Consider the following 68,199-nt stretch of genomic DNA (forward strand, 5'->3'; position numbering starts at 1 on the left):
TGCCATTCTCCCTACCCAGAATGCTCCAGAGTGGGTACCTTAGTGGCACTCCTTCCGTCAGGTCTCATTCACATGCCACCTTTGCAGGGATGCTTTCCCCAACACCAGCTATACAAAGTCACTACCTCCCTCCCCCTCTGACTTACTGCTTTAAGTAGCACCTATAACCAGCTAACACATTATCTAATTTAAATTCTCCTTTGTCTAGGATCTTTGTGTCTGTGTTCCTATTTAAGCTCATTGAGCCGGGACTGGGTTTATTGCTGAACGCTCGGCAATTTCTTAGGATCACTGCTACCCGACTGGTCTGGGATCATCTCTTCCCAGCCTCCTGCTTCTCTGAAAACCAATAGATGCCTAGGCACCAAGGCAGGTCCCGCCCCGAGGAGTGCATCACCCTGTAGAGCAGGATGATAACACAATCCACAAACTGGCCCTTCATCCAGCCTTCTGTGGGTTTACTTTTTTTTTTTTTTTTTTTAAGATCTATTTTATTCATTATATATAAGTACACTGTGGCTGTTTTCAGACACCCCAGAGAGGGCATCACATCTCATTACAGATGGTTGTGAGCCACCATGTGGTTGCTGGAATTTGAACTCAGGGCCTCTAAGCAGAGCAGTCAGTGCTCTTAACCACTGAGCCATCTCTCCAGCCGGGTTTACTTCTTAACCACACTGATTGCTCTTACTTCTCAACAGACTGAGCAGGAGCATGGAAGCCAAAGCCACGCCGCCAGTGAGGACCACTCCGCAGAGCCTTACTCTGAAGCTCGGAGAGTGAGAGTGGCGGTGTACTCATGCCACGGTGGGGACGCATCCACCCTGTATACAAGCGAGGGAAACCAGAATTAGCTCAGGACACATATCTGGTTGCAGGGTAGTGCAAACAGGCATTTCCCCACAAACACCTGACTAACTATTATTACCTGTTTATCGCCTACCTGGACCACTCCTGTGCAATGTGTTTTCACCATAGTGTACTAGCCGGTAGCGCTTTCAAGGGGTTGTGAAACTTCGAATTAAGAAGTGGTTCCTAGGGGTTGGGGATTTAGCTCAGTGGTAGAGCGCTTGCCTAGGAAGCGCAAGGCCCTGGGTTCGGTCCCCAGCTCCGAAAAAAAGAACCAAAAAAAAAACCAGAAGTGGTTCCTAGTGGGAGGAAGTTAGGTCACTGAAAATGTGTTCTTGAATGGGATTTGGGCCATCGGTCTCCTCCTCTTCGTCCCTGCTCTCTGGTCACCACAAGAGGAACCCTGTGTCCTTACTCCAGTCATGTGTCTCTCACCACAGGCTCCAGAGCAACAGAAACAACCAACGGTGCAGATCAAGATAAAGCCCCCTCTTTGTGAGCTGGTTCACCTCAGACATCGTTACAGCCACAGAAAGCCGACTGATGCAGTGAACTAGTTAAGAGTCTACAGGGAGCGCAAAGGCAAGCTCAGAGAGCACGAAAATAAAGAGGCAGACAGGCCATGCAGAGATGGATTTACAGGTAGAAGCAAAACTGGCCGCAGTCAACAGAGAGAGAATCAAGTCAATTCTATCATCCGAGTACATGAACTATTTCCATGGTCTGTGTTTTTAATCTGTAACTTCTCTTATCCTTGTTGTATTAAAAATAGCTCAATGAAGAAGAGACAGGTAGGTAGATCTCTGTGAGTTCAAGGCCATCCTAGTCTACAAAGCAAGTTCCTGGACAGCCAGGGCTGTTATATACAGAGAAATCCTATTTGGGAGAGGGGGTTGGGAAACAGCTCAAAGACAAGGAAAGACACAAATGACCCAGAAAATTTCAATAGACAAGAAACAAAGTCTTCTTTTTTCTATTTCAATATCTTTCATAATTTGTTCTGGAAAAACTGTTAATTTTATTATATTTAATTTTGTGGACAATACTTTCATGTGTAGAAAGTGCTTTTCCACTTAGAGTACTGATTGTCCTTCAATTATTTTTTTTAATTTTTTTTTTAAATATTTACAGCATAGTTACAGGAAAATGTGAAAAGTTCAGAATAGCTTCCTACAGTTTAATATGCATATGAATCATCTGAAAATCAGAAAAAATAACAACAACAACAACAACAACAACAACAATAATAATAATAATAATAATAATAATAATAATTTCCCACAGAAGAAAGTGGCTAAGGAAGGCCCTCCCAGCAAACTACTTCATGGAAGGATGGGGCAGGCACCCTGGTGGAGATACCATTTCTGTCTCCGAGACTCTTGCTGGTTTGTTATTGTGGATTGTTGTTGTTCAAGAACTCACATGTTATAATCTCCCTGGAGCACCGAGTCTCTGCCTTCCTGTGAGATGAGCTGTTTCTGTAGCGTTTGCCCTGAATCATTGAAACAGAGAGCAGCCTTCTTGTGTCGATCAATTCTATGAATACAAAGGAAGAAAAAAAAATCCTAGACAAGCTGTGTAGGGTGGCACACATCTTTAATCCCTGAGGCAGAGGGAAGAGTCTTTATGAGTTCAAAGCCAACCTGATCTAAGAAGTTCTAGGCCAGCCAGGGCTGCTTAGTGAGACTGTCTCAAATGAACAAAGAAACCAACAAAAACCATCTGTCTCTGAAATGTGTGCCTAATGGACCCTTTCCCATTATGTATATATGAACACGGTATATGAACATTATGTATATATGAGTTTACTGCCCTTCTTCAGCCAATTCTCTCCACTTATCCAAGGGCAGACGATGAAGAAACCATCTTTTCTCTGGAGCTCTGGAATAGCTCCGTACGACACTTTCTTTCAGCAGTAGAACATTCCTAAGGTCAACGGCCGGAAGACACAAACAAGCAGACCAATGGGCTTTGCAGATAGGTTTCTACTGGGAATTGCCAAACTTTAGAAGACCCTGACATATTAGGCACTGGGCATGTGTGGGGGTGGGGTGGGGTACCAGATAGAACAAGAAACTGATGATATGAACGCACATTTTAGAAAGACTTTAGGGAGGCATAATTGGAAACCATAACATGTACCCATCTTGCGTATGATTAGATGGGTCTCAGTAAACTCAGAGTCCCAATTTAGCCAGTATCCTAACATCTGCTGGTTCTCAAGCTCCCACTCGCTCTCAAGCTTCCATTGTGCCTTTTCAGGACACTCATGTAGACTGAACCCTACACTATGTGGCCTTTTGTTGGGCTTTCGTCATTTTGTACAGTGCGTGGGATGTCATTCATGCTGGTGTGTTTTTATAACTCATCCTTGTTACAGCTGAGTACCATGACGAAGCATGACTGTATCACTTTCTCCGCCCACTCATTCGTTGATTGACAGGTGGAGCATTGTCATTCACTACTCATACACAGTTCATACTCAATGCATTCAGACACAAGTCTTTGTCCATTTTAATTTCTCTTGACTTTATATATAAAAGGAGAATTATTGGACTCTACAGTAAATGTATACCTAATTTTTATTTTTGGAATACTGTCTTGCTATTTAACCTTTGGTGGTCTAGAACTTACTATATGTAGACCAGGCTGGCCCCAAATTCATAGAGATCAGCCTGTTTCTTCCTCTGTCTCCCAAATACTGGGACGAAGGATATGTATTTCGTTGCCCAGTTTTAAGTTGTTAATAGCTTTTCAAAGAGATTGAACCTTGTTTAAATCTTGTTTAAATACATGCCAGCTATTTATGGGGGCTCTTAGGTCATATTCTCTCCAACACTTGGCGTCTTTCGGTTTCTTCTTCTTCCTTCTATTATCTCACTATGGTTTTATGTGTGTTTCCCTGATTAATGAATCTTCTCCCAAGTTTTGTTTTCAATTTGCTTTTCTTCTGCTGATGTTTCTACTTCAATATACTCATGCGTTTAAAGTCATATTTGAGAAATTATTGCCTATCTCAAGCTTACGAAAATTTTCCTCCTAAGAAGTTTCCCCAGAAGCCCCTGACCAGGTTGCTTTCCATTGTTCTGATAAAATACTGTGATCGAAAGAAAGTTTAGGAGGGAGTAGTTTATTTTGCTTCCGCATTATAGTCCATCATCAAGGGAGTCAAGTCAGGAACTCAAGGCAGAAACCAGAAGGCAGGATCTGAAGCAGAGGCCGTGGAGGAGTGATTTTACCAGCTTGCCTCCAGCAACATTTGTTATATAACCCCAGATGACCTGTGCAGGAGTTACACCACCCACAGGAGGCTGGGTCCTCCTCCATCAGTCAGCAGTCAAGAAAATCCCCACAGACCTGCCCACACTAATCTGAAGGAGACAACTCCTCGAATGAGGCTCTTTCTTCCCAGGTGTGTCTAGTTTGTGTCAAACTGACTACACGGCATAGTAGCCTTATGACTTGATCTCACGTACAGATCTGTGATATATTGGAGGTTCATTTGTATGGATAATACACATGATAAACCTAAGTGAATGAAAAGAAATATAAAAGGAAAACCCTGACTGCTCCCAGGTATGGTGAAGGAGAAGGTTTATTGTGGATATGAGAGAGCACAGCCAGAAGCAGAGACATCTGGGAGAGTCCAGAGTGAACATGACCCTGGACAGGGCCAGATGAGGAGAGGAGGGAGGGGAGAGGGGAGAGCCAGGAGACCAGGAGAGTAAAGAGTAGACCAAAAGTGCCAGGTAACCAAAATGGTTGGATTATATAGAGAAGGGCAGGGGAGAGGAGCAAGTAGCCAGTCCCTGGACTGGAGAAGTTTAGGGTAGGTGGTGGGTATGTCAGCCATATCCAGTAACAGGCAGGGACTGAGGAATGCTGGGAGAACCTGGAGGACAGGTCTGCCTTGATATGTTAAACAGGCACCTCAGCCCTTGTCCTGAGTTTGAGACCTAACACCAAATATGTCATTCTTGTTATTATTATAAAAGTAGATACCCAATTTTTTCCGGAATATTTTCCTCCTTTGTACCCATCTCAGAATTAATTGACCACAAATGTAGCAGCTATTCTAGGTGCTGGTCTTTGCCATTGATTTACACACAAGCTCGTTTGCCAAAACCACAGGTGTTTGATTGTTATAAAGCTTTGAAGTTGTTACACAGCTTTTATCTTAGGGAAACAATTTGGTATTTCGTCCACGTCATTATTTTTTAAATTCTGAGAGTCAGTTTGAACAAAAAGTGTCTTCAACGGTCTCAAGTATGTAAAATTGGCCTTAGAATACCTTAGGCTCTAAAGGAGGGGTGCTCCCCTTCCCCCCACACCACAGCCTGCATTTCCACCAGAACTTAGACTTCAGAACAACAGAGATGCGAATCCTGCACCTATCACTAACCAAGCATGTGGTCTCAGGTCAATTACTAACCTCCATGAGCTTCCCTTCTGTCCTGTTAAGATAACATCCACTCTACAACGTTGTTGGAACTATCAAATGTGATGTGCCAGAGACACTAAGGGGTTTGTCCTAGCAATTTATGAATGAATAACTAAATACAGGGAAGAGCTGGTAATTATCCAAACTAAATCAGAGAATGAACTGATGATACTCTAAGGCTGTGTGAGAGCAAAGGCATTTGTGGTAAGAAAGCCACAACGCTAGATTCAGCTGACGGGTCACACAGGATGGAAGGGATGTTCAGCGTCCCACTCCCAAGAGTCCTGCCAAAAACTTTGGAGTTCAGGGATCAGCTTTTCTTTTTCTTGGATTCTATTTAATGCCCTTCCAAGTTAATCTTCTGATAAAGAAATCAGTATCTAACAAAAATGCTGAGTGCTCACTTAATTTGAATTTTAGGTAAACAAAGAACAACTTTTAGTACAATAAATGGGACATACTTATATTAAAATATTACACCGAATATCACATAGAATATAGTTATACTAAATGTCAATAATTAAAACTTAACTGTCCGTATTATATTTTATTTGTTTGTTTTAGAGAACCCTGCATATTTTAAACATAAGTAAAACAAATAATAGATGTAGGAATCAATAGTTTGGCAATGTATTTTCCGTCTTTTCTACTATTATTAATTATATATATATAATATAGTATAAAATCTTACCTACAATAACATAATTATTGATTGAGCTGAAACAAGGCAAGACAAATAGATATGTATGAAGCACACAATATTCAATCATTATTTGGGTCTCTATTATTGATCTAAACATTTCCAGTACATAAGAAATCACATAGTGGTAGACAGTAATAAATTCAGTCAAGTATGCTATTTACCATCAGCTCAGAGAAAACCGTTCCTTACACATTTTCCCACTGGTGGTTATTCTTCCTGAGGGGCACATTTTCGTAGCCAGCTCTCCCCTCCTTTGCTGAACCTCCAGTGGTTACGCTTGCGTGCTGTGTCTCTCCACTGATCTGGATTGAGCGTCACACGCACTCTTCTTGAGCGGTCAGAATAACCCAGGTAAGGAAAGAGCAGCCACAGTGCTCTAGATCCATGAATGGAAGGAGAAGGTAAGAGTTGTCAGTGGGCGTCTGTCCTGGATTCAAGGAAATTTGGCTCTCGGGGCCCTGCGGAAGGAGCATCAGTGAGGCAGTGAGTGAAGGCGGTACCACTGTGTGCAGGTGCCACAGAGGGAGTCAGATGCCCTGGAACTGGAGTTACAGGCGGTGTGAGACGGAACGGAGCCAGCCGAGTCCTCAGGTGCACAGCAGAGAAGGCCTTCCTTGGTCTGTAATCTTCCCAGGGAATAGCATTAGCGGGGAAACGGGGGCAGGTTATACTGCAAATGAGAGTCGTGAGGTCCCACACACGTGACTGGTGGCTGAGACTGAGCCTAGGGTGGCCAGAGAAGGAGATTGAACCTACACTGGAAAATCACTAAAGCTAGACACAGCACTGCTTAGAAGAGTAGACTCCGGAGTGCTAAAGGCCAAAGGTTTGCTTTCCAGAACTGACTAGCCGTAGCCTGACTGTGCATTGCCAGATGACAGCAAATCCAGCAAGGGACCATCAGCTGTCTGCTCCCGCTGGGGTCTTTGGCAATATCCCTTCCTTCGGGGTGTCTTTGCCTCTAATCTATAGCAAGCTAGGTGCCTCACCCTGCAGCCAGGGTTCTCCTAGCCCTGCCCTGCTCTGTCCTGCATTCCAACCTTCCAGCTTCCTCAGCAGAGCCCTACCCGTGCTCACAGTCCGTCTAACACTTCCGTTACAGGCAAAGGGCTAGCTGGGCTCCTATACACATTAATCCTTCTGCCTGCACCCCTCCCATTCCCTTCCTGCTTCTGATGGAACAATGCAAGCCTTCAAGACCCAACATAGATCATCAAGAAAGCAAAAAGCAATGGACACAAAGTGCCCGGAAGGATGCAGGAAAAGAGGCCCCCTTATAGACCGCGGACTACGAAAGCCAGTATGGAGTTTCCTCGGAAAGCTAAAAGTAAGCTGTATAATCTAGCTATCCCAATCCTACGCATACACCTGGAGGAATCTAAGTCAACATAATACAGAGAAAATTGCGCATTTGCCTTTTCTGCGGCATGAGTCACAACAGCCAAGATACGAATCTAGCCAGTCGATGAAGGGATAAAGAGAATGTGGTAACTCTATGCAAATGGAGTTTTATTTGATCGTAAAGTGGAACCCAATTTTGTTTTGTATTTAGATCCACTCAGAGAATGAAAGTGTTAACAGAAAAAATATAGGTGGGGCTAGAAGTCATCGGGCTAAGAAAAATAAGCTAGACTTAAAAGGTAACACACTTTCAATGATGTGAGGATGAAGAAGAAGATGATGATGCTGAAAATGAGAAGGAAGAGGAGAAGGATAAAAAAGATAAAGAGGGGCTGGGGATTTAGCTCAGTGGTAGAGCGCTTGCCTAGGGAAGTTTAAGGCCCTGGGTTCGGGTCCCCAGCTCAAAAAAAAGAAAAAAAAAAGAAAAAAAAAAAAAAAAAGATAAAGAAAAATTCGCCACAGTACAACTTTGGGATTCACAGACTATTTCATTTTTGTCCCTAGTATCTGTCATTGTGCCTAGCTCAGGCTTGTCACTCAAAAACGTGTCTGAATTGGACATAATCTCATTTGATTTTTTTTTCAACACCAATCAAAAATCAACACATCACATAACTTATGTAACTGAAAACAAAGTCTCAAAAGAAGTTTCTAGGCCCAGGCTATTCTGGCTCCTAAGACCACACAAAAGACTACTATATTGTAAACATTAAATTAAACAACTTTAAAAAGAAATGGTTTCACCAGCTATGAATTCTGCTTAAGTAGTAAAAATTGTCCTCACCTTTGAAGCTCTTAGGCAAGGCATGCACTTTAGGGTATGCCTCAGCCATTAAGAACTGTTCCTGAATCTTCCCTTTGCATAAAGTTGAGTCGGTATCATCAGTTGGGAAATAATTACACAGTACGGAGCACTCAATCCACAAGAGTCTGGGCTTTGTTTTGATTTTTAAATCAACCCTTTTACAGGAAGCTGGTTTTCACCCAGGTAACTGTTGCAAAATATTTACCCAGGTAAGAAAAGCATTAGTCAGCCAATCAGAAGCCCTTCTGTGGTGAGACTTCACCCACCTCATTACCGTTTACTACACTGGGTATCTAATTACCTTCAGGATGGAACACATCCTGTTTCCACTTGCTCAAACTCTCTGACTTGCCCCTTGGCTTTCCAGAGCTGGCTGAGCAGTCTAGGGCGACCGGTAAACTGGAGGCTCAAATCTTTCTTGGGGCATACTACCTCACTTGGGGGATGATGGCTGATTATTCAGAAAATAAACACTAGGGTGAGCAAGAACCTAGTCACCACGAAAGGAGGTGGCCCCAACCTTGGTATTCCAGCCTGTGCCCTGGGGCTCACACCTGTACACCCTCCTTTCCACACCCTCCTCTCTCCAGAAGAACTTCACACCAACAACAAACAGCAGACCACTTACGCCATCAAAATCTCTTGATAAGCTAATTTTCACAATGTAATGAGCAGAAAATACGCTTGGTGTCCTAAGTGGCTGTTTTTAAGGACCTGCTCTGCCTCTTTGTAGCAAGTTACTTGACCTTGAGCAAGTTACTCAACAAGCCTGTGTTTGTAAGGAGAGGATAACAATGTTGTGGGTCTGTTACAACAGAGCACAGCTGTCTGGTACAAAACCAAATACAAGCTTTCCTCCCTAGTCCCTTCCTCTGTCCCAGAATACTTTAGATTACTGGTTCTCAACCTGTAGGTTGTGATCCTTTTGGCAAACCTCTACCTCCAAAAATATTTGCATTACTATTCATAACAGTAGCAAAATTACAGTTATGAAGTAACAACAAAAACATTTTTATGGTTTGGGATCACCATAACGTGAGGGTCACGTGAACGTTAAGAAAGCCAAGAGCAGCTGCTCCAGAAATAGACTGTACAAATCCACCCAGCTCAACCATCAGAAGGAGTCACCTACAAATCCGGATGCCTGCAAGGTCTAAGATAAAAATATATTTATTTTTATTTTCAATGTGTCAGTGTGTTTTTTAAAGGGTTTTATGTAGCCTCGGCTAGCACTGAATATACTATGTAGCAAAGACTGACCTTGAACTCCAGATTCTCAGGTCTCACTTCCCAAGTGCTACACTTAGAGCTGTGCCCACTGTCTCAAACAGTATTATTGGACATGCTCAGTGAATATGTACCAGGGTTATAAAATGAAAGAACATGTCACTGAGATGCACCTCTGTGGATTAGAGTCAGTACATGAGTACCTGGCTTAATGTTACTGAATCCTAAGGTGTTTGTGTTTGTTTGTTGTTTGTTAAAATACAGAAAATCGAGACATTCATTTGAAAGTTTCCAGTTAAGCTAAAATTCAAAACACATTTTACAAGTCAAAAGGCCACGTTATCAAGCTTAGGAGATGGCTCGGTGGACAAGGGCACTCACCACCAAGTCTGGTGTTGTGTCTTTGATACCTCGACCCATTTGGTTGAAGAAGAGAACCTACGCCACAAGTCGTCCCCCTGCGTGTGTGCTTTGTCTTGTGCTGGGCGGCGAGCACGTGCAGTGAGCATTTAAGTAAATAAATGCAGTTTCAAGAAAGCATACTTCAATTTGCAATCTCCAGGCAAGTGAAAACTTCAAAGAGGGCCACACATGTGGCACTGGACTTGAAAACAAATGCAAATCCCATGACCCCTGTGTTGTCTCCCATGCTCGGCAAGCCCACACAAGCCAGAGAGCGATGACCACAGACAGCACACATTTGAGGAGCTCTCGCAGAGTGGCTGCATTACTTCACGAATCCCCGGGAGCCTGCAGCACGGGTGTTATTATGATTGCTATCACACAGGTGAGAGCACCGTCCCAAGATCATCCCTTTGTTAACAGGTAGAATTGACATCAACTATCTGTTGTCCAGACCCAGGTCCCTCCATACCAGGCAACACATAGCTGGGGAAGACAAAGGAGAGCAGCCCAGGGAGGAACTGAGTCATGGAAATTTAAGCTGACTTCGAGTTTTTCTGTATAGCTGAAGACGACCTTGAACTCCTGGCCCTCTTGCCTTCACTTCCCAAGGGCTGAAACTATAGTCATGCCCACTTGGCTCAGAGGACGTAATGTATGTATGAAGATCTATGAACCAAGAGAGTATGCTTCATGAAGAAGGGCCTTGGAGAGTATTACCAACACACAGACAGCCGACCCTAATGTTTAAGTTACTAATACCTAAGTTCTTTTAAGAAACAAGAAACCAAAGCCTTCATTCGAGAGTTTTGATCAACATGGGTACTTGGCATGGGTTTCTAGGCATAAAATATTACTTCTGTCTGAAGCAGAGCACTTTCCACTGACCACCTTTAGCTGAAGGCACTTTGGGCTGAGCAAGCTCACCCACATGTGTGGCTTCCAAGCTGCTCAGCCAATAAACAGAGAGAAGCCTACACTTAGGAAAATTGGGGTCAATATTTGTGATGCTCATATAGTCCTGCAGACTAACAGGATGTGGGCACAGAGGCGGTCACCAGAGTATGACACACCTCCCACATGCACTGGGGGCCACACCCTGGCCGGCCCACCATCACTGTCTGCCTGGAACACTGAGGTGAGGATGGAGGGCGGGTGCCAGCTCTGACTGGCACAAGGCTTAGGTTGGTAGGGCTGCAGGCATAGCCTACATCCTGATGAGGCTAGCATACACTGGCAATAAACCATCAACAGCAAATTAAAACAACAAACACCATTCCCAACAGTTGTCTACCCCTACGCCCACTTTTGTTGAGTGGTCTTGGCAGGGCTCTGCCTGAGCAAACTGGTCCAGTGCAATTATGGGGCCAGTTATACTGTGGAAGTCAAGGGTAACTCATGACTGAAAACGGAAGGAAGTCCGTCTATCAGGATGTAGAACTTGTCAACCCCAAAGTTTAACTTTCCACTAGTAAAAGGAAGGTTTAAACTTCTTCACAGGCCAATATAAAATAAAATACAATGTGGCATAGTAATCTTCGGATTCAGACAAATCTGGACTTCAATTCTAGAGCCTTTAAAAATATTTTTGAATCATTTGATCATTTGTATCTCACACTCTTATCCATCAGCTATGGAAAAGAGCCTGCCCTAGAGACTAAGCGAATGGACTGGGTCCTTTTTTATTTGGCAGGAACAAGAAACACTGATAAACATCCTATATTTAAACTATTTTAGATCAGGGCCAACTCACATCGACTTATCATAAAATTCTAATTGGTGGGTCTTTCTATATTTCCTATAGTGAACAACACAAGCCCTTGTCTTAATAGTTGATGGAATTTGACCTTCCTGTTTCAAATAATAGTTATGCATAAAGCAGATAAATCAGCAATGTTATTAATACCCTAATTTATATTGCCAGCCCAAGAAACATGCTCATGAGATTAACTTCTTTCTTACAGTTTATTCCAGTCTGTCCATGTCAGTGATTCTCAACCTTCCTAATGCCATGGCCCCTTTAATCCAGTGTTTCATCTTGTGGTGACCCCATCCATAAAATTAGTTTCATCACTACTTTATAACCGTAACTTTGCTACTGTTATGAATTGTAATATAAATAGCTGATATGCAGGATATCTGATGTATAATCCCTGTGAAAGAGCTGTTTGACTCCTCCTCCCCCACTTTGGGGTGTCACCAAAGGGGTGGTGACTCACAAGTTAAGAACTCTGGTGCTCTAGGGGAAGAAGGGGGACCGGTGTGGTGCTAAGTCTGATGATCTGAGTTTGATCCCTGGAACATACATTCATAGGGACATGCACACATACACAAGTGGAGGAGGGAGAAGAGGAGGAAAAAGAGAGAGGGAGAAAGAGCAGAAGGAGGAAGGGAGGAAGGAGTGAGTCACAGGAGACATATACAATAAGAACACATATGCTTTATATTTTCCAGGGATGATCCATTTATTTTATTCAATTAGATCGCTGCTTTGTGAATCAAGAAAAAAAAATCTCATTTTACACATCCAACAAGTGAAATACAAAAAGTGACTTATTAGGATGATGATAGCTAAGTGGAAATCAGAAGAATGTAGATGTTTAAATCCCTATCGTAAGTGCCTTTTCAATCTACTCTGAAGGTAACCAAGATGAGCCCACTCACACTTTTGTTCTGAGGTCTGTGGATTTGCACACCAAATGTGCTGTTAGGCATCTGACCAACTTGACTCCTAACCAACAGCCTTGAATTCTTCTTTCTCTTCCAATCCAGTTTATGAGCCCATAAGACTGTTTGTTCAGGAAAATAAATTTGACAATCCGTTGTGACAGCAAGAGCCAATGTATTCGAATTCGTTGGATCTCAGCCTGGCAATTTGCCTGTGTCTTCTGGCATATTCTGATGAAATTACCATTCGACTTACAGTATCTGTCCTCACAGCCCTGAGTGAATTCCCGTGCCCCATTCATCTGTATTTTCATCTAGCCAAGATGTCAGCCCGATGTCTTATTTTCCATTCTGCCCAACTCACCAGTAACACGATCTGTGAAACGGCACATCAAAATGGAAATTGCTTCTAGAATATGTAGTTGTAAACATGTGTCAAGTGTATCATGTGGCAGCTTTTAGAAAATACAGTTCAGATAGAATTAGGAGATGTAGCACCAAAGATTGATCTGTGTTTTTATCACCAAACCAAGAAAATGAGATTTCCAGAACTCCGAATTTAAAGAGGTGGTTTTGATATTTAAGCAGCTCCCTTTTCTGAGTCTTCCGGGTCACACATCCATTATTTTTACATGGAGAGAATGATAGGAGACTAATTTGCACTCTGTGAAGCCTTCACCCCAAGCATTTGATTAATAATAATTACTGGTTTTCATTGAATTCCTACTGTGTACCAAGAGTTTTATGTACTACTCAAGGAAACTTAGAATACACTGGAGAACTTAATAATTAGACTACACAGTAAGTAGAAATTCAGGATTTGAACTAAAAATCTATGCCCTTGACTACTCAGGTATGAGTTTAATTTGCCCTGAACCTTTTATCTTCAATAATGGAGTTAAAGCTTTAGAAATGTGAAATGCAGAGTGTCGAGTGGCTCCTGGAATAATTCTTCTTTTGTTGTGTTGAATTACACTGATACTAACTTCCCTCATTATCCTCAGCCCTGGATAGCCTGGTTGCTGACAGCAAATACAGTGTCCACTCCCATGGAGCCGACAGCTCAGACCAACACTTCCTAAACAGTCACACAAGCAAAATGAAACGGATTCTAGCATCTTCCACTATATTGAATGCGAAGACAGATATACATTTAGAAGTCCTGATAGTTCTGGCAAAGATGTCATAGCAGAAAATATGAGATTCGCAGCCTATGGAACACCTGCCTTTACACTTTAATATACTAGTTTGTTTCCTGATACTATAATAAACATCACAACAAAAAGCAACTTGGTGAGGAAAGAATTTATTTGTCGGACACATCCCCATTACAGTCAATTGTTGAAAGAAGCCTGGGCAAGAACTCAAGAGGGATAGAGGTAGAAAAAGAGGTTGCTACTGGTTTGCGTAGCTTGTTTTCTTATACAACCAAGGACCACTTGCCCAGGGGTGTCACACTGGGCTTGGCCCTCCCACATCAATCAAGAAAATGCCCTCAACAGACCTTCAGAAGTCAAAGGGATGGAGATAATCCATCAGTTCAGGGTCCCTCTTTCCCAGATGACTCACATGAGGAAAACAGCACAATAATTATAGGGTCTCCAACAGAGTCTGGTGGTCAGTGACTTCAAACTGTACCTAGTATGTTCCCTACATACTTGACTTCATAGTAATTCTCCCATAGCAAAAGACACACTGGTCTCCCGCCTGAACCCAAGCATGTTTTAAAGAGCACATCCTGCTGAGGAATGGGGAAGACAGCAGGAGAAATAGTGTCAAGAATATTAACCTGAGGGGTAAGAACTGACAGGGTCATTTTGTTAGATATTCATGCCACTCAGGTGGCAGGAAAGAAGCACTCTGTAAACTTTGTATACTTTGTAAACTTTGTATACCCTCTTGGCAACAAAGTAGCCAGCTCCGCCCCTCCACTACCACCCCCACCCCCACTTGAGGCCCTCCTACACCTAGGTCCCTCTCTGAGACCTCCCTAACTGCCATAACTGTCACAAAGATCATCTCCAGCCCCTCAACAGGACCCTCCCCAGTTTATGCTAATTTTAACTGAAAGTCTGAACAAAACTCACCAATCCCTGAGCAGGAAATTCCACCAATCCCTGAGCTCCTGAAGCTGGGGTCTTGAGCTCCCACCAATCCTCACCCTGAAAATCTCTACCCTAGAAAGTCCACCCCACAAGAACCTCTATATAAGCACTGTACTGTGTGCTCCCTCCAGGGAGTACAGGCAGCCACCCTTGGATTCATCCCTCCTCTCCCTGGACTCTCCAATAAATCACTTTGATGAGATTTGCTATATTCTGTGACTCAGTGGAGGAAGACAAGAAGCAGTGAAGAGAAGAAGGGGAGAGGAAGAGAGGCTGAGGCTCCTGAGCTCCTCAGCTCAGCTGAGGATTCCCCACCCCCACCCCACCCGCTGGGATTCCCTCCCCTGGGGATTGCGTGCCTCTGCTGAGGAGGCTTCCTCTCAGACCTCTGTGGTTCCTGGGCTCCATATTTCAGGATGCCTTTCCTTGGGACACTGTCCCGCCTCAGAGCTGTGTGGTTCCTGGGTGTCTGAGTCCCAGGACATCTTCTCATCTGAGCAGAAAAGCTAATACATTGACAAGTAGCGGTAGAGATGAAGAGCTGTGAAGCTTCGGATTCCAATAGCGCCTTCCATTTTAGACCTAGAAACACAGTGGTGCTAAAATGTCTAAGTGGAAACACTCCATATGTGTATGTGTATGTGTATATGTATGTATATATCATGTTCATGTGTATATCTGGATACAATAGCAATTTACAATTAAGTCATTGTGGCCCTCTGTGTTCCCACATTTATTAGCTGTTAAAGCATCGCTAATACTCCATAGACGAGAACACAAAGCCTTCCTAAGTCATGGGGTTCTAGAACAGGACCTCCTGACTTAGGAAGACTTTAACCAGACATTCTTTCTGGTTAGAAGCCCCTGGAATTATGGCTGATAGCCTGCTGTGATTGCCAGGTTTGGGGTTGGATAAGACAAATGCTAAATCAAAGGTTCTTGTCCTTAAGGAGCACATTAGGGAACAAGTTAGGACTTATCAAGAGAAGAATTTTCCGAGCAATGTACAGTGTCTGTTGGATGCTTGACTCAGAAAAGAGTGGCAGAATTCCAGAGAAGACAAAAAATGAGTTGTCTAAAATGATTTCATTAGAACAGGCCATGGAGACACATGTCTGTAATCCTGGCACTTGGGAGGCACAGGCAGGCAGATCTCTGTGAGATGGAGGCTAGCCTGGTCTACAGAGCTAGTTCCAGGACAGCCAAGGCTACACAGAGAAGCCCTACTTCAAAACTAAACATTCAAAAACAACAAAAAGCCCACAACTACAGCAACAACAACAACAAAAACCAAAACCAAACAATCTCAAGATGGGAGAGCCATTTATTTTCCTTACTTCTGTCTAAGCAAAAACGAAGATAATAACAGATTTCCTGACTGCAACATGGAGAGATGCTAAGTTTTAGACTCCTTCTAAAACTTTGAAGAGAGCCCAGAGGAACACACTCGGAAGTCAGGCAGCCGCTCCCCTCCCCTCAGGGAACTCATTGCCTTTCAGAATGCACAGTCTCCGACTCTAGGAAGTAGCAACCATGTAACTTCTTAAGAAGTAACTCTCAGTATTGATACGTTTTATCCAGGTGGCTTCCTTAACCACTATAAAGATTTCACAAAAGGTGGACCTTTAACTAGGAGCTCTCTGGGCTTTAAACCTCTATGTACAGATCCAGCCATGTCAAAATGGTTGTCTGAAATGACAAGTTTTACACATCTCCTCCCTTGGGGTACACAATCCCATTTCTGCTGTGGGGTTGGGGCGGGCGGGTAGCAGGGTTTATACTCAGTTGGTTCAGAGTTCCACTAGAGATGCGTGTGTGTGTGTGTGTGTGTGTGTGTGTGTGTGTGTGTGTGTGTGTGTGTGTGGTGATGTCACAACAATGTGTCCAATGCCACCAGACTATATCTTTAAAACTGAATATGTTTTGTGTGTATTTTATCTTTAGAATTAAGAGTAAAGAGAATTTGTCTCCACAACCAACCATCCAGATGTGTACAGCTATACAACCCCAGCACTCAGGAGGTGGTGAGGTAAGTTCTGAGCACCCTAGCCAACACAGGAAGACCCTGCCTCCAATGTTCAAAAGGACAAAACAAAATGACCTGGAATGGGAGTCCCAAGCAGGGTAACTGGTACCTTCTTAAGTGACAAGCAGTCTCTAGAAAACTTTGGAAAACATCACAAATGACGACAGAAAGAAAAAAAGGCCGGGCATGGAGATGGCGTAAGCTGTTTGCTGGAAGCAGAATGAGTAACTCAGGTGACTCATGGCTGTTTCTGATTGTTCAAGGACCGTCCTACCCGCCATGGGGTTATCAGAATCTCAGAGTAGCACATAAGGCTTCTGTGCGGTCCTGTTCAGCTAGAGAAACCAAGCGTCCGAACCGAGCTTCAGACTCTAGAACTCACAACTCCATAGAGAAAAATAAAAGAGAAGCTGTCAGGGAGGGACAAAAAAGAAGTTTGTGGGAGTTTGTTTTTTGTTTGGGTTTTTTTTTTGTGTTTGTTTGTTTTGTTTAAATAGGTTCGGAGTTTCCATTAGAACAAGAAAATTCTAGAAAGAGCGTTGATTGTTACATGATGATGAATGTATGTTTTAGCGTACAACTGTATCTTTTTTTTTGTATGAACGTACTTAATGTCAAATTGTACCTTTGGAAATAATTAGACTATATTTTACCCGAAAACAAAATAAAGATTCTTTTAAAATCTTAAAGGAAAAGATTGCTAAAGAACTTGTGGTCATTGGGGGAGGGGTTATTTTTCATAAAAACGGGTTACTATGGAGACAAGGCCCGCCCATTTAGCTCTGCAGACATCTGGTCTGGGTCTTTGGCTCTGTTAGGCCGAAGTTTCCAAGAAACTCAATCCTTCTTGTCTACCCTCTTGGATCTTTGCTCCCCTCCCCCCCTCACTCCTCTTCCCCCACACAACTATTCAGAGCCCTAACTTGACATTTTCTTATTTTATATTGGCACGCACCCATGTAAAACAAACAAAGCACACAGGACGGAGGGGGAGGGGGAGGTCAAGGCCCATTTCGGAATTAAAATAAACGGCCAGGGAAGCACAAGAGACCACGGTTGATTTGGACAAGTTCAGCTGTGGAAGGAAGTGTCAGACAAGACAATTGCTTCCAGATCTCAACAGGCCAGGGATGGGGAAAGCAAACGGTACCAGTTATCAGAAGGAGTTCACTCGGGGTGGAGACGCAGTTAGGGGAGTAGATGGAAAAACAAGGTTGGGAGTTAAGGGCCCTGTGCTTTGAGCTGTCGCTGAGAAAGCGCTGCGGATGCTGATTAGACTGTGGTTTGAGGCAGGGAAAGCAATGAATTACCCAGGCCGAGGCAGGGGAGCAGAAAGGGGTGACTTTAGTACCAGCGCTGATATCCCCATGGAACCGAGCAGAAAGGCTGGGACGAAGCAATCACAGATGTCACACAGCCACTTACTGAGTGGGTGGTGGGCTGCCCAGGTATGGCGTTCTAGGAGGGATGAAGAAACTGAAAGAAAAACACTGGTCTCTTGCACTCTCGACCACTGGAAGAAGACAGACCTAGCTGGTGTACAGGTTTGTAGGAGTTCTTAGATGCTCGGGCACCAGGGCGTCCAAAACCTTAGAAAACATTAGGTGTGAAGCCAATTGTGGTGGCTTTAATCTCAGTACTTAGGAGGCAGAGCTGGGTGGGTCTCTGTGAGTTCAAGGCCAGCCTGGTCCACACATCCAGTTCCAGGACAGCCGGGGATGCACAGAGAAATCCTGTTTCAAAAAGAAGAAAAAAAAAAAAAAAGGAAAAGAAAAGAAAAACAAACTATCAGGTTTGGCCATCTATAGATGAAATCCAGTAAGTCTCTGTATTCGCGTTAACAGCTGCAGAGCGAGCAGATGTACTGCTTATAAGCTGTCTCTTCCCTTTTGGGAGCTACAGCACAAGCCCAGCTTCCTCCCATAACATGGAGCCAAGTCATTAGCCATGGATTTAAACAATTCCACCCTTAACACGGGGCAACTGTGTGCCTGAACGCCAAAGTCTTTGAAATGTCCAGAATCCTGGGCCCTGCAGGAGCCATGACCAGAAAAAGAGAAAAAAAAAAAAATCATAAAAGCATCAACCAACTGATACGACACTCACACAGGATCCCAAGTGTGGCAAAGAGATAAAATGCAAAAGGAGCCCCAGAGGTCAGAAGAACGGGGGGGGGGGGGGGAAGCAGGGTTGAGATGGTTCCTGGAGAGCCACGCTTGCATAGAATGTGTGAACTCGTGCTACATTAATCCAGCATTGCTGACACTGCCCACAACACTTCTTTGAAAAGTTTATTTTTCTTTCCAAAGGATAAAAAAAAAAAAGAACTTACTAGTATCTGTCATATTTCCTTCCTTATATATTTTGTTCCTTTAGCTGCCAAATTCTCTTTGTGACTTTTACAAGATTATAATTAGCTGTGCTACGTACATGAAATTTAACTATGTGCCCTATACACTGTCAAAACAGGAGCTCAGCAGAAAATGAACACCCCTCTCCAAACGCGCACTCTCAAATTCATCGAGCCTGGTTTTTACAGCTGAAAACCGTCCCTCTTCCTTAGGCACCGTCCATGATGTGTTTTTCTACCTTCTGGTGGTTTTTTTGCACCCTCCTAATATTGGGAGGGTTGGACTGGACACCCTCCAAGGTCCTTTTCAAGCCTAAGTTCTGTGAGAGATATGGGATCATAAGATGTACGGGGAATTCTGACAAAGAGCAAGGGGCCAGGCAAACTGAACCCTTACCCAGTGCTGGCACTGGTGCACGTGAACTGCCGCCCCTTCCCTGTGATGTCACAGGTACTGTGGGACATGGATGGTGTCAGGAATGGAGGGAAAACAACCTATTTGAAGTTTCATTTTTTACTCAAAACAAAACTAAACAAAAACCACTGTGGAATTACAGCTTCAAGATGTTCCTGCCACCTTCCTTCCCTCCCCACTTCTGACCTGGTCCCTAAGGTCCTCCTATCTAGAAACTGTAGAGATCACCATCTGCCTGCCGGTGTGCTGATCTCCCAGTGGTGGTATGGTAATCCCTGCAATAATGCTTTGAAGAATGCACAATAGGGTGGACACTCTGCCGTCAGAATTCACACTACTCCCAGAGGCCAGACCCAAGGTGCGGGCTGCAGCTCAGGTCACCCTCCGCTGGTATTTTGTCACACTTGGACAAAGGGCGCCAGAGTCAAAGGGCAGCCAAAGCCACGTGCCCAATATGAGGCTGAGAGGAATTCTTGGGAATCATTATTGCTGAGCATTGCCAACTGGCTTGAATCGCTTCTCTTCTTCCCCAGACTGTCTCTTTCCTGACCTCTGCTCATGATGAAATGGTATAGTACTCACATATGTTGAGGGAGAACCACCAGTGCCCTCTCTCTGTCTCTGTCTCTGTCTGTCTGTCTCTGTGTCTCTCTGTCTCTCTCTTAAGCTAGTTTTTCACCTTGGGGTTTGTTTTTTGTTTGGTTTGGTTTGGTTTTCAGAAACTGGGTCTTATGTAGCCCAGGCTAACCTTGATCGTGCAATTCCCCTACCTCTGCCTCCTGGGTGCTGGGATCACAGGTGAGCCACTGAGCTGACAACATGGAGGCCCTAATACTTCTTTCTACCATTAACGAGACTGGCGTTCTTCCCAGGCTTCCTTTCTTTACTCTCTACCTAATTCCTGTCCTTGCCTGAGGCTTCCTTGCAATATTTAGCAACGCTTTTACCTCAGAGGCACCCACCTGGAGAAGCCAGTGGCCTAGAGCTGTCACATGGTTTGGAAGCTACCTTTATCTCAGTGGAAAAACTTCTCTGCTCACCTGAGGTTTGTACAGATGGGTTCTAAACCTCTTCTATCGTTGCCGATGTGGTCTTCATAAAATCTTATGAAAGCACGTTAGCTACGATAGGCTTTAGGTAACTCTTAGACCGGGGTTTAGCATCCAGGCATTTGGAAAGCAGCAACATTCCTGAGGACCTGGCAGCTTCATCAGTGACTCGTGATGAAGTTGTTGAAAGGAACTTGAAACTTGATTGACAGAAACTAGAATAATAACTGTAAGGAATGTGTTAATTGGGTCCATAAAGCCTGAATGTTAATGTGTTTTTAAAATAGCATTTTTCCCCATTTTTGTGAAGAATAAATACACAAGCCAGTCGAGAACGGCCTACATCTGCGCTCCACGCCTGATGTCTGAACCTGTGTTGTGTTTCTAGCACAAGTTAACGCTGAATGAATGAAGTACAAACCATACAGGCCACTGAACAAACAGTCCGTGTAATTAATTCATGACCCAAATCTTTTAAATAGTGTCACCACACTAGTCTCTGAGGCACCTCGATGAACAGCTATGGCTGTACTTAGCAGTCTGTTGCCTGTGTATCTGTTTTCTCTTATGCCTTCATGTGATTTACAAACTGTGCAAGGCAGACCTTTGCTTAAGGGTGTGTATGTCAAAGGTAATTGTCATTAGGGTATGTATGTCAACTAATGTGACCTTGGTCTCACAAATACACACTCAAGCTAACTGGTACACTTTATAATGAGAAAAAATGATCACACTTAACCAAGGCTGCTTATCCAATTCCATCTAAATGTGGAAAAAGCAGTCTCAACTCATACATGTTATATTGGGTGGTAAATTAATGACACCCCTCAGAAAGACAATTGGACAATGGACAATACCCTTTACACTCTGATGAGTATAACCCATGAATTAGTCTTCCAGAAAATTCTCCAATAGGTATACACATGTATGTTGTGGTTTGAATATGCTTGGCCCAGGGAGTGGCTCTATCAGGAGGTATGGCCCTGTTGGAGGTGCTGTGTCACTGTGGGGGAGGGCTTTGAGAGGCCTGCCTCCTACCTGCCTGGAGGTTGGTTTTCTGTTTGCCTTCAGAACAAGATGTAGAATCTCAGCTCCTCCAGCCAGCGCCATGCCTGCCTGGGTGTTGCCATGCTTCCTGCCATGATGATAGTGGACTGAACCTCTGAAACCGTAAATCAGCCCCACTGAAGAGTTGTCATGGTCATGGTGTCTTTTCACAGCAAAAACAAACAAACAAACAAACACAAAACCTTAACTAAGGCATGTATCTACAAAACATGGAACGTGGCAATTGGTTGTTGGTTTATGTAGAAAGAGAAATGAAACAACCTCAATGGTCACTAGTAGAGGATTAGTTCCATCAATATGATGCCTGAATATGAAGCAATGCTTTGACACCGCTTTTATATATTATATTTATTAATTATTTTCTGAATGTATGTATGGAGGTGCACCAAGGTATACCTCTAGAGGTCAGAGGACAACTTGTGGGAGTCAATTCTTTTCTTCCATCACCTGAATACCAGGGACCAAACACACCAGCGGGCTTGGTGGCAAGCTCTTTTACCTACTGAGCAATTCTGTCAGTCCCCCATGCAGCCATTGTTAAAGAATGAAGTTATCCAGATAAAAATTAAATTATGTATATTAGATATTAAATGAAGACAAAACACAAATTGAATACATATTACATTAAGCAATATGATAGTGTTTGGCCTTGTGAATGTATAATTTTTATCAATTATAGCTCAATAAAAACTGAAGGGAAAATCAACCTGCTCAATTAAAAGTGGATAGTACATGTTACAGAAAAAAAGTATTCGAAGATACCTCTACTTCAATATCAAAATAACCACCTTCTTTTGTGCTAAGCAACGTGCTGAGAACTAGTATCAATACAGAACCCTGTGGTAATTCCAAGTTTATTTCATACCTGTCTCTCAGGAAAATACTAAACTTCCATATTTGCCTTTTCTTAACATACTCGAACATTTCAGGATGATTTCAGTTGACTTTGTTTTGAAGTTTTGGTCTCAGGCATTCAAATACTTATACCAATAACATATGGATTCTATAATAATCTCACAATGGCTGTCATTGTTATTTAAAACCATTTTCTAAGAACATTCTCTTAATGTATATTCATTGTGCTTGACACTGGGTTAATATGGATACTTCCCTACAAGTATACATGGATTTCTCTTAATGTGACTGTCTTAGCTAGGGTTTTACTGCTGTGAACAGACACCATAGCCAAGGTAACTCTTATAAGGACAACATTTAATTGGGGCTGGCTTACAGGTTCAGAGGTTCAGTCCATTATCATCATGGCAGGAGCACAGCAGCGTCCAGGCAGGCATGGTGCTGGAGGAGCTGAGTTCCACATCTTCATCTGAAGGCAAACAGGGAAAGACTGGCTTCCAGGCAGCCAGGAGAAGGTCTCTAAGGTCCCTTCCCCAGTAACACACTTCCTCCAACAAAGCCATACCAACTCCATCAAGGCCTACCTCTTTCTAGTGCCACTCCCTGGGCCAAGTGTATTCAAACCACCACAGTGATTATCTCCAATTCTTTCCATTTCCTTCAAATGGCATAACTCCTCCTCCTTTAGAGCTAAAACCATTTCTACTGTGTACATATAGCCCATCTTTTTCTCTATTCCTCTGTACCTAAATTAGTTCTATAAGTGTGAACCATGCTGTGACAAACATTGATGAACAAGTATCTCCATGATAAATTGATCTGGAGTCCTTTGGGTAAATATTCAGAGTGATATTAGAAGACCATATGGCAGATCTCTTTTTAGTCTTTTTTGAGAAACCATATTTATTTATACAGGACTGTAAGCCAGTCCAGCCAACATTGAGTCCCCTTTTGTCTGTGTCTTCTCCAGCATTTGTTGTTATTTGTTTTCTTAATGATTGCCATTCTGACTAGAGTGACATGGAATCTCAATGAAGCTTCCATTTACATTTCTCTGATGACGAGTGAGGCTGATCACTGTTTCAAACGTTTACTGGTCATTTGTGCTTTAATTTTTTTGAAAACTATTCATTCTCCCATTTGCTGAGTTACAGTTCAGTTGGTAGAGACTAAACGCATTTTATAACAAATTTATTCTGATACTAGATAAATAAGCAAAACATGCATAAATATATCATGCATGCTTGAGAAGTTAAGAAAATGGAGGTTGATTTGACTGTTGAACTTAGGGAGGGTACTAGACTTTTGTATACGTTTTTGCTATGGTGACAGTTGAACTTTATAAAAAATTTTTAATTAATTAAAAATGACAACTTGGGAAGATGCTCCCCATGACCTGTCTCCCACTGCTCTGGTTCCCTTTTACTATTTGCACTTCCAACAGGCAGTGTGTCTGATGGCTCTAATGAGCTTCCTACCATGCCAGTGCAAAGACCATGGCTCACTTACTGTTTTTATTTTGATTGGGATGGATCAGTTTAGTTTTTTAAAGACAAGGTTCATCATGTAACCCAGGCTGGTCTTGAGAACTCACTACATAGTCCTTGAGAAACTCAAAGCAACCTTCTCGCCTCTGTCTTCCTAGTGCTAGAGTGGCTAATGAGCCCACTCCGGCACACCAGTGGTTCATTTGTTTTGAAGTTCCTGGGGAAGTGACTTTTAACTTTTATCCAGTTGTTTCTTCAGTGGTAAAGTTGAAGTGCTGGCCACAGTGATAGTGGACATTTATTAGGGGATGGTCCTGGGTCTAGCCTCTTACTACTCTCGGAGTGGATTATCCCATCCCGTCTCCAAAGAACACTATCTAAGGAGCATCTTTGCAACTGCACCCATTTCACAGATGAAGAAAGAGGCTTACATTACAAAAGCAAGCAGAGGAATCAGGATTGGTGTTTACAGATCCATGTGCTTATAGAGCTGTGACAGAAGCAAGAACAGATGAAATGACAGGCTTGTCCTGTTTAGGAAATGCTTTAGCTGTGATCACCAGTGTCCTTTCTTTCTCTCTAGGAAACCCTTCCAAATAAATGACAGGTATGTGCCTGGCTGAGTGGAAACAAGGTGAGACAAGCAATAGTGTTAGCAGGGGCCTGGCCACACCTGAGGCAGAACATGTGGTACCACCAGTGTCCTGCTCGGGGAGTGGGTCACCAGGGAAAGGGTTTCCCTGTGTTTTCCTTTCCATCAGCATACAACGGCTTTACTTTATCAGCAGTAGACGAGGCCAGGCGATTACAGACTTGAGCTGGGTAAACAGTCTCCATCTTAGGGCTTAATCAGATCACCTCTCTGATCTGGTTTCGCATAGCTGCCACAGCAGTTCAATTCTGTCTCTTGTCACCATCTGATGACTGACATTCCTCTGCAGTGGAACTTACCTTTGCTATGCTCTGTGTGTGTGTGTGTGTGTGTGTGTGTGTGTGTGTGTATGTGAGAGAGAGAGAGAGAGAGAGAGAGAGAGAGAGAGAGAGAGAGAGATTTACTCTCCTGTGCATATGCAAGTTGTTCAGCCTCTTCAGAAGTCGATCTACCCTGCCCCTCGCTCATTTAGTTCACTTGGTAATGGCTCTGTTTGCTGAGAGTAGCGACCGGTCAAGAGGCTCCAACCCTGCTCTGAGTTTTGCTACAGCTTCCTCTGCAATCCCAAGGCTCCTGCCCGCCTGTGAAAGTACAGCAGTCTCACAAGACATACTTGGTTCTCCTTCTGCCAACTGGGCGCCCCCTAATGCAAAAATTCTATGAGTATTTGAGTTTTCATGGTTAAAATGGCGTCTAGCACATAACCGACACTCAGCAAACACAAGAGTAAGTGACAGTCCAAGTTTTCCAGTTGCGAGGTGTGTGTCTCCACAGAACCATCATCTACAGAACTGGATGGACTCCGGGTAGCATTAGCTGTCAGCTTGAGTCCTACCTACCACCGACACCTCAGCTCAAACATTTCCCAGGGTGTAAACAGAACAGGATAGGGGGACGATTAGGGACTTCCCTGATTTTCCTCTTGAGTGAAGAAGAAGCTGCAGGTGACTGAAGTATAGACGCTGTGCAGCCTTTTCCTGTGGACCACACAAAATACTGAGGGACTGGCTGGATTTACTGCCATGGCTGCTGGAAGCCCCTGCCTCTTCATCCTTTTCTTTTTTAATCACTGGATCAAGAATTCAAGTTTGAAACGGGAGTATTTGAATAACTGGCCCTATCTGTCAGGATTGAGAGACCAAATGTATTCCCTTATGCTCCACAGTGGGAGGGAACATCCCCAGATTCACATAGAAGGGGAAGTTCGCACATACTCTGCCACAGAGAAATGTCACGCATCCTCTACATCACAGCTCAACAGGACAGCATCTGAGTCTTTTGATGAAGCATCGTTTCCTTTTAAAATGCGTAAAACCGAGTCTCTCATAAATCCAGTGGGGGCGGATTTCAGATTAACTCGCATTGGAATTCCTCTGTAAAGGTTGGAGATTTTTCCAGCTAAAGTTTAAATTTAAATACCCATGAGGTTTTAGAGGTTGTGGTTGAACAGCATGGTACTGACACTTAGCAAAATTCCTGCTGGCCGCACAGACGAATCCGGGGGACTCAGGTCTTATCAACTTCCTCGAACCCCCAGAGTGCAGGACAACGCCACACTTGGCTGCTTCGGAGCATAGCTGTTACTATGGAGATGCTGGGATCCAGCCCCAGACCTGACAGCACCTGGGTTACAGAGCCAGCTTCTGGCTTAATAGAGGCTGGAGGCGGAGTAGGGGAAGAAGAGCATCCATGAAAAGAGGGAACAACTTTCCATGGTCAATAACGAGGCTCCTTGGGCAATAAGCAGAAATGAGATCAGTTACGGTGCTGGCCTGACTCAATGGGTCAAAGGCAGGGGCGGGGAGGGGTAAAGCAAGGGAAGGGAAGGTCACACAACAGGACGTTTTCTCATTCCAGAACCAAGACCAGGAACTCCCCTGACAGAAATTATATTAATTTCACTAGCAAGAACCTAATTCCACAGTATGGTGATAGAGCAAAGCCCAACGTGCTTCCCCCTGCTCTTTCATGGTCAGCAGGACTTCCTGACAAGTGAGAAAGGGGGCTACTTCAACACTGGCAAAGCAAGTCTGGAGTGAACACCAACCCAGTGGCCCCTAATTCAACTCGGCTCTCATATGGACGCCATAAGCCTGGAGGTAGCCTTCAACCCCACAGGTTAAGGCCTCAGTCCCCAAGCCTGCCCTGCTTCAGATGCCAGCCCCAGTCAGTCCATCATACGTCTAAGCAACAGGGCTGTAGATGCAAGGACGGAGGCTCCCATGGTTCCCTGCAGTCTGGCTAAGGTGAGGGTTCATTTGACTATGAGCCTGACGTGGTCTAGATTATCTAGAAGGCAAGCCTCTGGCAGACTGTGAGAGACTTTCTAGATTGAGTTAACTGAAGTGGTAAAATCCGTCATCCTAACTGTGGGCACCACCGTTCCACTGGCTGTGATTGCAGACACAGAAGGAGGAGAAACTCCACAGAAGTAGCATAGCTTACTGCTTCCTTCCCGGATGCTGTGACCGTCCTCCTCAAGCGCCTGACGCCAGGATAGCTGGCCATGATGGCTTACTCTTTAACTGTGAGCTCAAAGCCTTCTTCCTGACTTTGCTTCTGTCAGTTATTTGGTTGTAGCAATGAGAAGAGTAACTAACACAAGCAGTTCCCTAGAACGTTTCAGAGAGCTCAGGAAAACACGGAGCATGTTATAAAGGTTTACAAAGCAGCAGATGAAAGAGAAGCAAAGGTCAGGGTAAGGGAGCAGGCCGGTTTCACCGTCTGTGAGCCTACCATGCTTGGCCACCCAGGGACTCACTCAATGAAATATTTTAGGGATTCTATTAAATCTTTATTACTCTGATGTGGTTGGTTGCATCATTGGCTTGGTAATCAACTCAACTTGTGGCCATTCTTCCTTCTCTGGGGGTTTGGAACAGGAACAAAAGTCCCAACTCGAGTCATGCTTTGGTCTTTCTAGTGACCATTCTCCATCTATAAGCTACCGAGGACCCCTTCAACCCGAGTGCTGTTTAGCAAACAAAAGGCATTCAGGTCAATATAGAGATTTCAAGGTTGGAGAAGCTTACCAGGAAGGAAGTACAGTTACAATAATGATATACTCCCCAATATCACACAGTTATACCTGCATAGGTGCATAAAATTACATGCGCAGAGATGCTCTACTGGGGGTTGTTCAACCAATAAAGATATTATTGTTCAACGAAGGGTGTTGGTAACCACCTACCAATGGCATCGTCCGATATATCACTATATATTCATATTGTGGGGGCAAGTGTAAAACCGGGGTTACTGTATAGAGTTACAACAGAGCTCTTGATACATTAAGCACGGAGACAGCAAGGTGACAGAAAGGCATCACTCCATTTGCCTTGGTGGTTTTGTTTTCCTTGTAAAGTAGGGTCTTCATATATAGCCTAGGCTGGCCTTAAACAGAGACTCCCCTGTGTCAGCCTCTGGAATGTGGGAATAGATCTTCATTGCCACACTCTGCTTCTATTTGGACTTTTGAAGGGAGTCTAAAAATGGGCAGGCTGATGACAGATAGGTGGGTAGGTACATAGCTAACTAGGTAGATAGATAGATAGATATAGATGCTAGATAGATGACTAAATGAATACTAGGAAAGCAACTTGGAAAATGCGGGAATAGAGGGTTTTTCCCTGGACTTTTCACTGTGAACAGGTCCTCTATTTAATTAAAACTAATTTAAAATGTCATAAAGTAAAAATTAAAGGCATAAGATTGTTCCCTAACAAACAAAACAAAGAACAAGAAGTAATAAATTTCCCTCAATAAGGTTGCCTCTGTGGAGCTAGGAATACTCTGCTTGAAGTCTCAAAGTAGAAACAGCCTTTCATCCTCACTACTCTGAATGTCCCCCTGAGCCTGGTCTCTCGTCAGCTTCAGTGAGAATTTGTCCTTACTCTGCCTACTTACTGAAGTAACTGAGGGACAGACAGAAGCACCCATGGGTCTTATATAATAGCCCTTCTCAGGAGGTAGCGATGCCCAAACACTTCCCCTACATAAAAGTCAGTGGTCCTTAAAAGCAGGGATCAGAGAAGTCTCAAATGGTCCTGTGATGTTGGTGGCTGTTCATAATGTTTATGAAGCCAGTAGTTGGTCATTCAAGTGAAAAGATTTCTAACCAGTTGATAGAAGGGCGTACGGGCTGGTTTTGTCTAACTTGACCCAAGCTAGCGTCTTCAGAGTGGAAGGGTCCTCCGCTGAGAAATGTCTATGAGATCCAACTGTAAGGCATTTCCTTAAGTATGGAATGAAGGGGAAGGGCCCAGCCCACGGTGGGTGGTGCCGTCCCTGAGCTGGTGGTCCTAGAGTCTATGAGAAAGCAGGCTGAGCAAGCCAGAAAAAGTAAGCCAGTCAGCAGCACCCTCCAAGGCCTCTGCATCAGCTCCTGCCTCCAGGTTCCTGCCTCCAGGTTCCTGCCCTGTTTGAGTTTCATCCCAACAACAGAAACCTGAACTAAGACAAATGGTATCAAAAGAGCTCTTCCTAGCTTCCTCCCACATAAATTCTGCCCATACCAGAGTCTATTGAAACAGCCTCCAGATGTTTGGAGGATGCTGGAAGATAGGATGAGAGATGTCTCAGCCATATCTGGTCTACACAGCTCTGTAGTGTTATTTTGTGTTGCCCTAACCCTGGATCACCTCTTCCCGCTTCCCCAGATTTTCCTCCTCCTGGGCTCCAAAGAGCCTGTTTGCTATGGAAAGATGAGCAGTTAAGCCCCTCCTTTACTAGCTACAGCTTGGTGTCAGCATCTGGAGATTCAAACATTGGTTTTGTCCTTTTACTGAATAGAAAATCCCAGTACTTGTCTGGGAGACCACACACAGTAGCTGAGGTCCAAGATGCCCCAAGGCAGTGGCGGTGGTGGTGGTGCTGGTGGTGGTGCTGGTGGTGGTGGCGACAGGGGGGTGGGGTGGTGGGAGTTCAAGCTTGGTCAACACTTTGACTATGGGTAGTGACCATCAAATCTTCCTTTGCGGTAGGCTTACTATCTCTTCGCCCTTTATGGTCCACTCAGTTGTTTGGCGGTCAATCTACTAGTGTGATGCCCACCACTACCAAGGTGAGAAGGCCTGGTCCAACTCCACCCTGAGGCTTTCCGGCTCCTCTTCCTATGTCACAAAGGGTCTCTTCGCACAACCCTGTAGAAAGTGCCAAAGTGGGGTTTCCTCAGACACCTAAAGGGCAGGTTCCTTCGGGGTGTTTCCCAACAGTACTACCCAAACCTGGTCAGGCTCAGTTTGCTTTCTTGAGGCACAGCGCTCGATGCCTAGGGTCTAGCCTTCAGCTTGAAGCACCAGTGCCCCAACCCCTGCCTGGCCCGAGGTGGTCATGAAACAGTCAGAGGTCACCAGGCTGGGTGCGGCTGCGTCCCCACCCCCCACGCACGCACAAACGCCGGGTCGCCCGAACCCTATGCCCCGCAGCGTTCGATCTCAGGACCGGGACACCCTGGGCCACGGTGCCCTTGGCTCGGCGCGCGGCGCTGTAGCAGCGCCCGCCTCCCGCTTCCCGCCTCCTGCCTCGGTGGCCGCGTAGGGTAGGTAGCTGGGGGGACCGGAAGGATGGCGAGGAAGTCGGAGAGGGTTTCCTGAGATGAGAGATTACTTCCGTCCGCGCGCTGGCCTCTCTCTGGAGCCGGCTGGCTGGGGCTCGGGGAGCGGGGTGTGCGGGGCTCGGCCGCGCCTTGCCACCTGCAGCGCCGGGGCAAGCCCCGGGGCCTTGCGGCTACGCCTCATCCCGGCCATCCTTGCAGGTGGGAGTCGAGAGCATCTCCAAGCGCCCAAGCATGGTGGCCAAACAGCGGATCCGGATGGCTAACGAGAAGCACAGCAAAAACATCACCCAGAGGGGAAACGTAGCCAAAACCTTGGTAAGGCGGGGGCGGCGCCGGCCGGGCCGAGCTGGCAGGACCCGCGGGGCGGAGCGGGGCGGAGCGGGCGGGCCACGGGCTCCGAGCCAGGCCTCCCAGCCCCTCCTCCGGGGTCCCGCAGGCTGGGGGACCCAGCCGGGCTCTGGGGGCGCAGACTGCTCTGCTTTCTCATGGGCGGAGAGGGCTCTGGTTGGTGGAGCCTCTCCAGAAGAGAATGAGCCATCGTCCTTGAAAAAGGCTAAAAGCTGCATCTTAAGGGGCCAATGAAACCAACTGGGCTAAAAGCCTAGTAGGTGAATGAATGAATGAACGAACGAACGAGGGAACGAACGAATGATAGAATGCCACTTATCCCCAGTTCTAGACTCCGCCCCTGGACTCTCCCTACCCCCATGCTAAGGTTTTCTTTCCACCTTTTTTTGTGATGATCTGTCTCTTCTCCCTGTTCATACATACTGAAAGGATTTAAAGTAGGGCGTGAGTTTCCGAGCTACATTTCGCTCCACCCTCCTCTTTCTCTTCGTTACTGCCTAACGTTCACCCTATAGATTCTGGCTCATTATGATGTTGTAACTGTAGAGATCAGCTTATTGCCCGGGGTTCTTTGCTCCCAGACCGTGTATTAAAGCTTTACCCCTGGAATCTTAAGTAAACTATGTACCGTAGGTGCAGAGGTTTCCTTAAGGAAACCAGGTTGTCTGTTACAGAAAATGTCAGGCCTGTGACTTTGAACCATCCAAGGCTTGAGTGGGTTGCATCGGATTCGAAGAACTGGTTTGCAAAGGCGCCTGGAATCTATTATCCCCTAAGATTAAGGGGAAGTCCAGCCGAAGCTTGGGGTTTGTCTGGAAACTCAGACTTGATGAGGCAATGCCTTTTAGCAAAGACATTATGTTGGTTTGATTAACTGAGGGAAAAGCTGGATATGTAGTCATCACACCGGAATTCTTGTTAAACCAAGCAGAATTGTGGCAGAGAAGCCATGGCGTCAAACTCCACTCAGAGCTTTATACACAGTTCCTGGCTTAAGTAACCCTTAAAATTCCTTCTTTGGGGAACTAGAGCATTTAGCTGCCAAGGCACCATAGAATGGGAACCATATTTTTCGAAGGGTTCTGTTTCCCCCATGAGGTTTTACTGGGTGGGGGCGGGGAGCCACTGCCCAAGTTGACATTAAAGGTAATTATTTTATGCACCTAGCAGTTCATTTCTTCCTTCTCAAGGTGGCAGACCCATCTGCTGACATAGTGGAAATAAGTAGATGTGGCTCTTTCTAATGAGTGAAGGAATCCGAGTTCAGATGTAAAATGATCTCAGTTGACAGCTTCTGTGGGGGCCAGGGAAAGGACTCAAACACTGATTTATCTGCAAGGCTGTTTTCCCCATTGGCCTCCATAGACTTGAGAGAATGTTGAGGGCCTAAAACAAAGCAAAAAAATTATTGGCTTCAAAATAAGAAAATAAAACGGGAAAAGGCTCTGTAGTGGATGTAGCTAGCCATCTGCAATCCAACACAACTTTCCCAGCTACATTTAAATCCCATTTAATGTATGGTATAAGTGCACTTAACAGGTTCTGCTGTACCACGGATGGCCCTCCTCAACAATGCTGTGGCGCCTACGAGGACCTGTAATTGACCACACTAAATTTGTAATGGAAGGCTTCAAAACCAAGCCCCCATAAACGTCTGCTTCCAGTTGTTTTGAAGGGGCTTTTGGTTGGTCACATTGTAAGTGGATCAGCATCCAAAAGGAAAACAAAATTTTTCTCTGTAAATCCTGAATCTTCTTGTTTTAATTACAAGTCAAATGTGGTTGTACTTTGATCGAAGTTTCTAGGTTATTTCTCCGCCAGTGAAGTGAGCCAATTCAAGCCAGATTAGATTAAAGACAGGTTGACTGGGAAGCAGCTCTTGGTCAAATTCACTGGCCCCACGGAAGGAGACTACTGAAGTCACCATAGGGTGGTGGGGGAGAGAAAGGGGGCATGCAGAAGAGAAGAAAACGAGAGGGAGACAGAGAGGAGACCAAAATAGGAGAGAGGGAGAGGGAGAGGATAATGAAGAGGGAGAGGGAGGAAGTGAGGGAGAGAGAGAGAACATCAAAATGTCTGGATATAAGGAAGAGCCTCTGGGAGAAGGACAGCCAGGCCCAGCCTCTGGCCTGGCAGGGTTGGGGGCAGGGTATGACAGGAAGAGACTGAGGGATGCCTCCGGACCTGGAGGCCAAGTCTGCTTTGATATGTAAAATATGCACCTCAGTCCCTTGTCTGCATCTGAGGCCAAACGTTAGTAACTAATCCTGTGTAGACTTAAGTAAATGGGAACAGATTTGCAAGTTCCAGTTGAAAAAACTCAAGCTCACTGTTCAGAAGTCAGCCTCTGTCACTGTATGTGCGGATGCTTGTCTTTCATGATTAGCTAATGGCTTTTGGGTAAACAAATGTTTCCCTCCCAGATTGATATAAGAAACAGAAAATGAAGGGCTGTTCAGGGGTTGGACAGTAGGAATTCCTCCACAATGTAAGGGAATTTAGGTTGCAGACTTCTGGGCTGCCCTGCAAGGATTTTATCAGAGAAAAAGACAGCCCTTCATATGTTGGGCCCTCATGTTTGAGGTGAATCACTGTAGAGACACCTTTTCCTCTGTCGTTTGCAGCAGTACAATGGTGCTCATGTGGGCTGTACTGGCACCCCACTGGCACTTTCCAGGAAAAATTAAGACTCTCTGAAGGGATGTACTGGCGTTATGATCAGCCGTGTGTTCCAGGGCTCTGAAAGTCCACAACTAATTTCCATTCACTGGGGAATGTCTTCCAAAAGGGTTTTGTATTATATACACCGGGCTATGAGATGATAATTTGGGCTGTAGGTATAAAATACAGGACTCTACTTGGCATCCTTAGTAGCCAAGTGATTCATATAGAGACCCGTGGGTTCCCTTATTTGATTTGCTGGGAATCGAGCTGAGGTAAATGTTTTCATACTGTGCCACGAGTTACAACAGTGACAACGCAATTGGTTTCTGAGAGAAACTAGGACAGTAAGGTTCTAGAAGAGAGCCGGGAAGGGCAGATGTCACACTCTGCTCAAGTGACTTTAAAATCTGTTGTTTACTTGATATGAGGTTAGCCAATCTTGGTGACACAGTAAAGTTTTTATTGTGAAATTCTTAAAGAATTACTTGGTTCTTTTCCGGTCCAAAGCAACGACCTATTACATTGTGATTCCCCGGGATGCATGCTGGTCAAGGCCAAAGAATGAATGGTTTTAATCTTCAGTCAAAATCAAGCTGCTATTGACACATTGCTCTCTATTTCGATGTCTAGCTAGTCAAATCCCAGGATGCCCCACTCATTATCATCAATTACAAAGTCTTGCTATGAGGACGGCCGAGCACGTCACTCGGTTGGTAGACTTGCTGCACAGCATGCAGGCGTCCCCTAGTATGATCCCTAGCACCACATAAAGCTGGGAATGGTGCGGCATGCCTGTAATTCCAACACTTGGGAGGTGAAAGGGGAGAAGAGGAAGGTCAGATCATCCTTGGCTACACACCGAGTTCAAGGACAGCCTAGACTAGAAGAAAACCTAAATAAATAAATAAATAAATAATAAATAAATGGACAGTAACCTTTGTAGACTCACATTTTACCTGACCTGCGAAATCACTTCTAATGAAACGTGCTTGCTCATTCATTCTTAAATGAATGTTTATTATCTTCTTTCTCTAAGTCTGTGACAGACTGTGCTCGACATTGATGCCTCAAAGAAACTCATTGCCAGTCCTTGTGGGGCCTGTGGTACAGTAGAGAGATGGCTATTAAAGATGTTCTCTGGGGAGTCAATAATTCTAAACTATAAAAAAAGTCAAGAAAATGTGCTTGGTCGTACAAATGACACGCCCGAGTAAGATAGAGACGAAAGACTAGGACGGTAATAGGTGATTTGAGACCTGAAAAATTGTAGGTTAATCTATTGGAGGAGGAGGGGGGAGGGGGAGGGGGAGGAGGAGGGGGAGGAGGAGGAAGAATTCGTATTTTTTTCAGTACAGGGGACTAAGACCAGGGCCTTGTGCATGTGAGGCAAGTGCACTACCGCCGAGCTGTGTAATGAAATAGGGTTGTCCTATGTGGCCCAGGCTGGCCTTGAATTTACTATATAATCTCACCATCAGACTACCTTAGCCACCTAATTGCTGAGATTCTAGGTCTGTGCCACCAGCAAATGAAGAATATTATTAACTATAGAACGGCAGGTATCAGTAAATACAGCCTGCTTTTGTAGTTGTAATACAATGAACTTTTCCAGAAAGCACACCGAGGAAAACTTTGCACGGTTTTGTTCAAAAGTTGACTAAAACTCCGCACAGCATGTCAGAAAAGTATTTCCTCTGCAGCAACAGCACCAATCATGTTCTTTTGAAACACTAATGGCGGCACCGTGTAGCTGCCAGATCTGCATAGACACGAACGTTTCTCAGCCTGCACTTTACAGCGTTGAGTATACAGTCAAATGTTCACAGCCTTTCACCGAAGCCCACAGCTTGAGTTTGTGATTTGCTAGGAAAGTAAACGTTTGCAGATTGTCTCTCCTCCCGGTGTGCTTCTCTCTGCACGCTCTTTAGGTAGACTGAGTGCAGCCTATCTTTTGCTCGAGCTATTGAGGAAGCACCCTCAGTTTTGTGCCCTGCCCCTGTTCTTCCTTGATTCTTTGGGTTTGATAAGTCACTGCTTTTTTTCTGATGCCTTCCCTAAGCCTAGGTTGTTCCGTCCATTTATTTGGTCTTTAGGAGCAGCTGCACGCAGGCCCAAGGGTGTCGGCAGAGGGATGTTCGTATTACACCCTCGTGGAGCCCTGAGTTAAGCTAACCGCTATGCGCTCCCGACAAGTTGCACGTGCACACCAGCCTAAGAGCTATCCGTATTGGCGACACACCAATCTGGAAGACAGACACACCTATGCACGCACTCACTCGCCAGTTAATTTTTAATATGCCTTGACTAGCTCAAAGGCTGGGCCTCCCCGTGGCTAGCATACATTTCCCTCTAGTACTCCAGGTTCAACACCTTCTAGACCTATGTTTTATCTTTGTTGCCCTGTTACCTTCTGGGCCGCCCCTCCCATAGCTTTCCCTTTTCACCTACATTTTGGATGTATTTTCTTCTGCAGCTCTAAATCTGATCCGTTTCCCCCGAGACATGGCGTTCCCTCTTTTCCTCTCTTCTAGTTCCTAGCCCTTGCAAATCCCCAAGTCCCGCCTCAGTCTATCTGCCCGACCATTGGCTATTGACTCTTTATTGATTGGTCAAAAACCAATTGGAGACAAGGACCTTTAGCATTTGGATGTGTAGATTCCCGATTTGGGGGGCAGGGTTAATTCAAAGCATTAGAACCCATCCCCAAGAGCTCTTGTTTTGAGAAGAGCATCAGGCATACCAGGCTCTGCAGAGCCAGCCGTCCTGCTTGCCAGTGAGCAGACTTCTCAGCGTTGCAAACATCTTTAAGGCTTCCGAGCTCGCTTAGAATATGTTGCTCCTCTATCATCCACTCCTCAGAACGCTTTCACGGCAACAAGGACTTTCTTTATTTTTAATGTACTGATATTTTGGGGGGAATGTCTGGTCCTTCTGGGAATGCACGGACACAAGAATGAAAGACGAATCTGGTCATGAAAGACAGCCACGCTCAGTAATGAATTGAACCCCATCTCTCACTCAGTAGCAAACTTTGAACTTCAAGTTATCAGCTGCAGAATGGGAATCATCATCATCGTCATAATAATCCCTGCACTGGGCACTGGGTCTGGAGATAACATACATGGACTGCATGGACTCTGCTTTCAACAGACGGACACAGTTATTCCTTGTCAACATCACTAGCCCTTAGAATCACTACATACCTCAGCCACCTCCACGACACTATAGACCACCAGTTCATTAATAGTAATCAAGTAACGAATGACTTGTTTTACAGAATTTAGCTCAGTCCTTTATAACTGGCTTTACTCAGCCATCTAGACCCACTAAGAGTTGCAACCAGGCCTTCCATCCATACACAGTAGGATCCTCAGCACATGTGATACCTGTCAGCGCCCTGTAAACATTTCCCGAGTCAGTGAACCTAACCTTAATTTTTCTATTCCCTTACAGAGGCCACAAGAAGAGAAATATCCCGTTGGGCCATGGCTGTTGGCCCTGTTTGTTTTTGTTGTCTGTGGCTCAGGTATGGTATCTCACTGAATTCTAGCCTGTGTTCTCCACTGTCCTTGAGAAAAAACCATGTTTTGTCACAACCTAAATACACGAAGGAGTATCTGTTTGGGGTTCAAGTTCATTGTGGCCTTAAATTTTAATCTTAATGGGTTTTGATTTATCTTCTATTCCAAGTATGGCGAGACAGATTTCATACACTATCAAACCATAGTCATAAAGTGATTACAGGAAATTAAATGTGCTACGTATGCTGTGGAGGTCATTTGAGTTGTTTTGTGGAATACTTATCTGCTCAAGATAAGTCCACATTCCAAAGACAGGGAGAGGCCTTAGGCCTTACTGCATTCTATAGAAATCTCAAACAGAACACAGCCTTTGACCTAAGCCATAGATACAGGTCTCTTGATACTTTGGTTTGGAAGTTCAGAGAGCTGTGCTTAAAAGACTTGCGAATACATATACCTGTATGCACAAGGGACATGAGCAAAAACAAAACAAAACAAAACAAAAACCATACAGTTCTGGTTGAATGCTATTGGTGGAGCCTTGCCTGGGTTCCTGAGTTACATGTGCTAAGTGTATGCGGTTCTGGTAAGTGGATATTACTTTATCTAAATGTAGGGCATAGCTTCAGGGGTCCACATCCTTCTCTGTCACCTCTGTGTTTCTGAGGACAGGGAGTGCAAGAAGTCTGTGTCTTCCTGTGTATGCTCAGGCAGAAGACGCACTTCTGCTCCACTATCAAGAGAAGGCCATCACCACTGACAGTCCATCTCCTTGACCTTCAAGAGATTGCTTTCCCAAGGTTACAGAAGCTCTGGGGCGGGGGCGGAGGGGGAGGGAACAAGATCTGAAGCACTTGGGGATATCATTGCTTGTGTTTGAAATATTTTAGAGAGAACTTGATGTTTCAAAAAGAGAAAATTACCTGCTTGAGAAGTAAGAAATCTTAGCCTTGTCACATTTCTCTGGGGAAAGTTACCTGGTGTATGAGTGACCTCATAACTGATTTGAATACATTCATCCAACCCACGACTGTTTCAAGGAATAGGGTGCTGACTTCCCAAAGAAGCAAAAACCCTATTCCTGGCCAGCTGCCATGGTGCACGTCTGTAATGTGTAATGCCAGTACTTGGGTAGCTAAGGCAGGAAGATAATCAGTTTGAGGACAGCTTTGGGGTACACAGGAAGTGCGGGCATTGACAGATTACCACCACTCCTGATTGTATTACCCTGCTTCTGTCACCGAGATCTGGTTATCTGTCTAACCCCTCATGCTTTTGGGGGGGGGCCCTATTAGCCATCAGGCCCCCTCCAGTCTTTCTTTATATCAGACCCCTGCTGGCCTCAAAGTGCATCCGTGTGCCTCTTTGGGGGTATCCAAAGAACCCCATACTCCAGCACGTCCTTTCCTTTGCTCTGGTCCTCATCATTTGAGACTGCGTCATTTCCTGGCTTCCTGTCTATCTCCTCCCACAGGAATGCAGTGTTTCTTTTCCCCTGAGTTTGTAGATCCTGCACAGTACTCGACACATAGCAAGTGTGGAGGTGGGCCAGTGGCTGGCGGCTGTGTAGGTGGATGGTCAGGTACTGCTCATACTACAGATAGATAACTGGTTTACTTTTCAAGAGTCAGTGTAAAGCTGCATGATTCTTGGTTGTCTTTCCACAGTGGCCAAGCTTGCAAATGGACACAAGAGGGTTGTTGACATTATGATTTGTTACTCAGCATAGTCAGTAGTGTTACACGACGTGCTCAACCTGTATCAGTGGAAACACTGTACATGAATGCAGGAGACTGTGTTGTGTTGGTTCTTCCTCCAAACCCCATGCTCCCAGACTCAAAACACATTTACAGAAACCTTGGCCACATAGCTAGTCTCTACTCTGACTAGATCGTAACTAAAATAACCCATCTATTCTAGCCTCTGTCCTGCCACGTGACCGGTTACCTGTGTTCAAGTACCACGTGTCTGTCTCATCTCACCTTTCCCGAGCTCCCAGATGGCCCACCTTCCATTTCCTGCCTAAGCCATAGGCCGTAGGCTTTTGATTGACAGGTGATACATCCATATAATAAATGTTCTTTCTACAAGATTGATCTATTAATACAGCACTTCCCCCTGTGTGGATGTATTCACCCGGAATTCACCACCTCTGATGTTCTGCCTTCACCTTCACCTTAAGCATGCCAGCCTACATTAAGACGTTATCTGTGCTCTTAAGGTTTATGGCCAGTGTATAGACAGATGGGCTTTGAACTTTGAGCCTCAAATATAATTATCCTCTCCCAGCGTTATGATCTCTGAGTGTATGTTATACCTCCAAGTCACCCATGAGAGGTCGAGACTCAGAGAAAGCCAGCCTCCTTCAACTTGACTTTGAATGTCTGCACCTTGCAGCCTTGCAGTCTGGCTCTCTGGCAGGTTTTAGAGTGCAAACTCCTTAGGAGTTTGTGGCATTGGCAGGGGTTGGCAAGGAGGGGAGCCTGGGGCAGCCCAGGACATAGCACCCCAGATTGACCACAGTGGCTCAGCAATAGTGGAGAAGGCCTTCCCCAGCACACAGGGCTGAGGAGAGGGACCTTCCTGCAGTTGAGTTGAGTAAGTATTGAGACAGAATGGGTGAGGAAGGTGAACCCCCAAGGAGGAATGGGACGGCCATAGGCACATATGCATCCCACCAGCCCAGTCACAGGCCCCGCATGATAACCCCTGATCAGGTGATAGGTAGATTCATAGCTAATGCATGTTTCTCTTTTAGCATCACAGTTTCTAGTGAGGACATTGTGGCCTTTCAATGTAGTCTACCTGGGTGCAAGTCAGTAGAGCAATCTGGTCTGACCTCTTTTTCCCAAATCTATGTCCCTTGCATAAATGCCACATGTCTATGACTCTCCTAGAGCCGGTCATTCTCAGGGACCAGCACTGTGGCCTGTGCAGGCTTTGTCTCCCCCCCCCCTTCCCCAGCTTGTCAGGTCCCTGGGATCTGGGCCTATGAGGAAGACCCTAAAGCCATGGACCATAGTGACTCAGAGAACAGACCACATACTACACCCACCCATCTCCTCCCACCTTTTTGCTTCTTTTGGGGGATATTGAAGATACCCCGAGGCCTCCTTCATGTTAGACGGTTTCCTACTGTGCTGCATAACCCTCCTGCCACTGTTTGTATGGCACCTAATGGTGAGCGATGAAATCCAACATGCTATACCTTGTCTGTCCCCTCTTAATGTGCTGCCATTTCCCCCAGCTCACACACACTCACACACACACACACTCACACACACACACACACACACACTCACACACACACATCTCACACACACACACACGCACGCACACACACACACACACACTCACACACACACACACACGTGCAAACACACACACACACTCACACACACGCACACACACACACTCACACACACACTCCCACACATCTCACACACACGCACGCACACACACCTACACAGACATGTGCACATATATGCAAAACATCACACACACACACACACACACATCACACACACACACGCATGCACACACACCACCCATGCGCGCACACACACACACACAGTCTCACACTCACAAACTCACACACGCACTCCCACACATCTCACACACACGCACGCACACATACTCACACACATCTTACACACACACGCACACACACACACTCACGCACACTCACACACACGCACACTCACACACACACACACACACGCCTCCTTTTAACAGCAGTAGTATTGTTTTATACACCTCAGCTCACACTGGCCACTGCTCTCCTGTCACTCTTCCCAATTTGTCCTTGCTGCACTACCATGCCATCTTTGTATGTGGCCCTTTCTAAACAGAACATGTCATGAAAAACACAGCTCTGTCCTCAAGGCCAGCGCTGCAGGATTAGTCATTCATCTCACAGAACCTTTCCTGCTCCTGACTTTCTCCCCCTTATGTCCTTTATGGGTCTTGGACTATAAACCCCTCCCCTCTCTTCTCTCCATTGGAAAGGATGTGATTTTTGCCAACTCTAGCCCCCGTATTGTTCCTCTGCTTTAGTAACGAGCCTTCCTCTAGACACTAGGATGCTGTACCCCCTCCTCCCTGAAGTTCCAGTTCTAAAATCCAGCAGGGGAAGATGTTCTCCTCATGTCTCACTGCAGAACAAGCGAAAGCCCCCACCCTGTTCTTACCCACCATGCTCCTGCAAGGTGGACTGGAGCTCGGTGAAGGGGTCTCACACCTGCAGTCACTCTGTCCTGCCCTTCTCCATCTCCTGCCTCTTTGCGTATCATGTACCCCTGGTGTAGGCAAAATTTTTGTCCCACTAAGTTCCGGAGACAGCTTATTGTGGTCTTCGAGCTACTACAGCAAGTGTCTCTTCATCTGTGCATTTTCACAGAGACACTGAGGACATGGTGAGGACTCACACAAGGGAAGATATTGATCATCCGTGCTTGTTCTTTGAACGTCTCTCGGCTTCCATTCCCTTATTTTATTAACCTACTTTCCTAGGTGATGATTGGTTGATTGAAGTGCCCTTTTTAGAAATAGTGTCACAGTACCGGTGGTAAATAAATATTCAGGTCAGGCTAGTAGTAAGAAACACATTTACTATTTTTTTTTCTCACTGTAGTCTCCGAGAGAATTAGGGGTGTCAGGAAGCTAGCATTTAAACCTATGTCATTCACTGGTCACCCTTGCTCCATTATGTGGAGAAGCTGGTTCACAAACCTATGAGAGTCTGGTATGGCTTTTTGGCGGCCCTTCCTGTGACTGTCCTCTCTTGGGGCATTTGCCCTTTCTGGAATCTGCACCTGGAGACTTCAGCCCACATCAAGGAAATGCTATCGACACACTGAGAAGTCAGATGAAGCAGAAGACCCTCCCGGGGCCGCCTGAAGTCACCAACGGCCGAGGCAGCTGCCTCAAACCTCCGATAATGAATTACCCAGAGGAGCGCAGGTGCTGAGGCTGCGTCAGCATCTGCGGAACCAGAACTCCACTGCGAATGCTGCCTCAAGCAAGGGACCACTCTACTCCAGTAAGAGCCCTTGGAGAGAAGGAGAGAAACGAATCAGCCAGCCATGAGCATTCCAGGTAGTTAGATGAGTGAATGACAAGGCACAAGTTAGTACTCTCAACGTTGCCTTTCTTCCTGAGAAAATAGAGGTAAAGGCTGGGCGTGGTGGTACTTTCCCGTAATTCCGCACTTACTCAAGAGGCTGAGGCAGGAAGATCATGAGCTTGAGGCTAGTCTCCAGTAAGACTCTGACTCAAGGGGGGAGGGGCAGTCTACCACAGATGTTGAATGGTTCTGAGGAATCTGGCCCATTTCAAGCCCAAACCTGTCCTCACTCATTCCAAATACCAGCATCTCATGGAAAATGTCAGCCCGGCTCTGGAGGGCTTGCTTCATTTCTCCTTCTCCCAGACTGTGTGTCTAACTGGTAGACCCAGCCTCAACTTTCCACTCTTGGTCTATCAGAAAACCATCAGCCAGCATGCCTGCCTGCCTCTTGCCTCCGAGGATGAGTGAGCGCGGTTCTCAGGGCTAACACTGGGTCCCAGTAACAGAAAGGAAGCATCGCCATGCAGGCCAACCTCAGAGAATGGTGGCTTTACACTGGCTGAGCACAGTGTTTCATTTCCTTAAAGCAAGGCTAATGCTCCCACCGTGTGTAGTTTTCCATGTGAGGTTCAAAACAGGGAGACCTGTGTGTTCTTTTGAGACTGCTGCTGCCCAACCGGGACATCTCTGGACCATTTCTTGCTTTGTTACGTTTTGTTTAATTTAGTAACTGGCTTTATTTGTATTAATACTATATAGATTATATCTGAAATGGAAAACTTATTTCTCTATCAAATACCCGCTCTTAGCCTGGGATTTGGAAGTCCTTGAGCCTGCTGAACTGGCTGGATTTGTTTCTCTCTCCTTAATCTCTTCAGATACAGACCCATACTGAAGCCTATGGAATTCAAGTGTCCTGTGGGAGGTTGTGTACTCCCCTTTGTCCCCCTGTCCCTCTTCTCATCTTCTCCTCCCTCAGTCAATGGGGCCTCTTTACTGATAGCCATCTCTGGGAACAGTCAATCTTGAGTTTCCAAGCCATCCCTCTCTGCAGGATGGTTTGTAGTGTTGGAGGACTGCTTGCTTTTATCTCAAGACTCAGAGACAAGCATCTTCCAGAATGTCACCCTGTGACTGTTCCCCTGCAGAGATACTGTCACACAAATATCCCAGCTGCTATCTCCTCGCTCCTCTTGCAGACTTGAACACTTGCAGACCTGATGCTACTCCCCAGACCACTGATAGATTCCCTCCTGACTATGTGTGCACCAGACTATAATTCCTAGGTCCCTCCTCCTTCCCTTCATCCTCTTCCTCTTCGGCTAGTGTTTTTACCTTGTAATGGTGTGGACTGAACCAGGGCCTCTTCACATGCTTAGAGAAAACACAGACATTAGGCTATACTCCTAGCTCCCCCTCCCCAAATCCTTAGACAGTAGGTAGCAATCGATTGGTGATGTCTGCCATGTACGTGGTTATGGTCACCAGAGCCAAAAACCTCTTGTCATCCGTAGACTGAACTCCTCATGGTATTCAGAGAACAACTCTGTTCAGTGTTTTCCACTTTCCTCCTCATCCAAATGCCTTCATTTGCTCTTCTCTTAATAAGCTCTCTGGGCAGTGATTTAAATTTACACTTAGCATGTGCATACTTCGGTGGTCTTACAGTGCCCTTTATCTCTCCTGAGCCCCGGCTATGATCCTGTATAGTAGCAAAGAGCAGCAACTGAGGTGTTCTCTTTGTGGCAAGGATGTAACCCGTTCTATCCTCAGCTGGATCCTGTTCCAACTGCAGCGGGGGTCAGTGGAGCCATTTAATCCCCAGCATCCTTTGCTTCTCTGCCAGAACCTCTTAAATGGCAGTCAACACCGCTGTTCCTTCCCAGGCTATTCCTCCCTTATGTATCCCTAACTTCAATGTTATTTCTTCTCTCTGTCTGACCTGAATATTCACTCCCTGATTAGACATTGAGAGTTTTAAGGGTTTCCAAAGCCTGGGCGTTCTTGAGCTTCTGCGTCAAGGGGAATGTGCGGTGGATAGAATTAACTAGTGACTGTCATTCCCTCCATCTTCTGTGCAGGATAACTTTCCAGTGAGTGTGTGTTTTATAATCACACGATTTCTGAGAACAGAACCCTGGATGCACGTTCTTTAGCCCTTTTTCCACGGAAGGCTGGGGACTTCTGCTAAAAGCTTGGTAAATTAAGGAGCAACTGTTAAATGAAGTGGTGGTGTGGTTGCTGTGTTTGTGTATGTTAGGCAATGTGTAGGTTTCTACCTGTGTTAATACACATAGATTCTGTGTTTGTGTGTTTGTGTATTTGTATGCCTGTGTGTTCATGTATAGATACGTAGGTTTATATATGTGTATATTTATATATACATGTGTTTCTGTGTCCGTGTGTTTAATGTGTATATGATTATTGAACTGTAGATTTAGGTCTATGTCTATTTGTGGATTTCTAGGTTTCCATGGGTTTGTGTCGGACATGTGCTTGTGCGTCCATGTGTAAGTTGCTACGTGGTCATATATATATTATATATATATATATTATATGTATATAATATATATATATTTAGGTTTCTATGTGTTTGCGAATCAATGTATAGTCATGTGTGTTGTATGCCTGTGTCTATGTCTGTGTGCATGTGTGTAAGATGTGTTTCTGTGTATGTGGAAGGGATAGGGTGTGTGTTGAGGAAGATGACTGCATGTGTCTCTATATGTTGTATATACGTGTGCACACGTGTATGTGTGTGTATATTATGTGTACAATTGTGTCCATGTGTATGTGCCTGTGTGTGTGCCTGCATGTTATCTGTACGTATGCATGTATATCTGTGTCTATGTATCTTTATATGTATGTGTTTATAAGTATCTCTGTGGTTTATGCATATTTGTGTGTGTGTGTGCGCGCACGCGCGCGTGTGTATGTGTCTATGTATTTATGTGTGTGTGTAGGGTGGGGGAGCTGTTGCCCTGTGTTGTTAGATATTCTGATTTCCCTATCTGTACAAAGTGGCAACCATCTTTCCTCACCAAACAGTAAATTGGATCTGGCTTTTCACTACAGAGGTAAAGCCTTTGAGCACAGAGTCTGCTCTGTTTATCTGTCACTGTACAGCCAGCTCCCCTTTTCTGGGTGGGGACAGTGCATTTGTTTGTCACTGACTGCCTGCACTTTTCTCCTGGACTCTCCAGGGACTCTGCCTGCAGGAGGTGGATGTGGGGACAGAGATCGCATATCACAGGCAGGTCCTTTTTCGGGACAGCTCGTTTAGAATTGATGTGAAGTGATTCTCTGTCATGTTCTCGGCAGGACCTGAACTCTTCCCCAGTGCCCTGCCTCAAGTGTCAGATAGTCCACCTCCGACCTTGAGTGGATGCCCTGATAGGCATTTTCAGTGAGGCCACACCCTGGCCTTTCATGTTCAGGATGATATGGGGGAGGGAAAAGACAGTCATGCGCGTGGCAGAAACACATGGAAGAACAAAGAACTTCTCCCCTTAGCATCTTCTGCCCTGTGCCCCCTGTGTGATGCTCATGTGGTCACCAGCAGTGTGGTGACATGTCTTTGAGCCCAAGGCTCAGACACCAAAGTAAGACCTTTTGCAACAGCTAAGAAACTCTTTTGTGAAAGGCGGCGGCTGCTGCTGCTGCTGCTTTTGGAGTGTGTCGGCTACAAGCCACTGTGTGGACAGAGTTACTAAGAGTTCTAACGCCAAACCCAGCCTCTGCTGAAACCTGGTCTGGCCACCTACTTCCCAGCTGTGTGCTCTTGTCCAAGTTACTGACGCTCACTCTACACCTCACGTCTCAAATTGTTAAAGAGGGTGGAGTGGTTCTGAACTCCCAACCCTCCCTTCTGAGGATGGGCACTTACCGGATAAAAAGCTCAGCGACAGCATGGTGATGGCTTTCTGTTTCTTCTTACTGTAATGCTGCCCTGGCTCTTGTCCATATGGCCTCCCTCCCGCCTGCCACCTTTCCAGTTAGCTTCCGACCAAGATTGTAAATGCTTAATTAAACCTGTTTAGTAACCCCGCTTCATTCTGGTACTGTCATACATGGTGCAGTAGGGAAGCTCTGAGCTACCAAACTGCCTGCCCCATCTTGACCAGCTGCTCTAACAGGGAGATGTGGAGAGAGAGGGAACCTATTCTCTGCTTTAAAAGGAACTCATTATAATCTAGGCCACAGCGTGTGAGCAAGGTTTGCCCCTACTGTTTCACTTACCACTTCCTGAGGACTCTGGGCATTTGTCTCTCGTAACCACACAGCCCCTAACAAGGAGGCTACTAGGCCCTCTTCCCAGACCATAAAACTGCCACACATAGAAGAAAAAAAACCCCAGCCAGAATTTCATATCAAAAAATTGAGATAGCTAGTTCCCAAACCTAGCTGGTTCCATGGTCTAAAGGTTAGCGTTCTAGACTTTCTGTTGTCCCACATTCCCTCTCAAATATTTACCTAAAAGTACTGTGGAGCAAAAGTTTGCTAACTTTAGACCTTGCATATGACTACATTGAATAGAGTGCCTGTTAGAACATCCTCTGGATTCTGTTGCCAGAGAACTGTTTTCTAAATATCCCAGATGTCTAACCATCTGCTTCAAAAAGCAGAGATAGCTCCCAACCACGGGCTGCTCTTTCATTGGTGCCCCAGTCACAGGCTGCTCTTTCATTGGTTCCCAAGTCACAAGGCTGCTCTTTCATTGGTTCCCAAGTCACAAGGCTGCTCTTTCATTGGTTCCCAAGTCACAAGGCTACTCTTTCATTGGTTCCCAAGTCACAAGGCTGCTCTTTCATTGGTTCCCAAGTCACAAGGCTGCTCTTTCATTGGTTCCCCAACCACAGGCTGCTCTTTCATTGGTTCCCCAGCCACAGGTTGCTCTTTCATTGGTTCCCCAATGTTCCTATTCCCCTCCTTCTTTCCTGGAAACTTGCTCCAGGATAGACTTAAATCCCCAATGTTTACAGGTTGGCCACATAAATACTGGCTTTTCCTGGAGACTGCCAGAACATTCTGGAAACTGCTCCAGAGAAAGTCACCCCAGAGACCATCATGAGGTGCAATGAGAACCGGACAGCCCCAGAGGATCAAGTCGGACAGTCTGGAGGAGACATCTCAGCAGCCATCGACTCTCAAAAGGTGACCTGTGGCACTCTTTCCCTGTGCCCCTGTGTAGGCATCCCCATCTATGTTGATGACATCTTTCTTCCCTAACCTATCTCTGGCATTGGTCTTCTCTGGAACAGCCCGTGGAAAATGGCGCCTTGCTTATATCTTTGTGTTTCCCTCTCCAAGAGCGTACTGGGTCAGCTTTGCTCTGCCTTGTCTCCTGACCCGCTTGTTGGCCAGGGGACCCTTGCTTTCTTTAACTATCTTTTCTTCGTCTTTTTCTTAATAAAAAAATGAAGTTTGATTTCTATAGTTACCTTACCTGCCTAAAGGATATTGAACTGGCTTTGCTGTCTTCCTGGCAACTCTCCGATCTCTCTTATCATTAAGTATTTCTCTACAGTAGAAGAGGCCTTGAGCCTCCTATTGGAGCAGAGACCCAGTTTCTGCCTCTTTCCAACGAAACACGCCCCAGGGGTTCATGCACTTTCATGGCATTTCTTAGCTGTCACGAACAATGAAACTGTTGACATGGATACAGTGGCATCTCGGGGGTGTGCTGGCTTCCATGTGCCCTCAACCAATTTATATTTCCATCGGCAGGGAATAGGTTTTCTTCTTTCCTTCCCCACATCCTCACCAGCATTTGCAGCGTTTGAAGTCAGTGGTGTTTTGTTTTATTTTGTTTTTATTTTTTTTCCTTGATGAAAGCCATTCTGACTGGCATGGGAGAGACTCTCAAAGCAGTTTTGGTTTGCACTGCTTTAATGGCCAACGATGTTGATGACTTTTTGAAAGGCTTAACAACTGTCTCTTCGGTTCATCCGCTGATCTAGCTGGGGCTGGGTGGGATTTTTTTTTTTTTCCATTTGAGGATTGTTTGTTTTGGTATTTGATTTTTCTAACATCCATGAAAGAACTTTACAACACATTCTTAGGAGATTATGTCAGACGCCCATGTTTAAGATTGTCTGCTCCAAGGGGTTGGGGATTTGGCTCAGTGGTAGAGCGCTTGCCTAGCAAGCACAAGGCCCTGGGTTCGGTCCCCAGCTCCAAAAAGAAAAAAAAAAAAAGATTGTCTGCTCCAAGGTGTCAAAGGCCTTCTATCCAGAGGAAATATCTTTTGAGTTACAATTAAGTCATCATGTGGCAGGAGAAAGCACAGATTTCAGACAGAATAACCTGGGATAAAGCCTGTGGCTGAGCCAGGGAGTTGGGGAAATCACGAGAGAGCTCCCATACAAGGGAATCTTGTACAGGACAGGCAGGTAGGAGCCAGAGTCTGCAGGCCGTGGACGTCCTATTGAGAAGTTAGCAAGAAGTCCTTTCTGGTTTGCTTTACATAGGGGGTAACCTCATACTATCTGCTTCTATTTAAAGGCTAAATCTGAGTACCTCGCAGAAAAGGGATCGAAGAAGGGCCACAGTAGAGCAGTTGGAAGTCATTGCAGAGTTCAGGAAAGATGGTGGCAACCGGAACTAGGAGGTTGTCTGGGGCAGTAGAGAGAATATTTATCCCAGGATCCTCACGTAGAGTCCACAGGTCATCGTCAGTCAGAAGGTCATAGATAACACTAGAGCTCGCGGTTTACGTACAAGATGTAAGATGATGTCACTAATTAATCAGCATGAAGACAAAGTGAGAAAGCCGGACAGAAGCTAGATCCTAGACAGCAGAGATCCGCTGCTCAGGGACGGAGAATGCCATTGTGAGTGATCACTGGCTGAGTGGCCCTTAACTCTGGGCCAGGATGGGTCACCTCAGGAGAAGGAATATAACAAGGAGAGGCAAATCACACAGGAAGTGGAGGAACTCCAGTGTGCTAGCTCGGTATGTGGAGGAAGACAACCCCGTAAGTCTCCAAGTGAAGAAAGAGCCACAAAGAAGAAAGTAAGAGGCCAGGACGTCCCAAAGGACAAAAGAGGGGCATTTCGGGGGGGGGGAGCACTCAGTGGTAGGGAGGAGGGGAGTAAGTCAAGAGGAGGTGGAGGATCTTCACACTCAGTGATACAGAAGGGAGAGAGCAGAAGGCAGAGTGAGGGGTGGGGTGGAAATAGAAGGGAAGGGCTTGAAGAAGATGGTTTTGAGCAGCTGCCTAGAGGCGCGGACTAGCCGCGCAGGGAGATAGAACATCTGACACACTGAAGTTTGAGTTGGTTGAAAGAGGGGAAGGGAAGAACTTTGAGTGGTGAGCGTCTAAAGCAATGGTTCTCAACATGTGGGTCATGACTCCTTTGGGAATCCAGCGACTTTCACAGTGATCGACTAAGACCATTGGAAAACGAGTTTACATTACTACTTACAACCGTAGCAAAATTACAGTTATGAAGTAGTTATGGTTGAGGGCCACTACAACATGAGGAACTGTACTAAAGCGTTGCAACGTTAGGAAGGTTGAGAACCACTGATCTCTGATCCCTGAAGGCCAGGATCCCAAACACAGAAGAGGAGGTGCAGAGTCTGTTTGTGCTGACGGCCCCTGCTCCTGCAGAGACTTTCCTGAGCCCACTTGTGTCCTGCCCAGGGCCTGGTGGCTGTCCTGGAATGCCCGCCTCACTGCCCTCCTTGGCTTCTCTCTTCCCTCCTGTCTAGCCCGCCCCCGGCCCCGCCCCTGCAGCCCGTCCGGCTGTTTTCTCAGCTTTGTTCGCCCACCGTTAAGTTATTAACTTGTCAGGGTCTAGACTCTCTGCTTCCCCTCCTCTTTGACCTCGCTGCTGGCTCCCTTCCTGTTTGCAGCATGGGAAGTCAGCGTTCAGAGTGAGGGTCACTCTGCAGGGCAGTGTTGGCAAGCACATGGAATTTCAAGCAAAATAACTGGTATAAAATGTAGAAAACTCCTTGAAGACATCAGTACAACTGCAAGAGGAATAATAAACATCTCACCACCGTCTCAGATGTGAACTTAAAATAGACGTCAGTCATTTCTCCAAGAGGGAGCTGTTCTGTAGACAAATTAAAAGTTATAAATATTTGGCGTGCTATCTCAAGGCTTCAGTTAGGATCAGATATAAGTATCAAAGAATGTTCAAATAGACAAATTGTTTTAATATATGTCTTGGCTCCTCTGAGGCTTACCAGTTTCGCCTAATAGTTCTCAAAACAACGAACTGAATAGTCTGATCCTGACCTAGAACTTCTAAAGTCACAAATTAGCTTAATATGAGGTGTGATCGACTAAGACATAACCCATTTCCTCTTCAGTGATCTATGGCCCACGGGTCCTCAGGTGAAATTAAGGAAGAGGTAACGTTTTTAGTGTTAACTATGGGCAGGTAGACTTTTCCATAGGTCACCATATCTGTTCCTGGGAATCCGTGGTTTCCCAACAGAGAAAGTAGAACTCAGAACTGCAATTCCCCAGAGCTTCTGCCCTTCCAGGATGCAGAGCCTGTGCGTGCTGCTTTCATGGGCGTCATGGGCAAGCAGTGGTCCATGCTGTGAGAGTAAAACAGGCTCAGGGTCTAATCTGAAAGTTTGAAACCCAAAACGTCCCCAAAACTAAGAGGTTCTGAGTGCTGACATGACCCCCCACAGGTGGGAGGTTCTACATTTGACCTCATGCCATGAATGGGCCACGGGCAAAATTCAGGCGCACTAAAAGTATTGTATAAAATGATCTTCAGGGGATGGAGAGATGGCTCAGTGCTTAAGAACCCCTTATAACCTGCTTCACAGCACCCACATCAGGCCCAGGCACCTGAAGCTCCAGTTCCGAGTTTCTAGCCTCCAAGAGCACCAGTACACACATGATGCACACACCGATGAGCAGGCACACACACACACACACACACACACACACACACACACACATTTCTTTTAAAGAAATCTTCACTGTAAGTGTATGCTAGGTATAAAGGAAACGTACATAAATTCCATGTCTACAGTCGTCTCTCATTCCTGTAGTAGCTCCTTGCCTATGCATGGACCTCAAATCTAAAATAAAAAAGTCTGAAACATGTCTGGTCCCAGGCTGTTCCCATAAGCGGCAGGTATGACTACATGCATCGTGTTTTCGGTGTGTGAGGTGCCTTAGCGTATGTCGTATGGCTTAATCCCTTGACAGCATGGTGCTTGCTTTCTGAGGAGAGGGAATAACCTAGTTTATTTGTCCACTCACAGAGGCTGGGGTTCAACCCAGTTCCATCGTAACATAACCTTCTGGTCTTTGTAAAATCGCCTTGCTTGACAACATTACAATGACTCTCATCCCAGAACGTGACATGCATGTGGGTTTTTCCTAATGTATCTGGCTCTCTCGTGCCATTCCTACTGAGTCAGACCACTGTCTGCTTAATCTCCACTCTTGTCAGGCTTACTAGGGAAGACAGAAACAGCAGGGGGTTTTGGTTTTTGTTTTTTATTTTTAAGTGTTTAAGTTCTGGTGAGAAACTTTCCCACCCAGAGCCAGCCAAGGTCCCAAAATTAGCCAAGAAAACCTGTAAGCAAAGCCAGAATTAAATAGTGTATGTTGTTATCTTTACAGTCCTAAGTATCTATACAATCCTAAGTCCATTTAAGGTTAGTCCACAGCAGCAAAATTACCACGCACGAAGCGTAATGCCAGGGATGTGACCAACGGCAACAATCAGGAGACAAAATGAAAAGAGACGGAAGGAAGTGAGCAGGTGGGCAACACTGTCCCTCACAATGACCACAGCAAAGGATTGTTACCTGTTTCTCATTGTGACATGTGTGTGTGCTCACTGGGTATCCATGATGAGATACTGTTCATGTCATGACCAGCTTTCCCATTCAGTGTTGCTAGAGAAACACTTTACCTCCAGCGCGTGCACACACACACACACACACACACACACACACACACACACACACAGCCGCCCAAGGGAGATTTCCCAGACCCTGCTTTGGCATTTCTTCTTGTGAATTCCTCTACTGCCAAATCCTGAGATCCGCAATTCTCCGCAGGCTCAGCTTCTTGATGATGCTGTGATGGTGGCAAACGTGGAACATTAGTTCTCGGTCATGAAGCTTTGCTTCATGCACACAACTGGTAAAAATGTTGCAGGCTCTACGGTGTACATGAGACATACATGAATTTCATGTTGAGGCCTGGGACCCATTCCTAAGAAACCTCACTGCTATGCAAATATTTAAAAAAAAAAAACAACTTGAAATGTTCAACATTTTGGTCCCAAGCATACGGATAAGAGGATGAGAGCCTTTGAGCCGCCAGGCGCCTAGTGCCCTGAGGCGTTAGCATCAGCGTCCCAGATGACTCCTTGTCTAGAGGTTCCTCAGAGCCCCATGTCTGGTAGTCCCTTAGGAAGTGGAGCTTCCTGGGTATTTTCTGGGATGTCGTTCTGCAAAGAGGGAATAAGAGTCTTGACAGTTCCATGTTCTATTTTTCTATGGTGATTAAATGAGACGATGCCCAGCCTCCCTCTAAAAAATAAAAATCCTATTCAAGTACCTGTTGTTTCTAAGAGCCACTGATCACCGGGGAAGGTGTTTTTAGAAAGCAACAAGAGCAGAACAGACACACACACACACACACACACACACACACACACACACACACACACACACACACACACACATTTTCCCAAAGGCCAATAGCCCAAGCCAGGCCAGGTGTTACAGTTTTCCCCAAATACACCAGGTGCCCAGAAGTTCTCTTCGAGCTTGGGGCCCCCGCCCTGCTCCACATACCTACAGCTCAGCTAATTAAAGAGGGGACTTTCTATTCATCAGTCTTGCCCACACTAAGAGACGGTGGTCTGCAGAGTCACAAGGACGCTGGAAGACAGATGTGCTCAGGGTCGTGGGCAGCAGAGACCAGCCTTGTGTGTGCTCGGAACACCTGGCCTGCCCTCCCTCAGCACTGGCCGTTTTACAGGTCATGGCCATTTTGAAAAGGCAGACTCACTGAACTGCTTAAAGCGTGCGTTTCTGCACGAAAGCCCACATCTCTCTCCCCAGCAGCCCCAGAACATAGATGGGGAAGGAGGCCAGGGATATCTCCCATGCCTCAGGGTTTTCTGGCTGCAGCTCCTGGTGGAATTAGCAGAAGTTATCTATTAATCCCAGAGGCATCCATCAACAGCCAGAGCCAGGCTGTCTTTCTGAGAGAAATTCACTGACCCCTTGTTAACGTATCTAGGAAGTATCTAATCAGCTCTGAGCCAGCCAGCGAGGGGCAGGGTCAGCAGAAGCAGGCTGCTGGGAGGATCGGGTTTCCAACATTGGCTGTCTGCTTTCTGAGCTCTCTGTTTTCTTTCCTCTTCCAGCGATCTTCCAGATTATACAGAGCATAAGGATGGGCATGTGAGAGGGCCAGGATGTTGTATGCTGCTGCCCTCCTGCTGGCAGGTAAAGAACCACTGAGGCCTTCAGCGGGTCTATAGGAAGCGAACAAGCCATGGGTGATAGAAAGGCGGTCCCCCGTTCCCTCCCACTCCGTGGTGGAGGTCAGACCAAATTGCCTTCTCACAGGACATCTCCACGCATCTGTGTCCTCCAGCGGAAAGGACTCTGCTCTTCTGTTGACTGATCAGAAGTCACGTGGGGGGTCCTGGCAGCGGCGCTGTCTGTCTGGTTCCCCCGGTTTCACTGTGGTGTGCATGTGGCCCTCTGAGCGACGACCACCCCTTTACATCCTGCCAATCGATCTCTTCTGTGTCAGGAATTGGTTTTACAAATAAATGTCTTCATTCAACCTTAATACCACGTGCGAGTTACAGAGCGAAACACAAACAGCAGAGGGGCCGAAGAGGGACTGGATGGGGCCGGCTGGTGAGAACTGGGTTAGGCAATGGGGGACGACCAGAGCTGGGTTTACTGGGTCTCCACCCTGACTCCACAGCATTGCCTGAATGCAGCTACAGGCAGCTCTGATGGCCTCACTTTTGTTACACACTTGACTCGTTTTCTTTAAAAGGTGTGTTCATATATACTTGTGTATGTATGAATTTGGTTATGTATTTATCTCTTGTTTGGGTTTTGTTGTTCCTTTCTTCAGTCCAAAAAAGGTGCCTATGATGTGTGGTGCGGTCTGATTAGCTGTTATCTCTCTGTAGTCCGCCTAAAGGCAGCACAGACCCGGATGTCTCACGCCTCTTGGTGAAAACCACCCTGCCCCAGAGCCCAGCGGCTGACTACAGAGCCCCGAAGAGCACAGCAGAGCACAGGTCTCTTCAGCACTCTGGGTGAGCAGCAGGCCCTCCTCTCCCTCCTAGCCTTCTCAGAGCCTCATAAAACTCAGCGTCACAGAAAGAAGCAACAGGCCTCAAGATCTCAGGCAGGATTAAGGACAGCGGCATGCAGCTAACATTGAGCACGCTGTCGTTACTTAATCCCATCTTTGTATCGCCATCCTAGTTTTCATTTTTTCTAACATTATGAGAACGTTAGGGAGGGAAGTATTGGGCGTGGTTAGTAAGACTTCATTAAGTGGCACGTTTCCAATCAGGGCGTTCAGATCACTAGTCTCTCGTGTATCTTTGTGTGCTCTTGAACGCCGTCCATCCTCCCAGTGGTCCCCTCTCCCCTTCAGCCTCCTTCCTACCCCCTCAAAAAGGCAACACAACTGTCCCCATGTTAGCATCCCCATGCACAAATCAACACCTTGTGCTAGGGCCAGCAGCCCAGCTGCCCACCAAGAGCTAGAAGGAGGCTTCATGTCTCAGGCTGCCCACCCCCATCACCTCCTTTGACTCCCATGGTGTGTTTGTCTTTCTCTCCACTGCCTTGATTAAAAGCACACCCACCACACACCATGGAGTCTGTTCCTAGGCCGGGGCATTGTGGCTCAGTCTTGAAGGAACTCAAGTCCCCTCTCCTTAATGCAGACTTTACCATGAGGACACCTACCAGGCAAAGGGGACTGGTTACCCTCATTTCAATGGAAAACTGGGAGTTCTGCAAAAGTCAGCTCCAGGGGAGCCCAGCTCAACTCTGGGTGACAGAGACAGACAGTGGGCTGCTCAGGGAAAACTGCCCTGGCCGACTTCTTCCCCAGCCGTGCAACTCCACTCTCAGTTGGTTTCCCTCAGTTTCCAGGTTGCCCCCTGGAAGTGCTCGTATGTAATGCTCACTCTGTGTGACTGATTCCATCAGTCCTCTGCAGAGACAAGTCCTGCCACCCGAGGACCACTGCTGATCCACACCATGCAGCAGGGGAGGCAGTCTCGGGACACCCAGGAAGGCCAATCCTTCCCCACTTGCCTCGCAGACACCGGCTTTCTTCTACTCTGCTTAACTTTGTAAACGCCAGTTGCATCTTTTACAACTGAATTTATAGGTCATAACTGGGCTTAGCCCACATCCTTAGAAACTTTGAACCATGTGGGGAACTAAAACTCTCGATGGACACAGGTAAACTGAGCCCCATGGGTAGGGAAATTGGAATTTTATTTGTCAGGCTGATGAGCGTCTAAAGTGAGGTCTCCATCAAAGTCCATACTGCTGGAACCTAGCAACTTCTGGTGATGGTGATGGTGGTGGGGCTTAAAGTACATCAGGTAGTGCCAAGAAATTAGGGGCGTGTAAGTCTGTGGATCCAACAGCAACTTAAAAAGACCAAAGTAAAACAACTTGCTCAGAGGACAGTGAGCAGGAAGCCGGTGTGTTTTTATGAGTAGAAAGAGCACACAGACCTTTTATTTTCAGATCAAGTGAGGCGGTGCTCATTTCAATATTGAGACAACAAACTTGCAACAGCAGCAAGGAAAGCCGGTGGGCAGCCCACACCACGCTGACTTCTCTCTCACACAAGCTACATGCAGGCTGGGGAGGGCTTTTCCCCACAAGGAGTGGCTCCGTATCCAGGGGCTGCTCTCTTGGCAACCAAAGTCACCTCAGCATCATGCAGGAGGCAGAGGGCAGCAGCAGATCTTGCCTGGGTCTCGAAGTGGCACCTTGACATCAGCCACCCAAAGGCCCAGCTAGTCACATGACCCAATCTGCAAGGAAGTCTGGCAACATTAAAGCACAGATGATTATGGCGGGCTCTGCTTCTGGAAACTCACGCGAGGTGCTCTCTGCGCACTGTGTAATCACAGGAGTCTTTCACTTGAGCTCTGCTTTCTGGATGCACCTTGCCTTGGGCACTTAATCTCACCGTGCACCTTTGGCTGCTGGAGTTGTTCTCTTGGGTACAGCTCTCAGATGGGAATGGTAGCCTTGCTGTGTCCCCATGGAAGGCGATCATGTGATCATGTGATTTATCACCCAAGCCAGCGCGCACACACACACACACACACACACACACACACAAATGTGTATTATGAATAATTGTAATGAGACACCAAAATGAGTAAATTGGGGCTGTTCCAGCCACATCAGGCTGTACCTACAGTCAGCCTAGCTTCGGCAAGCATGCGAATCGTCACCTCAGGACAGCGGGTTCAAACAGGTTTGGAAAACATGGCCAAGGTAGAAATAAGTAAGAAAGTTATCAAACCCAAGCTGCCAGGTTTCCCCATCCAGAGGCAGAAGAGTGGGGTTCTTTCGTGTTTCTCCCTGCTCCACCCAAGAAAGAGACTGGTGCCTGAAGTTTAGCAAATATCCACAAACCACATAAGGGAACAACTGAATTGCCCTTTGGTGAGTACATGATTTTGGCATGGCTCAAGCCATACAGGACGGAACAGAATCATAGAACTAGCCCAGGATGAGTGTTGGTCCTCAGTTCTGGTCCATCACTTTGCTTTCTGGACATCAGTGTGCTCCTGAGTGTGTTTAAAGATGCTGTGACACTGCCAGGGCTGTTGTGGGAAGCAAATGGTACAAGGTGAGTTACGCTTTTTAAGAAGTGTTAACACTATACATGAATTATATCCATAGTTATTTACCTATAATTGCATGTACAATCAGCTGACAATCTTATTATCATCTTATAATAATTGCTAATCAAGATAGTCTCGGGGAACCTGTGCAGAGAACATTTTGCTTCACATTCAACATCTTGCCTAATCTTAGGACCGACTCCTAGCAGCATGGATGCCCAGGATGGAGGGAGTGAATGCTTTGACTCGCTGGCCCCACGAATGCAGAAAGCGTTCCTACACACACACTGCTGCCAGTCCCACGTTTCCATGCATTGTTGTTCTTTGTAGTGATATGTGAATGTGGAGTTTAGGCAAGTCCCAAAACTGAATCTAGTCTCAAGAATACCAAGGCATCTTGGAGAGGATCACTCACCCACCATGTCTGCTTCCTCTCAGCCTGAGCTCCAGTCTGGGGACTTATCTTTCCCAGCAAACTGCCACAAACATGCAAGGATCAGCAAAGAACAGCGTTGCCTCTGTGAATCGGAGCCATTATGTGGACAGAGTCCCCAGACCTGATTTTCAGAGCCTGTCTCTCCATCTTTCAGGCCCCAGATTGGCCTGCATCCCTGATGCGGGGCTAGGGCCTGACCCTGGGGAAGTCATGCATCCTCAGTGAAGCCTGCACCCTTGTCTCTAGCACCAGGGCCACTCCCGCCAGGATGGTTTATTTGTGTTGGAAAAACTCCTGCTGCTTTCAACACTAGACTCTCCCCCGGGGACAGAGAGGGGAAAGTCGATGAGGTAATAACCCAGCTTCAATTTCGCTGCCAGTTTCGGCACAAGGGCACAGGAGGAAGCAGGTACACAGCCTTCCCATGGCAGCTAGGCATCTGAGAACCAAGCAGCTGCAAATAGTCTGCATATCTCCACAGCAAGGGTGCAGCCCCGGGCAGCATGGCCTGAGGCCTCTTAATGCCTGGCTGCACACCACCTCCCACGCCCATTGCTACTCTGTATCTTACAGCGATACTTTTCTTGGCTTTCAGTTGCAAGCTATGCCTAGGCTGTGGCCTTTAACACCAGTGTCTTCTCAAGCTTCTTTAGTCTTAGATCTGACAGCCCAAGACGCCCACACCCCCAAGCTTACTAGAGCCTCCTTCCCAAAGGCAAATTGGCAGCACTCAGTGGTCACAGAAGATGGGTTTCCTTTAGTTTCTGCTATTGAAATAGAACATGGTGGGGAGGGGCTGGGGCAAAGAGCAGACAGTTAGCTGGCTTTGTTCACACAATTGTTCATACAAAGGTTCAGGAGAAGTAAAACCACTCCCATGCACAGAAAGGACAGAGACAGTGCAGAGGGGAGCAGGGTGCTGGGACCTGCCACCACAGCAGCCAGCCTTAGCAGGAATAAGCTTCTCCCTCCCCGACTTCACTCTTGTCCATCTCCATCTAAAACACAGACAGAAAATTGGAGTTTGAAACAGTAATGTTAAAATGTCGCAAACCAGCCCAGACTGGTGTGACTTCAAGGTCAGGTCAGGTGGGTTCAGAAGGAGTGAGGAATCATTGCAGGCCTTGGAGGGTCAAGGGCCTTTCTCTTTTATTCAATTGTACATATCTGCAAAGAAGCTTCTATCCCCCTACCCCCCCCCTCACGCCTCCCCCAATGAGGACAAGGCCCAGATGACTTATGGCGAAAGAAAAGGGCCGAGCTGAGGGACCTGGGGGGGGGGGGGCTGAGCCACACTACCGGTTCTTCAGCCTGATGTCTGTCTCACTGCCCTGTGCCTGTTGCCAGGCAGAGTCTTTAAACTCAAACTTGAGGGGGCTTCGAAAGCAGACTTCCTCTCTACCCCTTGCTGGCCCTCTTCTTTCCCCTCTGTGCGCTTGCGCGTCTCTACCTCAGTAATAAAACCCACTGACATAACTACTCCTGCGTGCCAGAGATTGTTACCAGCACATCAGATCACTTAGCCTGAAAATCTGGGGGAGGTCCTTAGCTGGGTCCCTTACTGCTTCTGTCTCTGCACTCACACCCATGCAGCATTCACACACACACACACACACACACACACACACACACACACACACACACACACACACACACACACACGATCTTATCCACACCAGTAAGCTGATCCCCTCCTGGGGAGAAGCTGTCTCAGAGCATGCAGAACTCCTTCCATAATGCACCTGGGGAGCCAACAGGAGAGCTGAGAGGCCTCAGTCCTGAGCCCTGAGCTGCCAAACATCTGCAGAAAAGAAGGTGGCCCTGCTGCAGCTGTGGGTCTCACCACGCACCCCTGGGCGCATGCTGTATTCCAGCAGGGGTTCGTTCTTTCTCCTGCTCTAAGCGGGAGGGAGACAAGCAGAAGGGATCAGAGAAACAGAGGAAGATGCTGCTGTCCTCTCTGGCAGCTGGCTTGGTGACAGCAGTGCTCACTTAAGTAGGGAGCCTGGATTCTGTCCTAGCTGTGCCGCTTCTGACCCCAGGATGTCTGGCAGGCTGTTTACTCTGTGGGTTTCTGTTTTTCCCACGGGGAAATAGATTACATCTATTTTTATTTTAGGAGCAGAAATGTCCTTTCCAACAAAATCAGAAGCACACACTGTGTAGAAGTGTGGGACAACAGAAGGGGAGGAACACACACTTCCCTGCACACGCCTCGCCCTCTGCACCAGCCCTGCCCAGGTTTGCCCATCCGATGAGCCTCGTGTGGACCCCACTTGCACCTTACACAACATCCAAGTGGGAGATGCAGTTGCAGGCCCCTTGCTGGCCAAGAAGCACTGCAGAGACGGAAGAGGGACCACCAGCAAAGAGCACAAGTAATTGGAGACAAGATGAATAGGAACAATGACCACAGTGGACACTGATCAGGGACCTGAAATTGTTCTGCTTCTGGGTGTAGCGCCTGAGGAACCGAAGAGGGATCTGAAGAGATGGGTTCTTGGACAATTGAGTTCCTAGCAGCATTAGCCACAGCAGCCAAGGAGGGAGCTCCCAGGGGGAATGGCAGCCATGTGGTAAACAGACAACCAAAGTCAGCATACTCTTAAGCCGAGCATTCATTATTCAGCCTTAAGCAGGCAGAAGGTTCTGGAGCATGCCGCAGCATGGAGGATCCTGGAAGACATGGTGCTAGGTGAACTAAGGCTACTCTAACTCATCTACCTCATGGAGACAGAAGGGAGGGTGGTGGCGACCGGCTCAGAGGAGGGGATGGGAACTGACTGATAAAGTTTCAGTCAGGGATGGTGAAACCATTCAGAAAATGGACTGTGGTGACAGTTTCATGGCTGTGGTAAAGACACTGTCACAGATCTATCCACTTCAGTGTGGTTCAGATGACAAACTTTGCCATGCGGATTTTGACCACAATTAAAACCAATAACTTTAAAGGCCGGGCTGTAACTCGGTGATAACTATACAAGGTCCTCAGTCGATCCCCATCTCTGAGAAGTGATGATAATAATTTGAAGGGTGGTGTTAGGGATTGGACCGAGGGTTGGCATTGCTATGCAGTCGCTTTACTACCGAGTCACATCCCTTGAATTAATCATTAAGAAAATCATCGAGTCAGGGCTGGAGAGATGCTTCAGTGGTTAAGATCACTCGCTGTTCTTGCAGAGGACCCAGGTTCAGTTCATTCCCAGCACCCACATAATGACCCACAACTACTTGTAACTCCAGTCCCAGTTACCTTTTGATGGCTCACAATAGTCCTTACCTGAAGTTCTAGGGGATCTAACATCCTCTTCAGACCTCCGTGGGCACCAGGCATACATGTGGTACACATACACACCCAGGCAAAAGACTTGTGAACATAAAATAAATCTTTCAAAAAAATTTTAATGAAACAATAAGGGTCTGTGTGTGAGAACATCGCTCGCTGTTTGGCATGAGCTGAGGGGAGGTGACGAGGGGCTGAGACGTCCACTCTTGTGTCACTGAGCTTTGCCTCCAGCTCTGGGAGAAAGTCACCTCTTCATCATCTTGGTGTCTTAGGGTTTCTATTGCTTCGATAAAACACCATGACCAAAAAGGAACTTGGGAGGGGAAAGCATTTACTTGGCTTACACTTCCAGATCGGAGTTCGATCATTGGAGGGGGTCAGGACAGGAACTCACACAGGGCAGGAACCCGGAGGCAGGAGCTGATGCAGAGGCCGTGGTGGGGAGTTGCTTACTGGCTTGCTTCCCTCAACTTGCTCAGGATGCCTTTTTATAGAATTCAGAACTACCAGCCATGGATGACACCACCCACCATGGGCTGGGCCCTACCTCCTTCATTGATCGCAAATTGAGAAAATGCCTTCTAGCTGCGTCTCATGTAAGCATTTCCTCAACTGAGTTTCCTTCCTCTCTGATGCCACTGGCTTGATCAAGTTGACACACAAAAACAGCTAGCACGCTGGACTTCTACACATTACCATCTTTAATTCATTCCCCTTCATCTAAACTGCCACCTCCTCCTGTAGCCCCCCTCCCATCATGTGGGCACACCACTAAATGCACACACACACACACACACACACACACACACACACACACACACACACCCTGGAGGACTCACATGCTTAGCCTACCTTCTGTTTTGATGTGTACCTAGCTTATCTGATTCCTTTCTGTTTCTCCTGCTAGAGCATGAACCCAAGTCTGGTTTTCCTGCTGTCCAGCACTGCACTTGTATCTGGCCTATTGTAGGTAGGAGAACTAATCGTGGGTGATAAACTGGCAAATAAATGGTTGCTATGGATTGCCAGGGCTCCGTTAGAGACAAAGACTAAATCCTCATCTGGTCAAAGGTCTACCCACCTAAGCTGGACTCTCTCCATTTCTCTCCCAAGAATCTTGTATAAAAGTAATATCTGACTAAACACAGAGTTTATAGATTTGATTCAAAATGGCAGCTAAGAAAATATACCTGTGGCTGTTTCCTGCCCTTTTACTTGGCAATTTAGATATCGAGAGGGTGACAGACAGGTAGGGAGTGCACAGAGAAAATTAGAGTTTTTTACAGAACACACAGCTCAGCCATGAACCATACAGTTCTGTGTCCGTCGGGCCTGTAGGCCAGGATGGAGATAGAAATGTTGAAGGACCCTTGAGTTGTAAGTGGAGCTTAACTTAAGGCCCTGGCGATGCAAAGAGACAGGCCCATGTTCTCTGCTGGTCACGCAAGGAACAAAACCAGGCACAGGCAAGGAGGAGCTACTTGTGACAGCGGGGCTCAGAGAGCAAGGCCCAGGCAAGCCTCCAAGGTGAGCTGCCGTCTTCAGGCTTGCTCTGGAGCTCACTGAACCTGATGAACATGAATTCTCCAAACCACTCTCATGGGCAGCTTGCTTTCTAAGGTCTAAAAGTAGACCATTCTTCAATCAGGCTAAACCTTTATAAAAAGAAAAGGCCAGCACTGAATAAAACCTATGAGATCCTTAGGACAGCAATTGCACCTGTGATTGCTTTTTGTTTTGTTTTTCGCAAAGACACCAAGTCTCATTAAACGCATCACCATTAAGATGCTACTAATGATTCTGGGGTGGTGCATTCTCCGTGATGGAGGGAGTAACGAAGGACTCCACACCGGTGCGTTGTAAGCTATGAAATCATTTTAACATTCTGTAATGAAAAGTTGAAAACTGAAACGGAGCAAAATTAAATTAAAAAAAAACAAAACAAAAACAAAAAACGGGGCTGGGGATTTAGCTCAGTGGTAGAGCGCTTGCCTAGCAAGTGCAAGGCCCTGGGTTTGGTCCCCAGCTCCGAAAAAAAAAAAAGAAAAAAAAGAAAAGAAAAAGAAAAAAAACCACAACAACATTACACTGTTTCTCACATAGTAAAGGTAAGCCCTTTCTCCTAAGCTTCTCCACCAGTGTGTGTGTGTGTGTGTGTGTGTGTGTGTGTGTGTATACAAGCCACATTGCAGTATGAATAATGTGTCTGACTGAGTCTTAGAATGTTTTGAAAGTTTCTAGTTCATTTTTCATATAGAACTGTTTCCTTATACATCCGGCCAATGCTTAATCATTCTTTAATTCCCTAATTGACGGGATGCCTGTGGTGTAGAAGGCACGGAGCTAGGTCCTGGGGTGATAAAGCTGAATGAAAGCCAGGGTACAGCAAGGAGGCTGGCAGAGGCCGGGTGGTTTACTGTGACTGTTTAACGTGAGGAGAGCAAGAGAGGGTGGGAAAGCACACAGTGCCACCCCACCCCAGGATGTGATAACAGGAAAAGATTGGAGAGGGCAAGTAAAGGAAGCCATATTCAGAACCCAGCCTGTGTGGGTCCACCAGGCATCCCGCAGCCAGGAACCTGCCGGAAAGTGGCTAGAGAGAAAAATCTCTTCGTCCTCAACTCGGCTCATAAGCCACGGTGCCTGAGCCCATCGGAAGCAAATTGACACAGTCATGTAGTCTGCGTGGGCACAGGCTAGCAGGGACGAATAGAGGGTAGAGTGAACTCTGTTGCCTATAAAATCCCTGCCTCCCCCAAAACATGCATTAGCTGGAGGCACAAAACCAAACAGCCACCTGCATACAACTCCTACCGGAAGAGAGATTCCTGGAAGGCCCTGGAGAAAGGAAAGAAGGGAGGAAGGAAGAAGGAAGGAAGGAAGAGAGGAAGGAAGGAAGGAAGGAAGGAAGGAAGTTAGTTTGTTTCTGGACCATCAAGACCAGAGAAACCTAGAGGAGACCTGTATCTACTCTTTTGGAGAGCTATATTCCTGCTTCCCTTTCTCCATTATCCTGGTGGGATCTCAGAGTTCTCCATTGCAGGGTGGAGAGCCCCTGTGAGGGTGCCCTGTTCCCTGTTCACAGTTTCCAGAGTCCTCTCTGGGAATCTTCTAATGTCCTCCCAATACAGGACCCTAAGAGAACGCAAAGTTATGATGTTGTCTTCTGTCTCCCAGCTCTGGAGTCCCAGCTCTGCACAGTCACCTGAGGGAAACTGAGGGCAGGATAGAGACGTTTTACACTATGGGCTACTTTGTGTTTTGTGTTACCTTTCTGTTACAAGACCCAGACAACCACCTCAAAGAGAGAAGAGGCCTCTTTAGGGCTCATGGTTTTGGGGTTTCCGTTGCATGATTGATTGGCACTAGTGCTTTGTGTCTGGAGTAAGGTGGATTGTGACTGGAGCGGGCAACAGAGCTAACCTGTCCACCTGATGGTCAGGAGGCCAGAGGACTAGGATCCTACAATCTCCTTCAAGGACACAGCTTCGGTAACATAAGGACCTCCCAGTAGACCCCAAAAGATTTCACCAATTCCTAATAGTTCACCCTGGGGACAAAGCCTCCGAGTTGAAACTATAGCTGGCATTTGCTGTGTATGGGTTCGTATGGTCTCCCTCTGAGTGAGTTTGAGTCTCTGTCCTAGCTCCCCACTGAGAGGAAAGTGTGGGTGCAGTAAGATGTGTGGGTGCAGTAAGATGGAGATGAAAAGGACGTGGCGGGTGTGTGTCCCCCTACAGCCTAAGATCCTTGTGAAAGGACAAAGGTCAGTAGGCCAGGCTATAATGGTGGGCTTAGATCAGATCATGAAAGCCTTGGGCCAGGTGGTAACCATACAGGTGAATATATGTTAAGAATTATACCTGGCGATGAAACACATATGAACTTCAGAAAGTTTGGCCTGAGAGCTGTGTGAGCAAGGGATGGAGGGATACATGCCCTGGATGGAACAAAAGCTTGTGGGAGACACATGGGCACCAGAACTCAGCTGAGCATAGCATAGGACAGAGAACAGTGCCTGGATCTAAGTTACATTGAATGAAGAGAGTCTAGAACAAGTATCAAGGATTGGCTTGGGAGAGAAGGGTGTTTGGGACACACAGAGGGTCTTGTTCTCCTTGGTTCCCCCAAAGCATGCTCAGCTCCCCCATTTCTCTAGGAAGATAGGGGTGCACAGTGGAACTCCATCTGAGCCAGCCCAAGGAGAGGCACCATGAACGTAGCAGGTAGGCTCTAAGGATTTCCTAACCAAGCCATTTCACAATCCTGACTCATTATCTAATTATCCCGCACCTTCCTGGAGATCAGTTCCAGGAACCCCTGCTCCCATAGATAAGAGTCCACAGCTGCTTAAGTCTCTTACATAAAATGGCTTAGTGTTTTCTTATGATTCATTACGTCTTCTCACATGTGCTAAAGGATCTCTAGACTGCTTATCAAGCCCAACACAATGAAAATACTCCTGGGTTGTTGGACTTCTTCGTTTATGGGATTATGACCAAAAAAGTATTGTTTAGTATGGGTGCAATGCTTTGTCCAAATACATTCTGTTGTATTGGTTGATTGAATCTGTGTGTGAGGAAGCCATAGTAGGTGGGGGGGGGTAAATGCACAGTTTTCTGTACTCTAAATCTGTTCACGTAGGCTTGGAATTACCCTTTTAGCAGGCTTGTGAATATAGTCACAAGTGAATAACTAAAAAGATATCTAAAAAGACCGCTTCTAATTCAGACTTCCATCATGAAGCACACCATGACTTCCTAAATCCCAGCACTGTGGTAATCCTTTGAATACAAGAAAGTAGTTGTTGAAGATTCCAGAACAGAAGATGCGAAAAAAACATGGTCCCACCATTTCAAAGTACATTCCATCTGGGAGTGGAGGAAGAGAGACTCGCGGTAATAATCACTGCCCCTGGAATGTTTGTGAAGGTTACCATGACTTCCTGACATTCTGAAAGTGTTTAGCCTGAGAGGCCCCACATAATCTTCACAGCTCAGCGTCTCTGAATTGTCACCATGTAACCTTCTTGCCTGTTATCTGTTTACTCTGTGGATGACTCAGGACTAGTCAGTAGCCCAGTAACTTTGTAACCTTTCCCTCCAGAATGTGTCTGAATGTCACAGATTTCTCCCTTCTTCAGCTTTCTCTTTTCAGGGCTCAACTTGTTTCCAACAATATCACCAGTTTTATGAGTCTTCTATGAAGTGGTGATAGCATTTCTCATCTGCCCTTGGCAAGTTTTCAGTAAATGACCCTGAGCTCAGTGTTTTTCCCATCACTAAATTCCCATCTCGTCTTTTACCTCTCCAGAGGTTTTCTCCAGTGAGCCCTGCCTTAGTAGCTGCCTTTTTGGTTTCTCTTGGGTCCCCATTTATTCAATCCAACTGGTCAGGCTGCTACTGTGTGGTGTGTCCTCTGTGAAGATGCCTGGGGAGATCTCCAGACAGCAAGCTCCCAGATCCACTCATCATAGGCAGGCAGGATGGGACCTCTCTCTTCTGTGTCGAGCATTCTGGGTAAGAGGAAGCAGAGGCTGGAGCGATGGAGGACCCACAGTTTTAAAGGAGGTGAACCACACAGGATACTTTCACAGAGGGATGCTGCTCAGCCCACCTTGGACCACGGGAAGCTCCCTAAGGGCAAGGTTGGGTGAATTGAGCCCAGTCAGGATTAGGAAAGCAGAGGATTCATTGTCCCAGCAGGGGAACTTTCCTTCAGTTCTCCATGCTAGAATATGAGGGCCTGTTTGAGGGGCTTTGGGAGAGAAAAGCCTGTGAGGATGAAGACTCTTGCAAGAGTGAGCCATTGACAAACTTTAAGCCAGAAGGGATAGCATTAAATGCATCTTATTTTCTTCTTTCTCTGACTATTTGGAAGCCACTGGCCTAGCAGCCACTGTGGGACTGGGTATGTACTTACGAGACTCATGCTCCCGTCTGTTATCATTTTATCCCCTTCCCCCAATGTCCTGCTTTAATGACTTGTGCTGTGCTCCGGATATCTCTGAGCCCCAGAATGTGTATGTATGTGTATGTGTATGTGTATGTGTATGTGTATGTGTATGTGTATGTGTATGTGTGTGTGTGTGTGTGTGTATGTGTATGTGTATGTGTATGTGTATAGTGTAGTGTGTGTTACATGGCATAATAGATGTTACATTAGCATACTTATGCTCATAAACCCTAAGACAAATTCAGAACCTTGTTTTGTGGAGGAAACCAAGGTTAACAGAAATCTACTAACTTGTCTTAGAGACATCTCGTTCATTATGAAGAGCTGTTCAATACCTCTCTTTCCCAGTCTATTGTAAACATGAGGGTAGCCACTAACTAGCACAGGCGTCCATTGTGGTCACAGAGCTTGGGACCACCCATGTGCTCTCAGAACCAGTTACAAATGAAACACAAAGCTCCCCAACTCCTGGACAGAGCATCTTTGTTCCACCTACCACCCCCGGGCCTGAGTGCTTAGGCTCTGGGCCTGCCGTGGATGGAACTGCCTCTATTTACATCCTCAAACCCTCATTGCTATCTCAAGTCCAACCAAGTACTCAAAAACAGGCTTTCGAGCTAGATCCCAATGTAGCCAAGGACTCAACATTACAGAGAGTTTAACGCAGGCTCAGGGGGAGCTGGCGGCCCTTCAAAGTCACCCAGCTAGTTACCAGAAAATTCCTCACTCAGCGGAAGTTGCCACATCCCTTGAAAATGTACCCTGTGGGTTTAGAGTGTGGCTCCATTCACCTAAAAATGCAGAGAGCGCATTTCGTTTGTCTTGTTTCTAAAACTAAGCTCTTTCATATATTTAAATAGAAGAGGTGAGAATTTATTTTTAAAAGATTTTGAACTACAGTCTTTAGTCATCAGTTTGGCTTAGTGGTAAACCGGGAGGACATTCTTATTTTTATTTTATTGTTTTAAACGTGTTGTTGTTGTTTACAGACAACCAAGCCTGGCCTCAAACTCGCTGTGTATCTGAGAATGGCCTGGAACTTCTGATCTTCCTACATTTACTTCCTTCCCAAAACCTAGATTATAGTTCTGTTTCCTGTGGCACTGGGGATCGAACCCTGGGCTTCATATATGCTAGGCAAACACTCCACCAATTGACTATATTCCAAGCCCCATGAGAGAACATTCTTACTAGCTCAGGGTCCCAACTGTCCCAGGCTTCTCCCTGGAGGCTGTCACCCCCTGGGATACTCCATTCATCATAACCTTCAAGCTTGAAGAATCCCAGTGAACAGCTAACCTTCCTTGAGCATCTACACACAATCCCGTGTGACCTTCACCACAAACGTAAGCCATCTACCTTTTACAGTGGAGGAGACTGGCATGATGTAAAAAGACAAATTTCCCAGACTTATAGGAACTTGCACAAGAATGGCCCTTTTGCCTGGCTCTAGGTTTCTTTCAGTGTGTCTCTTTCACCAGGACAGCAAAGTCTTTGAAGTTCAACCCTGACTCAGAATTGGTCTGAGCTCACTCCTGAGCTTCAGACCCCAATGCCAGCATCCACGGGCTCCCCCAGGGCTTTTCCATAACCATCTCAAACCCAAGTCTCATCCTCACGCTCATCCTTACCAGGCTTAGGTTGCCTGGTATAGCACAGTCATCCTTGGCCTTGCCTTTCTTACCTTATCCTTCCCTTCCTACCTACGTGCGTTATCCCTCAGGGCCGTTCCTTCCTTCCAGACAGACCACAGCCACACAGGGCTAACTTCCCAGTTTTCTGTGCTACAGTGTCAGGTATGGCTTCCTCCTGAGCCCCTTGTCCTCACCCTGTCTGGCCCACCATATCAACACAGGACTTCTAAAGCTGAGTCTGAGCAAATGCTGTCTGTCTACATCAGCTCTCTTGGTGGCCCTCAGAGCTTGATGCCTGTCCTACTATTGGATTCCTGCAGCAATCAATTTTGGCCTTGCAAGACCCTGTTCAAACCCAGC

At 46.2% G+C, this 68,199-nt stretch overlaps 1 protein-coding gene across 1 annotated transcript; it reads left to right on the forward strand.

Annotated features, from left to right (window-relative positions):
• The first annotated feature begins 29,899 nt into the window (after window positions 1-29,899).
• On the forward strand, window positions 29,900-53,464 carry Serp2 (stress associated endoplasmic reticulum protein family member 2). The gene is given in 6 exon segments (XM_032917944.1): window positions 29,900-29,969; window positions 29,972-30,038; window positions 30,255-30,283; window positions 30,286-30,371; window positions 36,522-36,594; window positions 53,031-53,464. Coding segments are annotated over 6 exon segments (351 nt in total). The 5' UTR covers window positions 29,900-29,914; the 3' UTR covers window positions 53,072-53,464.
• Window positions 53,465-68,199: the final 14,735 nt, after the last annotated feature.

This window comes from Rattus rattus, chromosome 12 (genome assembly GCF_011064425.1).
Source record: "Rattus rattus isolate New Zealand chromosome 12, Rrattus_CSIRO_v1, whole genome shotgun sequence".
Classification (NCBI taxonomy): domain Eukaryota; kingdom Metazoa; phylum Chordata; class Mammalia; order Rodentia; family Muridae; genus Rattus; species Rattus rattus.